The sequence below is a fragment of the Anomaloglossus baeobatrachus genome, chromosome 10 (assembly GCF_048569485.1).
Source record: "Anomaloglossus baeobatrachus isolate aAnoBae1 chromosome 10, aAnoBae1.hap1, whole genome shotgun sequence".
NCBI lineage: Eukaryota > Metazoa > Chordata > Amphibia > Anura > Aromobatidae > Anomaloglossus > Anomaloglossus baeobatrachus.
In genome coordinates, this window is record NC_134362.1 from 75,285,657 (window position 1) to 75,349,721 (window position 64,065).

General features: G+C 49.5%; 2 protein-coding genes across 2 annotated transcripts; both read right to left on the bottom strand.

The window, feature by feature from the left end:
* Positions 1-18,538: 18,538 nt before the first annotated feature.
* TMEM216 (transmembrane protein 216) lies at positions 18,539-43,788 on the bottom strand. Its single transcript, XM_075326428.1, has 7 exons — positions 43,737-43,788; positions 36,423-36,615; positions 36,201-36,217; positions 34,826-34,919; positions 32,916-33,008; positions 23,807-24,008; positions 18,539-18,775 (listed from the first exon to the last, which is right to left on the bottom strand). The coding sequence occupies exons 2-7, from the start codon at positions 36,433-36,435 to the stop codon at positions 18,760-18,762; spliced, it is 435 nt and encodes a 144-aa protein (XP_075182543.1). The 5' UTR covers positions 36,436-36,615; positions 43,737-43,788; the 3' UTR covers positions 18,539-18,759.
* Positions 43,789-49,755: 5,967 nt separating this feature from the next.
* On the bottom strand, positions 49,756-59,651 carry TMEM138 (transmembrane protein 138). The gene is made up of 5 exons (XM_075326429.1): positions 59,559-59,651; positions 56,310-56,450; positions 55,714-55,885; positions 55,553-55,628; positions 49,756-50,209 (listed from the first exon to the last, which is right to left on the bottom strand). The coding sequence occupies exons 2-5, from the start codon at positions 56,435-56,437 to the stop codon at positions 50,097-50,099; spliced, it is 489 nt and encodes a 162-aa protein (XP_075182544.1). The 5' UTR covers positions 56,438-56,450; positions 59,559-59,651; the 3' UTR covers positions 49,756-50,096.
* Between the last annotated feature and the right edge of the window lie 4,414 nt (positions 59,652-64,065).

Sequence of the window (64,065 nt, forward strand, 5' to 3'; positions counted from 1 at the left end):
GAATTTACGGTAAGTAAACAAAATTCCCTTCTTTTGATCAAAAAAGCATAAAGCCATCTCACTGACAAGGTGTATCCAGTCGGGACAGTACCTACACTCTAATATTAAAACCTCATGTGTCAACAGACATCAATCTGAATTAGAGACTGTCGGTACTGTCCCGATTGGGTACACCTTGTCGCGGTGAGATGGCTTTAGGCTTTTTCTTCGGCGCTCTATTGGGAGACCCAGACGATTGGGTGTATAGCACTGCCTCCGGAGGCCACACAAAGCAATTACACTAAAAAGTGTAAGGCCCCTCCCCTTCTGGCTATACACCCCCAGTGGGATCACTGGCTCACCAGTTTTCTGCTTTGTGCGAAGGAGGTCAGACATCCACGCATAGCTCCACTGTTTGTAGTCAGCAGTAGCTGCTGGCTCTATCGGATGGAAGAAAAGAGGGCCCATATGGGGCCCCCCAGCATGCTCCCTTCTCACCCGCGGTTGGTGCTTGTAAGGTTGAGGTACCTATTGCTGGTACGGAGGCTGGAGCCCACATGCTGTTTTCCTTCCACATCCCCTGGGGGCTCTGTGGAAGTGGGATCTTGCCGGCCCCCAAGCCCTGGGGCCGGGCTCCATCCACAGACCCATAGAACCTGCTGGATGTGGAGCGGGAGTGCCGTTCAGGGACAAGGCCCTGCAACTGTCAGGTACTCTGTGTCCCCGGCAGGCACGGACACTCTCAGGGCTTGCTGAGCGTTGTAGTGCGCCGGGGACAGTGGCGCTGTACGCTGGGGGTTAGGTCACTGCAGCTTTGCTGAGTGACGTTGTGTATTGGGAACTACTGCGCCGACCGCTCCTGGAGCGGCGGCGCAGCTGCGACTTGTGGTGCGCCGGGGTTTTGCGCCGACCGCGCTTTTACGGCGGCGGCGCTTCTAACTTTAGCCCCCGGCTTCTGCGGCCTAGCGCCGCTTCGTTCCCGCCCCCACCCTGTCAATCAGGGTAGGGGAGAGACGCTGCTCAATAGGCAGCGCCGAGGGCTGGAGCTTTATTTACATGCTCCAGCCCTCTCACTAGGCACAAGGGGAAGCAGACTTCCCGCTCTTCGTCGGTGTACGCCCAGGGCCCGCCCCCCCTCTCCACAAGGACGCCGGCAGCCATTACACATGCGATCTGGCTGGGGAGAGGCAGCAGGCTCTGGGAGACCCAGACTAGAGGGATTTCTGGCGACCACACACCGCTCCTAAGCGGGCGGTAAGCTGCACAGTAGTGCTGGCCCCACTAGTGCCTCAGTGATATATAGTGTACTTTTGTCTTGGTACCATATATATATATATATATATAGTTGCACTGTAGGTCGCTTCTTGGCTGGACACCCTGTACTGCTCTGAGGAGGCAGCAACATGTCATCCGCAAAACGCAAGGCTGCCAAGGCACGGGCTGTGTGCACTGTTTGTGCTACATGTGGGGCTGATCTACCGGCAGGCTCCAATGATTCACATTGTGTGCAATGTTCAGTCCCAGTGGCACTTCGTCAGCCAGAGCCTATTGTGGTGGTAGCCCAGGCAGAGACGCCTGTGAACCCTGCCCCGGTGACGGGGACAGACTTTGCAGTGTTTGCTGGTAAAATGTCTGAGGCTATGACAAAAATCCTGGAGACCTTGCAGGCCAGGCCAGTTCCTCAGACCATGGACACTGCTGTGGCTATGCTCTCTGGTCCCCCTCAGTTGGAACTAATCCGTACTTCAAGGGGGTCTCAAGCATCACAAGCTGAAGTCTCTGACTCAGATGACAGTCCCAGGCAGCCTAAGCGAGCTCACAGGGAAAGACCCTCCACGTCATCACACTGCTCAGGGTCTCAGCGAGAAGAATCTCTCTGTGATGAGACTGAGGAAGGTGACCAGGATTCTAATCCTGAGGCCCCTCTCAATCTGGATGCCCCTGATGGTGACGCCATGGTTAATGACCTTATATCGGCGATTAATAGACTGTTGGATATTTCTCCCCCAGCCCCTTCTGCAGAGGAGGCAGCTGCACAGCAGGAGAAGTTCCATTTCCTGTATCCCAAGCGTAAATTAAGTGCTTTTTTGGACCACTCTGACTTCAGAGAATCAATCCTGAAGCACGACGCTCATCCAGACAAGCGTTTCTCTAAACGTTCTAAGGATACCCGTTATCCTTTTCCCGCTGAAGTGGCCAAACGCTGGACCCAGTGCCCAAAGGTTGATCCCCCAATTTCCAAGCTTGCGGCTAGATCCATAGTCGCAGTAGAGGATGGCGCTTCACTTAAAGATGCCAACGACAGACAGATGGACCTTTGGTTGAAATCTGTCTATGAAGCTATCGGCGCGTCGTTTGCTCCAGCATTCGCGGCCGTGTGGGCACTCCAAGCTATTTCAGCTGGTTTAGCACAGGTGGATGCTATCATACATCCAGCAGTGCCACAGGTGGCGTCCCTAACTTCGCAAATGTCTGCGTTTGCGACTTATGCTATCAATGCTGTCCTAGAATCTACGAGCCGTACCTCTATGGCGGCCGCCAATTCTGTGGTTTTGCGCAGAGCCTTATGGTTAAAGGACTGGAAAGCAGATGCTGGTTCCAAAAAATGCTTAACCAGCTTGCCATTATCTAGAGACAGACTGTTTGGTGAGCCATTGGCTGAAATCATAAAACAGTCCAAGGGTAAGGACTCTTCCTTACCACAGCCCAGAGCAAGTAAACCTCAACAGAAAAAGTGGCAGTCGAGGTTTCGGTCCTTTCGAGGCTCGGGCAAGCCCCAATTCTCCTCGCCCAAAGGGACTCAGAAAGGGCGAGGGAGCTCAGATTCCTGGCGGGCTCACTCACGCCCCAGGAAAGCAAATGGAGGAACCGCTTCCAAGGCGGCTACCTCATGACTTTCGGCCTCCTCCCTCCGCATCCTCGGTCGGTGGCAGGCTCTCCCGCTTTTGCGACATTTGGCTGTCTCAGGTCAAAGACCGGTGGGTAACAGACATTTTGTCTCGCGGGTACAGAATCGAGTTCAGTTCTCGGCCTCCACTTCGGTTCTTCAGAACCTCCCCACACCCCAACCGAGCAGATGCCCTGCTGCAGGCGGTGGACTCTCTAAGAGCAGAAGGAGTCGTGATCCCTGTCCCCCCTCTAGAACGGGGGCGAGGATTTTACTCCAATCTCTTTGTGGTTCCAAAAAAGGACGGCTCCTTCCGTCCTGTTCTGGACCTAAAACTGCTCAACAAGCATGTGAACGCCAGGCGGTTCCGGATGGAATCCCTCCGCTCAGTCATTGCCTCAATGTCCCAAGGAGATTTCCTAGCATCAATAGACATCAAAGATGCTTATCTCCACGTGCCGATTGCTACGGAACACCAACGCTTTCTGCGCTTCGTCATAGGAGACGAACATCTTCAGTTCGTGGCTCTGCCATTTGGTCTGGCGACAGCCCCCCGGGTGTTCACCAAGATCATGGCAGCAGTGGTAGCAGTCTTGCACTCTCACGGACACTCTGTGATCCCTTACTTGGACGATCTACTAGTCAAGGCACCCTCTCAGGAGGCATGCCAACTCAGCCTGAATTTTGCACTGGAGACTCTCCAGACGTTCGGGTGGATCATCAACTTCCCAAAGTCAAATCTGTCACCGACCCAATCACTAACGTATCTTGGCATGGAGTTTCATACTCTCTCAGCGATAGTGAAGCTTCCGCTGAGCAAGCAGCGGTCACTACAGACAGGGGTGCAGGCTCTCCTTCAAGGTCAGTCGCACTCCTTAAGACGCCTCATGCACTTCCTCGGGAAGATGGTGGCGGCAATAGAGGCGGTTCCGTTTGCGCAGTTTCATCTGCGTCCACTTCAATGGGACATTCTCCGCCAATGGGACAGGAAGTCGACATCCCTGGACAGGAAAGTCTTCCTTTCCCAGACGGCCAAGGACTCTCTGCAGTGGTGGCTCCTGTCCACCTCATTATCACAGGGAAGATCCTTCCTACCACCGTCCTGTGCGGTGGTCACGACAGACGCGAGTCTGTCAGGGTGGGGAGCAGTGTTTCTCCACCACAGGGCTCAGGGTACGTGGACTCAGCAGGAGTCCACCCTTCAGATCAATGTTCTGGAAATCAGAGCAGTGTTTCTTGCCCTACTAGCCTTCCAGCAGTGGCTGGAAGGGAAGCAGATCCGAATTCAATCGGACAACTCCACAGCGGTGGCATACATCAATCACCAAGGAAGGACTCGCAGTCGGCAAGCCTTCCAGGAAGTCCGGCGCATTATGATGTGGGTGGAAGCCACGGCCTCCACCATATCCGCAGTTCACATCCCCGGCGTAGAAAACTGGGAAGCAGACTTCCTCAGTCGCCAGGGCATGGACGCAGGGGAATGGTCCCTTCACCCGGAGGTGTTTCAGGAAATCTGTCGCCGATGGGGAAGGCCGGACGTCGACCTAATGGCGTCCCGGCACAACAACAAGGTCCCAACATTCATGGCACGGTCTCGCGATCAAAGAGCTCTAGCAGCAGACGCCCTAGTGCAAGATTGGTCGCAGTTCCGGCTCCCTTATGTGTTTCCACCTCTGGCACTCTTGCCCAGAGTGCTACGCAAGATCAGATCCGACTGCAGCCGCGTCATACTCGTCGCTCCAGACTGGCCGAGGAGGGCGTGGTATCCGGATCTGTGGCATCTCACGGTCGGCCAACCGTGGGCACTACCAGACCGACCAGACTTACTGTCCCAAGGGCCGTTTTTCCATCGGAATTCTGCGGCCCTCAACCTGACTGCGTGGCCATTGAGTCCTGGATCCTAGCGTCTTCAGGCTTATCCCAAGGGGTCGTTGCCACCATGAGACAGGCTAGGAAGCCCACGTCTGCTAAGATCTACCACAGAACGTGGAGGATATTCCTATCCTGGTGCTCTGCTCAGGGAGTGTCCCCCTGGCCATTTGCATTACCTACCCTTCTTTCTTTCCTCCAATCTGGGTTAGAAAAAGGTTTGTCGCTCGGCTCCCTTAAAGGGCAAGTCTCGGCGCTATCCGTTTTTTTTTCAGAAGCGTCTAGCACGACTTTCTAAGGTGCGCACGTTCCTACAGGGGGTTTGCCATATAGTTCCCCCGTACAAGCGGCCGTTAGATCCATGGGATCTGAACAGGGTACTAGTTGCCCTCCAGAAGCCGCCCTTCGAGCCTCTGAAGGAGGTTTCACTTTCTAGACTTTCACAGAAAGTGGCTTTTCTGGTAGCGATCACATCTCTTCGGAGAGTGTCTGAGCTAGCAGCGTTGTCTTCCAAGGCTCCCTTCCTGGTCTTCCACCAGGACAAGGTAGTGCTGCGCCCCATTCAGGAGTTTCTCCCAAAGGTGGTATCCTCTTTTCATCTTAATCAGGATATCTTTTTGCCTTCGTTTTGTCCTCATGCAGTTCATCGGTATGAGAAGGATTTACATTTGTTAGATCTGGTGAGAGCACTCAGAATCTACATTTCCCGCACAGCGCCCCTGCGCCGTTCGGATGCACTCTTTGTCCTTGTCGCTGGTAAGCGCAAAGGGTCGCAGGCTTCTAAGGCCACCCTGGCTCGATGGATCAAAGAACCAATTCTTGAAGCCTACCGTTCTGCGGGGCTTCAGGTTCCATCGGCTGAAGGCCCATTCTACCAGAGCCGTGGGTGCGTCCTGGGCATTGCGACACCAGGCTACGGCTCAACAGGTGTGCCAGGCAGCAACTGGTCGAGTCTGCACACTTTCACCAAACATTATCAGGTGCATACCTATGCTTCGGCGGACGCCAGCCTAGGTAGAAGAGTCCTGCAGGCGGCAGTTGCCTCCCCGTAGGGGAGGGCTGTCTTGCAGCTCTAACATGAGGTATTTCTTTACCCACCCAGGGACAGCTTTTGGACGTCCCAATCGTCTGGGTCTCCCAATAGAGCGCCGAAGAAGAAGGGAATTTTGTTACTTACCGTAAATTCCTTTTCTTCTAGCTCTTATTGGGAGACCCAGCACCCGCCCTGTTGTCCTTCGGGATTGTTGGTTTGTTTGCGGGTACACATGTTGTTCATGTTGAACGGTTTTCAGTTCTCCGATGTTACTCGGAGTGAATTTGTTTAAACCGGTTATTGGCTTTCCTCCTTCTTGCTTTTGCACTAAAACTGGTGAGCCAGTGATCCCACTGGGGGTGTATAGCCAGAAGGGGAGGGGCCTTACACTTTTTAGTGTAATTGCTTTGTGTGGCCTCCGGAGGCAGTGCTATACACCCAATCGTCTGGGTCTCCCAATAAGAGCTAGAAGAAAAGGAATTTACGGTAAGTAACAAAATTCCCTTCTTTTGATCAAGAACAGTGTTTACTAAGTACCCTATGTTTATATGTTTATTTATATGCATTATGCTTTTAATTAGTTACAGCAGGGTATATGTATATATTTTCATATTTGGGTTTTTTAACTAGTTGTACAGGCATGTCTCTGGCAGCTTCTCCCTGCCTGCTGACAGGTACTGACAAGTCTCTGCGTATGGGTACTGTTCCACTTGCGTGCAGCTTCCGATGCGAGCGCATCGGAAGCGATATGCTAATGACCCTCTGCTGCGAGAGTGAGCCGAGGGTCATGCGAATGTGATGCAATCTTGCGATCGGATCACAGCTGCGGAGAAGAGGGAGGGAGCAGTTTCTCCCTGGCCTGTCTCTGTGTACATTACAATGCAGTCACATGAGATGCGAGTGCAGTGCGATGTTTCACACGCTCCCATAGACTTGTATGGGGGTGTGTGAGCCGAGACTCGCTGCCAAACGCAGCATGCTGCAATTCATTCCACATACCGCTGTGGCATGAGAAATCAATCGTAGATGGACGCTGCCCCACAGTTTTGCACTGTTGCAAGTGCAGTCTGATGTTTTATCGGATTGCACTCGCACATGAAAATCGCAAGTGGAACAGTACACTATGACTCCGTGTAGTATTTTCAATATTGTCCAATGAAAGGATATATTTACAAAAATGTGAGGGGTGTACTCACTTTTGTGACATGCTGTATACAGTGTGTCCACCCATATCCTGTCCACCGCCATTAACTTGAGAATGGCAGCAGCTATAGGCATAGAAGTGGTGTCTAGGTATAGTGAAGTAGCCATGTGCTACGCAATGAAACCACCTACATCGCCACCTGGTGGAAAACAACGGAGTTAGCATTTTTATCTTGAAAACGGAACTAGATGGAGAAAAAAAAGTGAATTACAAAGTTGTAGGGCATCATCAATTTAATATGAATCGACACCTTGCATACAGAAATGCTATGATATGAAATCCATGACCCCCACAAAACATTGAATGCTGGTCACGCATATGGCGCTCATTTAACTTTGATGCTCAAAGTGGCTACCGTCAGCTGCAATGCACATCTGGACTCTGCACAGCATACTGTATCTTGCTGCACGTTGTGCAATATGGTAGGTGACACGTTTGCACAAGCATCTGTGATACGTCGTTGTAGGTCCTGCCATGTTGGTGGAGGGGTCAGTGTCCTGATCACTTCCGACGTTTGAGTACAAATAAAAAAAATAAACAACTTATACATGACATAGGAGTAAGAATCCCAATATGATCCTTGTTTTCATGGAAAAATACCAAATGATAAATCCACCTGTGATTGGACAAAAACTTCTAACACAGGAAGAAGAAATACAAAGCTGAGATAAAGAAATCTAAAAAGTGTACATAATGTTGATCATTTGGGATCAGGAAAGTAACACTCATTACGGTAGACTTGGCAATGCACAATGGGTGTACATAGATCCCTTCCCCTTCATCCTTTCCCATCCCTCACCTTGACTTGTCTTTTTTAACTGTACCATGTAATACAGTGAAAGACCGTACAAATATACAAAGTACCACAAAGCAGAAACAAAGGTGATTATAACAAAGGAAGCTGTGAACATGAAAAAATGTCAGATTGATGGAAAGTGGAAAAGAAAAGTGTAATAACTTGAATTTGGAAAATATGAAAGCAATGAAAAGAGAATAAATAAAATAAAGTTGAATTTAATTATGTAGAAAATATAGTGATATGAGGTGTATAACAAAGATGGAGTCAAAAAATATAACACCTCAGGTCACCTTGCTGCTATTAGGTAAATAATTGCATTTGTGATGTGTAGTAATTACATGTATGCAGTTGAAATCAGAAGTTTGCATACACTCTCTATAAAGACACATATGCAGGCTTTTCTCACTGACGTGAAATCAGAATAAACCTTTCCCGTTTTAGGTCCATTAGGAACCAAAATTATTTATATTTGCCAAATGCCAGAATAATGAGAGAGAGAATGTTTTGAGACATTTTTATTACTTTCTGCAAAGTCAAAAGTTTACATACATTTCATTAGTATTTTGTACCATTGTCCTTACACTGTATGACTCGGGCCAAACATTTTGGATCTCCGTCCACAAGCTTCTCACATTAGTTGGTAGGAATTTGGGCCCATTCCTCCTGACAGAACTGGTGTAACTGAGCCATGTTTGTAGGTCGCCTTGCTCGCACCGGCCTTTTCAGCTTTGCCCGCAAAATTTCAATTGGATTGAGATCAGGACTTTGTGATGGCCACTCCAAAACATTGACTTTATTATTCTTAAGCCACTTTGTAACCAGAATAGCCGTATTCTTCAGGTCATTGTCCATTTGGAACAGTAAAGAGACTGACCCCCGCATCCAACAGGTGTGAACAAATGCTAGCTGAATACACAAATTTTGTAGCTATATTGTTCATTTAGAAGACCCATTTCTGCCCAAGCGTTTAGTTCTTGGCTGATGTCTTGAGATGTTGCTTCAGTATTGCCACATAACCTTCTTTCCTCATAATCTATTTTGTGAAGTACACCAGTCCCTCCTGCAGCAAAACAACCCCACAACATGATGCTGTCACCCCCGTGTTTCACAGTTGGGATGATGTTCTTAGGCTTCAAAGCTTCTCCCTTTTTCCTCCAAACAGAACGATGGTCATTATGGCCAAACAGTTCAATTTTAGTTTTGTCAGACCACAGATGTCCAAAAATTAAGGGCTTTGTTCCTGTATGGATTTGCAAACATTAATCTGGCTTTCTGATGTTTGTTTTGAAGAAATGGCTTCTTCCTGGCAGAGTGGCGTTTCAGCCCATGTTGATACAGTACTCATTTCAGTGTGGATAATGATACAATCTTACCAGATTCCTCCAGCATCTTCACAACGTCTGTTGTTTTTCTTCTTAGGTTGATATGCACATGTCTAACAAAAGTACGTTCATCCCTGGTACACAGAATCATCTCCTTCATGAGCGGTATGATGGCTGGATATTTCCATCTTGTTTGTACTTGCGTATAATTGTTTGTACAGATGAACGAGGCTCCTTCAAGTATCTGGAAATTGCACTCAAGGACGAACTAGACTTATGCAAGTCCACAGTTTTCTTCCTGAGATCTTGGCTGATTTCTTTTGACTTTCCCATGATGCTACACAAAGAAGCAGTGTGCTTCAGGTGTGCATTAAAATACATCCACAGGTGTGTCTAATTAACTCAGATGTCAATAAACCTATCAGAAGCTTCCAAAGACATATCGTCATATGGGCTGTCCCATATTGTTTAAAAGCATAGTACTCTTGGTGTATAGAGGAAAAATCCAGCATCCAGGTCAAAATAGTTAAAACTTCGCTTTATTAATTCATGTTAAAAACACGGTACAGAGTCCATCAAAAAATATGATCATTCCTACCATGATCATGTTTTTTTATGGACTCTGTACCGTGTTTTTAACATGAATTAATAAAGCGAAGTTTTTACTATTTGGACCTGGATGCTGGATTTTTCCTCTCTACTCCTTGGATTTGCCTTCCATCCGTGCACCGTCCCAGGATTGTCTCCATACTGTGGTGAGCTGGATCCTTTCCTTTTGTTTACTCTTGGTGTATGTCTACTTTTGACTTTGCAGAAAGTAATAAAAATGCCTTAAAACATTTTCTTTTGTCTTTCTTTTTTACTTTCTTTTCTTTCTTTCTCCGCTTTGTTTTTGCACACTGGGAATTTAGCCATAAAGGCATTGACCATTAATCAGACGTTTTCTCAATTAACATATTTACCCACCTAAAATAAAAAGAGCCTGTACTGACTACTGTTGGCGCCATTCCATGACTCCTGGAGTTTGGGGGATATTGTATGAGATCCATCGCTGGAACTAGAGGTGAATATAGGCTGTTTTTATTTTACATGTGACATCTAGTGATTGAAATGGGGTTGTCCACTAGTTTAAAGAGTAATTATCGCTGTAAACATTTTTTCCATAAATCTAAATCAATAGTACTTGTGAAAATAAGAAACTTTGTACCATATCAGAGTAATTTGCTTTTTTTATTGTCCTCCTGGACAGATAAAAATTCTGAATTCATGGGTAAAATCTGTCTGCAGTGAATACAGATTCTCCCATTACTGAGACAGGATATGACGGTTGGTGCTCGAAAAAGTTCTATGGAACTTGCCCTCTAGCTCCTCCCCTTTATTCATACAATATTATGAGCACCAACTGTCATCTCTGATCTCAGTAATGGAAAATTCAGTCTTCATTGAATACACAATTTTACCCATGAATTGAAAATTGAATGAATCACTCTAAGAGGATATACAGTTAGGTCCAGAAATATTTGGACAGTGACACAAGTTTTGTTATTTTAGCTGTTTACAAAAACATGTTCAGAAATACAATTATATATATAATATGGGCTGAAAGTGCACACTCCCAGCTGCAATATGAGAGTTTTCACATCCAAATCGGAGAAAGGGTTTAGGAATCATAGCTCTGTAATGCATAGCCTCCTCTTTTTCAAAGGACCAAAAGTAATTGGACAAGGGACTCTAAGGGCTGCAATTAACTCTGAAGGCGTCTCCCTCATTAACCTGTAATCAATGAAGTAGTTAAAAGGTCTGGGGTTGATTACAGGTGTGTGGTTTTGCATTTGGAAGCTGTTGCTGTGACCAGACAACATGCGGTCTAAGGAACTCTCAACTGAGGTGAAGCAGAACATCCTGAGGCTGAAAAAAAAGAAAAAATCCATCAGAGAGATAGCAGACATGCTTGGAGTAGCAAAATCAACAGTCGGGTACATTCTGAGAAAAAAGGAATTGACTGGTGAGCTTGGGAACTCAAAAAGGCCTGGGCGTCCACGGATGACAACAGTGGTGGATGATCGCCGCATACTTTTTTTGGTGAAGAAGAACCCGTTCACAACATCAACTGAAGTCCAGAACACTCTCAGTGAAGTAGGTGTATCTGTCTCTAAGTCAACAGTAAAGAGAAGACTCCATGAAAGTAAATACAAAGGGTTCACATCTAGATGCAAACCATTCATCAATTCCAAAAATAAACAGGCCAGAGTTAAATTTGCTGAAAAACACCTCATGAAGCCAGCTCAGTTCTGGAAAAGTATTCTATGGGCAGATGAGACCAAGATCAACCTGTACCAGAATGATGGGAAGAAAAAAGTTTGGAGAAGAAAGGGAACGGCACATGATCCAAGGCACACCACATCCTCTGTAAAACATGGTGGAGGCAACGTGATGGCATGGGCATGCATGGCTTTCAATGGCACTGGGTCACTTGTGTTTATTGATGACATAACAGCAGACAAGAGTAGCCGGATGAATTCTGAAGTGTACCGGGATATACTTTCAGCCCAGATTCAGCCAAATGCCGCAAAGTTGATCGGACGGCGCTTCATAGTACAGATGGACAATGACCCCAAGCATACAGCCAAAGCTACCCAGGAGTTCATGAGTGCAAAAAAGTGGAACATTCTGCAATGGCCAAGTCAATCACCAGATCTTAACCCAATTGAGCATGCATTTCACTTGCTCAAATCCAGACTTAAGACGGAAAGACCCACAAACAAGCAAGACCTGAAGGCTGCGGCTGTAAAGGCCTGGCAAAGCATTAAGAAGGAGGAAACCCAGCATTTGGTGATGTCCATGGGTTCCAGACTTAAGGCAGTGATTGCCTCCAAAGGATTCGCAACAAAATATTGAAAATAAAAATTTTTTTTTGGGGTTTGGTTTATTTGTCCAATTACTTTTGACCTAAAATGTGGAGTGTTTGTAAAGAAATGTGCACAATTCCTACAATTTCTATCAGATATTTTTGTTCAAACCTTCAAATTAAACGTTACAATCTGCACTTGAATTCTGTTGTAGAGGTTTCATTTCAAATCCAATGTGGTGGCATGCAGAGCCCAACTCGCGAAAATTGTGTCACTGTCCAAATATTTCTGGACCTAACTGTAGAAGCTGATTTCTCTGAAAAGATATTTATTTTTTTTTACTTTCATGTGTAGTATTGATTTCTAAAATAAAAATGAAAAGAGTGGCTCATTTTAAAGTTTCATCCAGTCTTTATGATATGAATCAGCATTACTACTGTCTGTTGAGGGCATCCTGAGTTGGGCTTCTTCTGACACTATCTGTAAAGGTGCCATGTGCATCCGAAATGCGTTGGTATAAAAAAGTATTTTAGAACTTCCTCAATTAAAGATCTGTAAAGCTGGATCTTCTGTTACAACATTATAGTTAGTGAACTATGCCCAGTATGGATTTATTTTTTTGTTATAATAGAATATCTGGCTCTCCAAAGACATATTGATAGGGAATTTACAATGTGTGCAGTAGTGATGATGTGTGTAAAGCGCTGTGGAAATGAATGGAGTGATATAAGTGAGTAAGGTCTCAATTGGATATGCGCTTTGGGCATAGGAGTAGTTTTCGTGTTTTTCATAGATACCATTTGTACCTATAATAGTGATTGGGTTATCCATGTGCAGGGCTTGCGTGACAACGTTACGTTAGCCCTGGAAGAGCGAGTGCCAGCTCCACTGGAACACTGCCGGCCAAGGAGGTGAGTATAAAAATTGTTATTTCTCTATCGCTTCATTGGGGGACACAGGAAACCATGGGTGTATGCTGCTGGGACTAGGAGGCTGACACTATGCAAATAAAAAAGTTGGCTCCTCCCAAGCAGTATACACCCACTGACCGGAGCTGAGGAGATCAGTTTTTGCTTAGTGTCCGAGGAGGTTGGACACGCAGGGGCTGCTCTCAGAACCTCAGGTTTGTATTGTTGTGTTTTATTAATGTTTTCCCTTTGTTTTTCAGACACAGCTCGTCGGGCGACAGGGTGTAATCGCTCACCCTGCTCTCCCACATAGAGACCGGTCGCACAGAGTGGGGTCCGTCCGCCACTACTGTTGTCTTCCGTGTCTGTCTGGCAGTGAACCCAGCCCCTCCAACACAGAAGAGTGTTCGAGGTGCATCCGCAGTGAGGAAAAGTGCGACATCGCTGATAAAGGCGGAGGGTCCTGCCCCCCTCCCCAAACTCTCTCGCTCCCGAGCCTGATTGTGAGGTAGGAGGACGAAGACCATACCTGGGATGGAGAGGTACCCCTCCGGTCTCCCCTCGACTATGCCTGGGACGACCGTTGAGATGTCTTCGCTCGCCTTCCAGGATGGATCCAGGATCACCTCAGGACAAGCCGGGACCTCAAGATAAGTACTCTGCACTCCCCCCTCCTTCTTCCCCATCCCGGGTTATGGGTGGAGGGATCCCGTCTATATAAACCCCACAGCCCCTTTTCCACTGTTCCAGTGATCACTGTGCTATTACTGCTCTCCTTGCCCGTTAGCCCATCCACCTCTCAATAGCAGCCTCAGTGGAAAGTGGTGGGTGGGATTGTGGGCGTGGAGAGCAGTGAATATGGATTTTCTTAAGTAGCCAGGACATGTGTTCACCCTAGAGCTGGCTACTTCCTCCTGTGACACCGCAATATGCAGTGCAGGGGCCAGACTTGTCTCTGCTCCAATACTTTTCAGCTGATGTCCACATGTGAATTTACATCTAGCCAAACCAGGCACAGAGTTCCTCAGGCCCCCTGAACCCCCGGGCCCGGTCACAGTGACGACCCCTGTGACCGTGATCGTTCCGCCCCTGGTGTTACCAGTGTGAGACAAGTAACTGACACAGAACAGGAGGAATGAAACTTGACTTCTTGCAAACACATTTTTGCAGCATTGCAACACTGTCTATAACCGGTATGTCCATATTAACAGTTTAAAAGGTCAAAGTGGTGACAGATTCCCTTTAAATCCTCTTATAAAAAATAGGAATAGCTTTCCTTGTGTTTCTGAAGCAGATTTTGATAGATATTGGAGTGGTTCTGCTAAAAAATAGCTCAAAGTCTGTCTGAACATAGCATTGGATATAATGTATGGGGAAACCATCATCATTGTTTATTCAAGGTAAACAAATCATTAAACAGTTCTCAATTAAATAAAAAAGCTACCCAGATAACAAACTGAGGTGCCAGGTCCTCCAGAACAAGAGATGCTTTTTTTTAGCCACTAAGGCTATTAGGCTGTGTACCCATGCTGCTTTTTTTTTTATACATTTTTTTCTTGCTGATTTTAATCAATCAAGGTTCATGTTCACTATGATAATATAAAAACTGGACCCGGTCTTGTAATTGTGAATCTGACCACATTTTAGAGAATTGAGTAAAAGTTATATTTTAATGATTATAATTTTCTGCAGTGTTGATATGCTGCCCTGAAACTCTTGCAAACAATTGACATGTCAATTGTGTTTTTTCTATCTCAATGCATAAAAAATGCGGCAAAAACGCATGTTTTTCCACAGCGTTTTTACTGCTAAGAGATGCAGTTTTATGTGCTGAAAAAAATCTGAAACATGGGCACATACCCATATAGGTGAGAGCCCTACTTAAAGAGAACCAACCAGCAGGATTTTCATATATAAAGTAAAGTCAGTGCTATACTGGTGCTGGGATGCTGAATGTAAGCATAGCTTTGGTTCTGAGTTTGGAGGTTTTATTTCAGAAATATAAGCAAGTAAAGTTCCAGCAATGCACTGCTATTTTATAGACAGATGCAAAAGAAGGGAATATGTGGGTTGCGTTTTGCTATCTATTCCCACCCCTGTCTGCCTGCCTGGACTTCCTCCTCCAGTCGCCGTCGTAGACGTTAGTGCCGGTGCCTGCGCAGTATTATTTCTAAGTATTGCAGAAAACTCTTCATTAAGGCCCATTTCACACATCTGGCATTTCGCCGGATTGCCTGATCCAGCACACGACAGCATGTGACCGGAGCTTGCCGCAATGCCATTGTACAGTATTGCACTGTATTGCAGTGTGCTTAATCCAGCAATCCGGCAAAATGCCGAAGGTGTGAAACAGGCTTAAGATGCCAGCGGAGTCAGCACCTGCGCATAGAGCTATATCTGGTGCCATCTTTGTGAAGACTGTCATATGCACTATGCGAGTGCAGCACACGCGCCCTCACATCCTCATTGGGATTGAGGTCCCGCAGTCACAACGAGAGGTGAGGATTTGAGGGTGCATACACTGCCCTTGCGTAGAGCATATGACAGTCCAATCGTGAAGTGAACTCATTGACGTCACTGCTCAGCTGTCAGTGTGTCCCTGATGCAGAAGTGCCCAGTCGCGTTTTCTAATGTGACCGCACTCTGCGACCTCAGGATGTAGCCAGGATCATCATGGAACAGATTACATCAGACCTGTAGCAGTGTTTTGGGGGGTTAAAAAAATTGCCTACCCATTACTAACCCAAGGATTCGTGGCAGCTGTGATTTTTTGAGAAATCACAGATGTAATTAATCCCTTATATTACCTTGATTGCCACAGCTACAGGGCAATGGGGATGGATGAGCTGGGTAAATGCTAGGATTGGAGCATTTAATGGATGCCCCAATTCTGTGGAGTCTGCTATTTTTAGGCTGGCAAGGGCCCAATAACCAATGGGCTTTCCAGCCTGAAAATAGGTGACAGTAACTTTCAAATTCTACAGAGTTGTATTACCGGTATGTGTGCCTGTTTCCCTGGCAATAAAAGGATGTTTAAAAGAAAAAAATATATCTTCATCCAGTGGTCGGACACCCAGAGATCCCAAGATTGAGACTCCGGAACACCAAGAATGGCAGTTGTTACTGATGAGACTCTAGCTCCTCCCTCTTTTCTACATAGAATCTCATCGGCACTAGCTGCTATCTCAGTAATGAGAAAGTTCTCACTGAATACAGATTTTTCCTCAGAATTGTGAATTTTGAGATCATAAAAATGAACACAAATAAGGGGGGAAAAAAACCAGCCCACTGTGACAGGTCCTCTTAAACAATATTTGTCAAGCTCCTACAGACGTTTCCAACAATTTCATCCAAGTCGGAAAAGTCAGACTACAGATCCTATTATCAGGCTGCATTGTGTACATGATTTCCTAGCAGGCAGTGGTGTAAGCACATGGTCGGTTTCTGGCAAAAAACAAAATTTATGCTCTAATCCTGCTATTCAACCAGTTTTCCTCATCCTCTACAATCCAGTCTAAAGCTCTGTTCACACTTGCGTTGTGTGTGCGTGTGGAATGTCCGTGTATGCATATGTGTAATGTCCGTGTGTAGTCTGTTTGTGTTGATCTGTGTGTGATGTAAAATGTCGGTGCTACATACCCGCTGACAGCCGACACAGACCGATTCACGCGATGAGAATGAACCTGAAGACCCATCTCTTCCAACAAGCCTACAACCTACAATAGCCCTCAGTCCAGTAGACCACTGCGCAACCAGCTCTGTCCTCACCTATTGTACCATCATCCATTCCCTGTAGACTGTGAGCCCTCGCGGGCAGGGTCCTCTCTCCTCCAATACCAGTCTGTTTTGTATTGTTAATGATTGTTGTACGTATACCCTCTTTCACTTGTAAAGCGCCATGGAATAAATGGCGCTATAATAATAATAATAGCTCGGATGAACCTCACCCAACTTCATTGTCATACCATGGCTCTGTCTGTGTGTGGAGTCCTGATTAGCGGACACCCGTGATGGACTCACCGGTGACCGCTAAATCCCTGAGTCATTGAAGTTAGCGGCGTGATTAGCGCTGCCGTCACTCAGGCTACCCACGGCTAGCTGGGATCAGCAACCCGACACCGCAACTCACCTGTGACTTCATTGCAGATCGCGCAGCTCACTTCAGTCACTCGGGCGACTTGCTGTCACATCTGGAGGATCCAGCGGTGGCCGCGAGTAACCTGACGTCATCGGTAATTGCGCGGCTCACTTCAGTTGCTGCTTGGAGCTGATAGAGAGCGGTCATTGTATGTGGCCGCTCTTGTCAGCTTCATGAAGCAGAGCTGAGAGCGTCGTGGGACCTCCATGGATTATGCCGGACATGGATGGATTTTTTGGGCTTAGTAAAGTGGTGAACGACGGTGTTTGTTTGTGTTTATTATTCCAAATAAAGGTTTTTGTGAATGTGTGTGTTTATTTACTTTTACTAACAGGTTAATCATGTAAGGTATCTCGGGGAGACACCTGCCATGATTAAGCTAGGACTTAGTGGCAGCTATGGGCTGCTGCCCTTAACTCCTTATTACCCCGTTTGCCACCACACCAGGGCAATTTGTGATGAGTTGGGTAGAGTCCCGGGACTGTCGCATCTAATGGATGCAGAAATTCTGGGTGGCTGCTGCCTGATATTGTTAGGGTGGTGGGCTCCCCATAACGTGGAGCTCCCCATCCTGAGAATAACAGCCTTCAGCCGTGTGACTTTACCATGGCTGTTATCAAAATTGGGGGTGACCGCACCTTTTTTTTTTAATTAATTTATTTTACTATACCATATAGACACGCCCACCGTCTGTGATTGGTTGCAGTGAGACAGCTGTCACTCAGCGTGGGGGCGTGACAAACTGCAACCAATCATAGGCGCCGGTGGGCGGTGAAAGCAGTGAATACTAAATTAAATAATGAGCAGCCGGCATTTTCAAAATAGTAAAAGCCGCCGTAGCTTTTTAACAGCTGTGCAGCGCTGCGCTGGTGATCGGTAAGTATGAGAGAGGGGGAGAGACCGACTGAGGGAGATTGACAGACATCGCTTCCACAAAACACAAAAAAACGCATACGGACGGTACGGATAGAACACGTACCTGCTACGTGTCAAATACGTGCAGACATGGACCCATTGACTTTAGCGGGTCCGTGCGTGTGTGATTCCGGAGAAAAACGAACATGTTGAGCGTGTGGAAAAACGCACACATGTACAAACGACACGGACACACGTTCCGTGTGGTTTTACGTGTGTGTGCGCCTTTTACCATAGGGTAACATTGGTTTAAGTGTCTCCGTGCCGCCGGTACGTTCAAAAACGTACCAAACGCGTACCGGCGGCACGGATGTTGTGTCGGAGACCTTAGACAGTCTGCACACGACGCTGGACTTGCTGTCTAACATATTGGAAGAAATGACAGAGACTAGAATGTACTGTAAATGGGAACATGGTCTTAGATGTGGAATGTATGAAGAATAAGTCCCATGACAAAAAAAAAAAAAAAGTGGGAAAAATTCTATTTTCTGAAATTAATCTTTGTAGTTAATTCTGATTCCTTGCAGAATCTTGGCTACTCCTATTCATACTGCTGATGATAGGCAGCTATTTCCAGTGTACCACCTTGTATAACGCAAAATAAACAAACACTCTTACAAAAAAGATTTTTTTTTTTTATTCAGTGGAATCACATAATGGAATAAACACACAACCCCCTGCCCTAATACACAAGAACCAAGGCGTCTATTCAGCGATGCCACCAAGCCTCTTCCAGCAATGAGGAGCCCCTTTACGGCGCTGAATAGATGCCCACAGCTCCGGAGATTTGCACAGCAAACAGAGATGAAACATTCAGGAATCTAGAAGAGTCATCCTGGAATGGGTGATCGGACACTCAGTAACTTGGCTCTCTGGAAAAGGAAACAAGAATGTAAAATATGTAAGATGGGTAATACTCGATTTGGGCTATTGCTAAATTTATGACTCTAAAGGGAGCTTTACACGCTGCGACATCTCTACCGATATATCGTCGGGGTCACGTAGTTAGTGACGCACATCCGGCGCCGGTAGCGACATCGCAGCGTGTGATACCAAGGAGTGACGATCAATGATCGCAAAATCGTTCAAAAACGGTGATCGTTGACACGTCGCTCCTTTCCTTAATATCGCTGCTCCAACAGGTACGATGTTGTTTGTCGTTCCTGCGGCAGCAAACATCGCTGTGTGACACCGCAGGAGCGACAAACATCTCCTTACCTGCGTCCACCGCCCCTCCTCTGCTATTGGCCAGCCACTTAGTGACGCCGCAGTGACGTCGCAATGACTCCAAACGCATCTCCCCCTTGAAGGAGGGATTGTTCGGCAGTCACAGCGACGTCGCTGACAAGGTATCTGCGTGCGACGCTGCCGCTACGGCAGCGAGCACCAAATGTCGCACGAGCAACGGGGGTGAGTGCTATCGCGCTCGACATCGCTAGCGATGTCGCAGCGTGTAAAGCCCCTTTATCCTCTTTCCCTCTGTGAACAATTTTCATTTTTACACTTTCATTTATTCTTACCCCTTCAAGGTGCTTTTGACAAATTTCTCACCACCCATCCAATCCACACAGGCAAAGAAATCAAACCATAGATGTCCATAAATTATGTGTAATAATGAGAAATGACAGCGGGAAAAGTAAACACGCTTACTAAAATGTATTTAATACTTTTTGTATAAAAGTCTTTACGACGCCTGCAGCTTGGAGAAACTAGTCGCCTGCATTGCTCAGTTGTAATTTTGGCCCATTCCTCACAAACGCTCTTCAAATCCTGAAGGTCCCGTGGGCTTCCTCTATGAACTCTGAGCTTTAGTTCCTTCCAGAAATTTTCTATTGGATTCAGCTCAGGTCATTAGCTGGGCCATTCTAACAGTTTGTTTTTTTTTCTCTGAAAGCAATTGAGATTTTCCTTGACTGTGTTTTGGATCATTGTCTTGCTCAAATGTCCACCCTCGTTTCATCTTCATCATCCGGGTAGTCGGCAGCAGATTTTTATCAAGAATGTTTTGCTAATTTTTCCATTCATTCTTCCTTCAACTATATGAAGTTTGCCAATGCCGTATGCTGTAAATCAACCACCGACCCACCATGATGTTCCAAACTTCACTGTTGATTTGGTGTTTTTGGGATTGATTTGCCATTTGGCTTCCAAACCTGGTGTATATTATGACATCCAAAGAGTTTAATTTTGGTCTCATCTAAAGGCCCTGTCACACACAGAGATAAATCTGTGGCAGATCTGTGGTTGCAGTGAAATTGTGGACAATCAGTGCCAGGTTTGTGGCTGTGTACAAGTGGAACAATATGTCCATGATTTCACTGCAACCACAGATCTACGAAAGATTTATCTCAGTGTGTGACGGGCCTTAAGGCTGGTTTCACATCGGCGTTTTTTGCCGGTCGGTAAAAAACGCAAAACGCATCTTGCCGGATCCGTTGTCTGCTCAATGCAATGTTAATGGACTTGCGGCAACATGCGTTTGCATGCGTTTGCGCGCGGTACTGTCAGGATCCGGTGGGTTGCAGTTTTTTACCTTTTATCAAAAATGCAACTTGTTGCGTTTTCACCTCCGTTCAAAAACTGCAAGTCACTGGATCTTGTACATTGCGGCAGTAGCTGCAATGTATTTCAATGGGCGCCGGATCCAGTTTTAACAGTTGCGGTTGTATGCTGCAGGAAGGATTCTGTTTGCTGTACAGAACATGGCCTGAATATCACACACACACACACACACACACACACACACACACACACACACACACACACAGTCATGTCAGATTTAGCTCACTCCCGATCCTGACTTTAATGCCCGCCCAGCCCCATTCAGCTCATTCCGGACCACCTGACTCAAACTGAAAGTCACAGGATCCAGTAAATAACACTTGCGTTTGCATGCGTTCAACTCAAATTCAACAAGATCCAGTCACATGCAGTTTGCGTTTTTTTGCCTCAAGGCAAAAAAACGCTGATGTGAAATCAGCCTTACCAGAGCATTTTCTCCCAGTATTTCACAGGCTTATCTAAATGTTGGATAGTAAATTTTATAAACACTCTTGAAGATGCTTTTTGTTCAGCAATGGAGTCTTACGTGGTGAGCGTGCATACAGGCAATGTAGGTTGAGTGCATTACTAATTGTTTTCTTTGAAACAATTATACCTGCTGATTTCAGGTCTTTCCGTAGGTCTCCACAGGTTGTTCTTGGCTATCAAACATCTCTTCTGATAATTATTTTCACTCCTCTGTCTGAAATCTTGCAGGCAGCACCTGATCATGGCTGGTTTATCGTGAAATTATATTCTTTTCACTTCTGGATTATGGCCCCAACAGTTTTCACTTGAACTTTCAGTAGTTTAAAAATTCTTCTGTAGCCAATGCCAACAGTATGTTTTGCAACAATAAGATTGTAACTTTCTTGAGCCAGCTCACTGGTTTTACCCATCATGAGATGTTTCTTGTGTAGCTCCCTGAGAATGAAAAACCTTTACATAGGCCACCAGTTCAACCAGCTGATGTTATTTTTCACTAAGTGGCAGGATTGCTTTCTAATTACTGATAGATTTCAGCTGGGGTCACGACTTTCCATGGCATTTTGCACCTCTCTTTCGTCATGTGTTCAATACTTTTTCCCTGTGTTATTTCTCATCATTACATATATCTTAATTTATGGACATCTATGGTCTGATTTCTTTGACTATGTGGATTGACTACCGACAATGGGTAAGAAATTCATGTCATTAGTACCTTTAAAAATATATTTACTAAGAAAATTGGTGGCGTGTTCAATTCCTATCTCACCCGTTGCAAAATTTTTTTTTTAAACATTTTGTAATTTTTTCATAAAGTTTTTTTTTCCCTCTTGACTCTCATATCATTTCATTGCTTGTGCTTCAATACTGTCAGAGATTGACAGCGGCATCTAAGTTGTTAGACAGCAGCGATCGGAAGTAGCTCTGGTCACTTATATTAGAGGCAGGTGCCACCTGTGTTCATGTTCCAGAGCCTGCTCCATACACTCGCATCCAACATAAGACATACCGTATTTTTTGCTTTATAAGACGCACCTGATTATAAGACGCACCCCCAAATTTGGTGAAGGAATAGAGAATTTTTTAATAAATGGGGTCCGTCTTATAATGCCAGTGTCCGTCTAACAAATAATATAGGGTATATGTCCCTTATAGCCCCCTCATCCTAAAATTAGCCCCCTTAATCTGGATATGGCCACCTTATATTGAACACGTCCCGCAGTGATGCCACATTTCCCCTATGGCTGGCACACGCCCACTGTGGCAGGCAGACAGGCCCACTGTGGCAGGCAGACAGGCCCACTGTGGCAGGCAGACAGGCCCACTGTGGCAGGCAGACAGGCCCACTGTGACAGGCAGACAGGCCCACTGTGGCAGGCAGACAGGGCCACTGTGGCAGGCAGACAGGGCCACTGTGGCAGGCAGACAGGGCCACTGTGGCAGGCAGACAGGGCCACTGTGGCAGGCAGACAGGGCCACTGTGGCAGGCAGACAGGGCCACTGTGGCAGGCAGACAGGGCCACTGTGGCAGGCACACATCACCCTCTGTTACATATCGCCCCCATGTTGCTGCTTTTAGTATAATAAACTCTTTACCTTCTGCAGCACAGTCCTGTCTCGTGTGTCCCTCCTCGGGGTTGAACTCCTCCGGTCTCCTGCACTTCCTACTTCCTAGTTCTAGTGGAGGTCATGTGATGGGACAGCAGAGAGAGATATCTCTGCATGCCTAATCACAGCCAACAGGAGGGAGACGGCCAGACACTGGAGGAGGTGAGTAAAGAGTTTATTATTTTACTATGGGCAGCACAGGAGGCCATATCTAACACAGGGGGAGGGGGAATCCTGTGCAATCAAAGGTAAGCACAGGCAGATAATATGCACAGCTCCCCCAGCCCATCAGCGTGATGCAGTTTTAGCACCACGCTTCTGATGGACAGCGGCTGTGCATATTATATGAGCGGGAGCAGGAGATCAAACGCTGCCGCTCCCAGCCCCAAGCACCGCTCCAGAGCTGCCCGCACCTCCACTGGACTCATATATATATATATATATATATATATATATATAAAATAATATATATATAAATAATATATATATATATATATATATATAAAATAATATATATATAAATAATATATATATATATATATATATATATATATATATATATATATATATATATATATATATATATATATATATATATATATATACACACACACATACATATATATATACATACACACCCCCCCTCCCGTATATTCGGATTATAAGACGCAAAATTTGGGGGAACAAAAGTGCGTCTTATAAAGCGAAAAATACGGTACATTTATGTTGCTATGTTAGGTAGAGGTGCAGCTTTCATGGACATGTGAAAGCAGCCTACAAAGAAATTATTTTTTTTACCTTGTCCACCAGAATATACAGGATATGAAATGCAATTGCATTTTTTGGGGCAATGCTCATACTTACCCACTTTGATTTCCCCTTTGGTCCTTGCTCCTTCCTGGTCTCATCTTCAACCTTGGAAATGCCTGCTCAGCCAATCACTAGCTGCGACAGGTCTCACCGTTGCGGCCATTTATTAGCCGTGTGGGCATTTCTGGTCTTTTTGGATGTACTGACAGATAGACCAGAAAGCACAAAGGAGCACGGACTGGGCAGTGTCAGAATGGAATCTTCTGGGGATCAGAGAGGGCGAGTATGGCTTCTTTCATTTTTTTTAAACAATTTGTGCCATTTTGATCCAAATTTCTAGACAACCCCATACTTATTAGGTAATATAAGTAAACTTACCTATAAGTACGTAGTTGTAATATACAGTGTATTAAATGCAACCAAAAATCACATGGGAGAAATAAAATACAAATGATTACCTGCAGAACGTAATGAGAGCAGCACAACACAGAATTGCCTCTAGTCCATAGAAGAACAGCAGAATACAGCTCAGCACAGTCTCCAGCCTCAATGCATACGTCTGGAGGAAAAGGAAGTATAACGCAAGCAGGCCGGTCGGAATGGTTAGACCCATACTGACCACTAGAGGGAGCTTTCGCTCGCACTGGTTACCCCGACAGCCTAACAAATGGGGGGGAAAAAAAAAAGTCAATTGATTGGCTTCACAAATGTCAGGTAGGTATATACTGGCGTTGGTGAGTTTTATCTGTATCTGTGGCTTCATATTTATTTTTTTTTGCGGCTACAGAGTGTGCAAGAGCATGGACATGAGCAGCCCCATATACCATAATGGATGTGTTTAGGTAATGGAAAACACAGGACTGGTACATGAAAAACAGACGAGCTCCGACACTAAAGATACACATACACAGACATCAGATAGCTATCGGCCGGCAAAGGGGAGAAAACGGCCACCAGATAATCCTGCTGGCAATTTATCTCCCCTACAACCAAAATGGGCTGGCTGAGATGGCTTATCAAATATGGGCCATTACTGGCCAGATAATAAATGGCTGAATACGATCAATAAAAGCTGCTACCCTGTAACAGAAGTCACATTTATACACGGTCAGCCTTTCATTGTGGGATCAGATGTCGTTTCTGACGTTAGTGGAAGTTTAATGAATTAATAATGGCTTTACCAGCATATAAGCTGCTGAATCCTCCCTGCGGTGGTCAGGATCACACCTCTAGGGCACATGTAATACCTTTCTTCTGCCAGAGTCAATTTCACTATTGCTAAAAATTAAAGTGAGTTATCCGGGACTTTTAATATTTATGCATCTAAGGCTAAGAACCAACAGACAGGTAATTGCTAACCACCTGCATGTTCAACCCGCCACCAGTCTCTACGACGTCCGCAGCGCCTTCTGTTTTGCAAATATAATGCTGATATACAACCATCTCCCCACAGTTATGCAGCAGGGATCCGGATGTCAATCACCATGACATCAACAGAGCAGAGTGGTAGAGAAGGCGCAGCCCTGTTAGCATGAGGTCAGCAGAAGCCGCAGAATCGCTGGCAGCGGCGGCTCATGCTCTCTCTGAGCCAGCAGAGATTGGCGCCAGGCACAACAGGCAGGGAGTTAGCAATCTATACTGATCTCACATTTAGCACGGATTCACAGGATTTTTGGTGGAGAAGGTCCTCTTAATATAATCTATAGATCACTAATACAATCACAATTTAACAGTTTGCATACAAAAAATCATTTATATATAACATTAAAGGGGGCTTTACACGGTAGCGATATCGCTAGCAATTTGTAGCGATAGCGAGCGTGTAAGTACCCGCCCCCGTCGCGCATGCGATTGTTTGTGATCGCTGCCGTAGCGAACATTATCGCTACGGTAGCGTAACACGTACTTACCTGGTCGCGGGGTCGCTGCGACTGCCGAACAGTCCCTCCTTCAAGGGGGAGGGACGTTCGGCATCACAGCGACGTCACCGCAACGTCACACAGCGGCCGGCCAATCAAAGCGGAGGGGCGGAGCTGAGCGTGATGTAAACATCCCGCCCACCTCTTCCTTCCGCATTGGGGCCGGCGGCAGGTAAGGAAATGTTCCTCGCTCATGCGGTGTCACACATAGTGATGTGTGCTGCCGCATGAGCGATGAATCACAACGCTAAACAACCATTACCGTTTTTTGAGTTTGGGACGACCTCTCCATGGTGAACGATTTTCACCATTTTTGAGGTCGCCTAAGGTCGCTGGTAAGTATTACACGCTGCGATATTGTTAATGACGCCGGATGTGGGTCACTAACAATGTGACCCCGACGATCAAACATTAACGATATCGTAGCGTGTAAAGCCCCCTTAAGCCCTTTAGGTGGCAGACAATTTTATTTTCAGTTTTTTCATTCCCCCTTTGAAAGGGCAATAACTTTTGTATTATTTTGTCTGCACAGAGGTATGGGGGATGGTTCTTTTGCAAGGCAAGTAGTAGGTTTGAAAATCACCAATAATCTAAGCATACAGTACACAGAGTAACCAAGGAAAAAAAAAATATATTTTTTTTTTCAATCCTCAAAGAGAACTCAAACCAGTGATTGCTCGTATTTTGGAGTAGAACGTCGCAATCACTGTCTCCAATGAAGACCAGCCTGTAACTGGACTTCCCAGAAGAACCATCATGGCAGTTACTGCCATGACAATTTGTTAGCACTCCACAAAGGCAACCTAATTGCACTTTATGGAATATAAGGGGCTAAAAGTAGCAATCAGCACTAGAGCTTATTGCTGCTGTTAGGCTATGTGCCCACGCTAGAATGTCCCTGCGGATTTTTTTGCCTGAAATAAGAATTATTCTTACCGATAATTCGGTTTCTAGGACCTTCCACGACAGCATAGGAGGTTGTCTCTCCACGCCCTAATTGGGACAGGAAGTTCAAGAGGTTTAAAAGGACCCTCCCACCTCCCACAGCCAGTGTCTTACAAAGAATCCATAGCATATGAGAAGTACTACACATTCAGGAATACATGAATACATAGGGGAGGGAATTACCTGCTGTCGTGGAAGGTCCTAGAAACCGAATTATCGGTAAGAATAATTCTTATTTCTCTAGTCCCTTCCACGACAGCATAGGAGGAATACCAAAGAATTGATACCTAGGGGGGGACCACAGCCTGCAGGACTTTCCTGCCAAAGGCCAAATCCCTGTTGGAATCCAGATCCAGACGATAATGCTTCGTGAAAGTATGGAGCGAAGACCACGTAGCCGCCTTGCAGATCTGCTCAGGGGAGGCCCCTGCCCGTTCGGCCCAGGAGGCAGAGGTAGCCCTGGTGGAGTGCGCCGTGAATCCAGTAGGCGGAGAGAGATGCTGAGCGAGGTAGGCATCTCTAATTGCTCGCACAATCCAGTTGGCGACTGTACTCTTAGCCACCTTCTTGCCCTTATTGCGGCCAAAGGGCTGGATGAACAGGTTAGAATCAAGGCGCCAAGAAGCAGTAACTTCTAGGTAGTGCAACACTATCCGACGGACATCCAAAGAATGAAACACTTCCTCACCCGGAGTCCGAGGATTTTGACAGAAGGAAGGCAGGACGATGGACTGCGAACGGTGAAAATCCGAAACCACCTTGGGAAGGAAGGAAGGGTCCAGCTGAAAAACAATGCTGTCATCTCTGATGGTCAGGTAAGGTTCCCTAACGGACAAAGCCTGAAGTTCGCCGACTCTGCGAGCAGATGTAATAGCCACAAGAAAAGCAGTCTTGTGAGAAAGGGAACGAATGTTACAAGAGCACAGAGGTTCAAACGGAGATTGAGATAGTCCTGTAAGGACCACATTGAGATCCCAGCGAGGCGTCAGGACCCTCTGACGTGGACAGAGTCTACTAGCGGACACAAAGAACCGACGGATCCAACGATGATCTGCCAGAGCCGTGTCAAAGACTGCACTGAGTGCTGACACCTGAACTTTCAGGGTGCTAGGCCTAAGACCTAAGTCTAAACCACTTTGGAGAAAGTCCAGAATCTGTGCAATATTAGGCCGAAGAGGGTCAGGAGGCCGAGAACCACACCAGGAGGAAAATCTCTTCCAGATTTTGTTGTATATACTATTAGTCACAGGTTTACGGTTCTTCTGCAGCGTAGCCACAACTTTGTCAGAAAGCCCTTGGGCCTTCAGTGCCCGGGCCTCAGAAGCCAGGCAGCCAGGTTGAGTTTCTGAGGAGCCGGATGGAAAATCGGACCCTGCGACAGTAAGCTTGGGTCCGAACCTAAGAGGATTGGGCCGTCGATTCCTAGCGTCAGGACCAGGCTGTACCAACTCCTCCGGGGCCACAGAGGGGCCACCAGTATAGTTGGGACCCCCTCGTCTCTGATCTTCCTCAGGGCCCGTGCGAGAAGAGGAAGAGGGGGGGAACGCGTAAGCGAGGCGAAAGGACCAACTGTGGCAGAAAGCGTCTACCCCTAACGCCTCGTCCCTTGGGTTCAGGGAGAATATGTGGCGACCTTGCGATTCCCTGCCGAGGCAAAGAGGTCCACCTCTGGTGTACCCCACCTCGCCACTAGAGAGCAGAACACCGCCTGATCCAGGCTCCATTCCCCCGGATGAACATCCCGACGACTCAGGAAATCCGCCTGAAGATTGAGGGAGCCCTTCAGATGGACCGCAGAAAGGGAGAGCAGAGATTGTTCTGCCCATTGAAAGATTCGGGAGGACACTGATTTCAGGGCGCCCGAGCGTGTACTGCCCTGATGGCGGAGATGTGCCACCGTAGTGACATTGTCTGAAAATACCAGGACGTGAGAGTCCCGGACGAGGTCCTGAGCCGCAAGGAGGGCTTCCCTGACTGCCCTGAGCTCCCGGTAGTTGGAGGATTGGGAACTGACGTAAGGACTCCAGACCCCTTGAAATGGGGAATTTGCCACCATTGCCCCCCACCCTCGTAGGCTGGCATCTGTGGTCAGTGTAACCAGGGGACTCTGAGTCCAAGCAACCCCCACCTGCAGGTTGGCGGGACTCAGCCACCAGAGAAGGGAAGAGGAGACGGACCCCGAGAGGCGAAACCTTCTGTTTAGGGATGACGGGAGTCTGTCCCAATGTGTCAGGATATGATCCTGGAGACACCGAGAATGGGCCTGAGCCCACCTGACCGAGGGAATGCAGGATGTCATGGAACCCAGGGCCGACATAGCCGCTCGAAGCGTCGGGCGAGCCTGCCTGCGGAGTTTTGATATTTTGGATAACAGAGCTAACCTGTGGCCCTCTGGGAGAAAGGATGCCTGTCTGTCGGAGTCCAGCAGCACTCCGAGAAACTGCCGAGTGGAGGAGGGGGTTAACTGTGATTTTTTGAGATTGGGAATCCATCCCAGAGACCGAAGGATTCCCAAAGACCTCTCCACATGGTTCCGGAGGGTTGGAGCAGACGGAGCCATGAGAAGAAAGTCGTCCAGATACGGAACTAGACAGATACCCTGCAATCTTATGAAGGCGACCACCTCTGCCATGATCTTGGAAAAGATTCTTGGAGCTGAGGAGATCCCGAAGGGAAGTACATTGAATTGGAAATGAAGTACTTCCTCCCCGTGAAGCATCGCAAACCTGAGGTATTGTCTGTGTCCCGGATGGACGGGTACATGGAAGTAGGCGTCTTTCAGATCGATAGAGGCCATCTGATGGTGTAGACCTATCAGGGGAATAGCTGATTTCACTGACTCCATCTTGAACCGCCGGTACCTGACCTGACGGTTTAGACTTTTTAAATTGATAATTATACGGACGTCGCCGGATGGCTTCTTGACCAGGAAGAGACGGGAGTAGTGTCCTACCCCTTCTTCCTGACGCGGGACTGGGGAAACGACCCCCGAGTGTACTAGCTCTATAATCTTTGTGTACAACAGAGTCTGTGAACCCGGTGACGCCAGTGCAGTGACTCGGAGACCCGGAAGAGGGGGGGAAAGGAATTCTATGAGAAGACCGTCCGAGATGATCTTCAGAACCCATTGGCAAGAGGTTATGGACTGCCACTGGGTAAGAAACGCTGAGAGTCTTCCCCCCACCCGGGCCGAGTCACTGTTTGTCCTGCTGAGGACGTTGCTGATGTGGAGGGATGAGGATGTTTCTCCCTCTACCTTTGGGATAGCTCCACCTGCCTGCCTTCCCTTTCCCTCTGGGCTGGGAGGCCTGAGGCATCGAGGGACGAAAGGACCGCTTCCTGCTAGGTCTAGGATCGGGCAAGGCCTTACGATCAGTCGCCTTGTCCAGGATATCATCCAGGGCAGGCCCAAACACTAAATCCCCTTTAAACGGAAGGGAACAAAGCCTCATTTTAGAGGTGGAGTCTCCACTCCAGGCCTTAAGCCAGAGGGCACGTCGGGCAGAGTTAGAAAGCACCGAGGTCCTGGCTGCCAGGCGGACAGATTCCACCGAGGTATCTGCCAGAAAACAGGTAGCCTTCCTAAGCAAGGGAAGGGATTCTAGTAATTCCTCCCTAGGGGTCCCTTGTGAAATATGAGCCTCCAACTGGTCTAACCACCTAATTAGGGACCTGGATACACAGGTGGAGGCAATGTTGGCTTGAATAGAGGAAGACGATGCCTCCCAGGACCGCTTCATCAAGCCCTCTACCTTCCTATCCATTTGATCCTTCAGTTGGGAAGTATCCTCAAAAGGAAGAGCCGTTTGCTTAGCTACCCTAGCCACCTGAACGTCCACCCTTGGGATCTCCCAATGTAGTCCCGAAGGTTCCAGAGGAAACCGGCGTCTAAGGTCACTCCGTACCCGCCTCTCAGGACATTACCATTCCTGAGAGATAATATCCAATATATTGGCATGAACTGGGAATCCCAATCGTTTGACTGACTTCAGGCCAGCAAACATTTCGTCCTGGATTGAAGGAAGACTGCACTTCCTCTAAACCCATCGTGCTCCGAACTGCCTCAATAAGATCCCCCAACTCTTCTGAGTGAAAGAGAAAGGACTGGTCAGACCCCCCAGATGGAATCCCGTCATCAGGACCCTCAGAGGTGGAATCAGCGTCCTCCTGATCAGAAGGGGTCGACTGGAGTCTCCTCTTTTTTGGAGGAGAGGGTCCAGTAGCAGGGCCAGGAGCAGGGCCAGGAACAGGGCCAGGAACAGGGCCAGGAACAGGGCCAGGAACAGGGCCAGGAACAGGGCCAGGAACAGGGAGAGAAGCCAGTGAGGCCCTAATCTCCTGTTTCATCATGGACCGCAACTCATCTATCAGAGATGGTTGTTCGGCCCTAATAATCTGGTCCGTACATTGCTGGCAAAGCTTTTTATCCCATACTGCAGGGAGCTTCTTTATACAGATGGGACATTTTTTAATTTTGTCCACTCTGTCAGGTCTATCAGGCTTATCGGACTTGTCAGTTTTTTCCGACTTCTCAGGCTTCTCTGATTTCTCATTTTTGTCAGTTTTCTTGGTGGCCTTGTCCTCCTAGAAAACACAGAGCAGAGAGCCATAAATCAACTGATGAGACCTATGTCTGAGGGACCATTCCCCTTCATACTCACAGTAGCAGGGGGCACACTGGGTTCTGCAGAGGCAGCTGCAGCGGAAGACATGACAGGGAGCACGGTCTTACCATGATCTGATGTCTTCATGGCAGCTCTTATGGAAAAGGGCCTGCCACCCCAGTGACGGTGCACGTTTTCCCCGCCTCCCGCATCCGGTCCTGGGCAGGCCGAGTCACTGTCGGCGTGCCACCACGCTGCCTCCGCAAACCGGAAGCGCTCGACCGGAAATCCGCAAGACCGGAAGTCCCGCCCCCGGGAGCACTTCCGGATCGCTCCGGCAGCGTGCATGCGGGAAGCGGCCGGCGGCTCAGGGAGGACGCCGGCCGGGGAGCTCAACAGCCTGCATCACCCCTCAGGAGGATCCGGAAGGCTGGAGCAGCGGTCCCCCACAGCGTGAGGGAACAGCAAGGGAGGAGCGGCGAAGGCCCGACCGATGCTGTCCGGCTGAAGGTAATAGGGGGAAAAAAAAAAAAAAAAAAAAAAAATATACACTGCAGGTCGCCGGCCACCACAGCATAGGAGAAAAACAAAACCTCTCCATGCCCCATGGGGACAGGAAAGACACTGGCTGTGGGAGGTGGGAGGGTCCTTTTAAACCTCTTGAACTTCCTGTCCCAATTAGGGCGTGGAGAGACAACCTCCTATGCTGTCGTGGAAGGGACTAGAGAAAATCCGCGACTTTCGCGGCAAATCCGCACCCGCGGATTTGCCGCGGATTTTTTTTTTTTTTTCCCCATTCAAAGCCAAAAATCCGCACCAAATCTGCACCAAACAATTGACATGCTGCAGATTTTTCCGGATCAAAATCCGCGGCAAATCCGCCGCGGAAAAATCCGCAGCATGGGCACAGCATTTCCAAAATGCCATTGAAATGGCTTGGAAGTGCTGCTGCTGCAGATTTTCGGCAAATCCGCGGTAAATCCGCGGCAAAATCCGCGGTAAATCCGCGGTAAATCCTGTAGCGTGGGCACATTGCCTTAGAGGCAGATGCTGGCTATGTGACACAGCCGCCATCTGCCCTGTATAGAGCAGGATCAGCTCCTGAGACTGCACCAGACAACTGACATCCACCAGGTGTTAATAGTGTTATCACAGACTCTATTATTTCTTCATACTCCCTGCAGTCTGATAACCCCTCATAAGGCTACCCCAGCATATCGTCAGGCATGTTCTGGCTAAATTTCTTACAATCTTCGGGGGGTTGTTCTAGTTTCTCTATTGTTCTGTCTCAGCTCCATTTTAGGCGGGTGGTCATTCAGTGCTGCCCATGCGACCAGTGTAAAATACATTTCCCACAACCCCCTGCTTTTTCTCCAGGCTCCTGCTCTCTCCAATGTACAGATATCATAAGATGTTCCTTGGATTTTTGATCTGCTAGTGACCATGGGGTGGAGCGGACAGGAGGAAAATGGGGCTGAGCAGTTTCTAATGTTATATAAATACATGTAATTCCTGTCTGTTCCCACCATTATGTGTAACACTTTGTAATCTTTCAGTCCTCTATGGGATTCAGATATATTCCCCTATGTGTCCTCAAGACTGTTTGTTACAGCAACCAATCATAGTACAGCTTTTATTTTATGAAAGTTGATAAAAAAAATGAAATCTGAACTCTGATTTGTTGCGGTTTCCCTTTTAGACAGTACAGAGAATAGGCCAAGATGTAATGATATATTAGTGAATGGCTGATAATGCAGAACTAAATACCAGTATTAAAGCTCTGCCTGATACTGTGAACACCTATATAGTGTTAATATTCTACAACATAGCTCACATAGAGATTACTTAGTGGGGGCGCCATTGCGTAACTTTGGAGTGCAAACCCCCACAATCAGGCAGGGTCAAAACAGGGTACTCAGTCTGTAAAGGGACCTGTGGTTAACATCTTCATCTCCGTGTGAGTGGAAGGGCTCAGTTGTAACAGCTATATACGGAGATCTTCAAGCTTAGCACCAGAGAACCTCAGCTCCCTGTTGCCTCCTTCTCTATAGAAAACAGAATATTACCAAAAATGCTACCAATTTGCCTTCCCTACTCACCAAGATACAGTCGTGTCACTTCAATGCCGAGATAAAGAAAAAGCATTACCACCTCCAGCACCAGGTTGGATGTAGGGTATGGTAAAATCAAGCCTGCGGTCAACAAGAAAAGCTGTCAATCATGTGTTGAGGACATCAATGCCTTATAGTTCGTTCTGGCTACGATACTAATTTTTTTCTTGGAACTGCATCTAACTGCTGACCTCAGAGTATCGTCATTTAGTGTTGACCGAGGAGTTAACTATTCGTACTCGCTATGCTGTTAGCGAGTACTGTCCGCTACTCACATATTCGTTATGAGTAGCGGGCTCAATGTAAGTCAATGGGAAATACTCACTATGTAGCCCGAAAGGCATACTTTTTGTGAAGTAGCGAATAGTTTGGCTTTCGGGTTACTCACTACTTAGCGGATATTTCCCATTGAGTTACATTGCGCCCGCTACTCGTAACGAATATGCGAGTAGTGGACAGTACTCACTAACAGCATAGCGAGTACGAATAGTTAACTACTCGATCAACACTATCCTCACTACAAAGCGTCTGTGCTGTCCCCCAACCCAGTGACCGGCATCTGTCGCCAAACACAGGGTTCTGTTCAATCATCTTGGCTGTCAGTAGTTGGCAGGCTCTCTGTATAGGGCTTTACCTTCTTTGTATTATAGCATTTGCCCCATATTGCAGCTTGTGTTTGTTGCCACATTTGGCGTCACAGTGTAAAGCTGTCACATGCAAAGTTGTAGTGGGGTATTAGGTTTTCCATTCAGTCCCATTGCCCCCAGTATATAACACCAGCCTCTCATCAAGCCGTCTGCCTTTACTAACATGTGTGACAGAATGGCTGGTGAAAAGCTCACTGGTACCAACGCGGTCATTTAATTGTTGGTAGGACATTGCCTTCCTCCTAAGTCTTTCTCATTTATATTATTGAGAAGTGGACGGAATAGCAGCCAAGAAGTGGAGACCACCTAACATTAGAGCGGGGTCACCAAAAGCTGAGGAGCAGAGGGCAGAAAAGCCACCACTCTGGCCAAACCTCCTCTGTTATTCATGGCCGAGAAGCTTCCTTCCGCCAAGCCTTACCTCACCAAACACAATGCCGAAGGGATTCTGGACTCTGGAGCAGTGGAAGGAAACATGTTGTTTGTTGTTGTCAGCAGGTCTTGTAGTGTAGGAGGAAACCGGAGAAACCCACGCAAACACGGGGAGAACATACAAACTAATTGTTGGTGGGATTTGAACCCAGGACCCCCAGCACTGCATAGCAACAGTGCTAACCACTGAGCTACCTGGATAATGCTGTGATTGTATCTTAGGGGCCAGCAGTATTCGTTACATTGTAGGGGAATCGTAAAAGCAACATGTCTCCAGGTTTTCCCACGTGACAGGTTCCTATCAATACCTCAGCATACAAGACATGTTGGACAAATGTGAGAATAGTTTGGAGGTCTTCCTTTGATCCCCATGACCGTACGCAGTGCTGAACATCCATAAACACATGGGTGGAGAGGAAGAACATGACCGGCTGCACAGAGCCCGGACCTCAACCCCATTGAATTAGATCAACTAGAACAGATATTGTAAGCTTGGCCCTCTCATTTAACATCCAAGTCTGACCCCACAGACGCTCTTCTAGATGAAATGGGAAAAATTCCCACAGACACCTCCAAAATCTTGTGGAAAGTCTTCCCTGAAGAGTGTAAGGTGTTATAGCTGCAAAGGGACAGACTCCATATTAGTGTCTAGGGATGTAGAATGGGAGGCCAGAAGAGCTCCAGTAGGTGTAATGTGGAGGGGGCATAAAGTGAATATCAGCCATTACATTACAATGCGGTATCTAGTGAGGAACCACAGATTTGCAGCCACAAATACCCACCACCATCACTCACTAACACAGTGATCCTGGCACTCACCTTTATATATAAATATGAGAGCTTCGATGAGGAAATAAGTGGCACAGTACCAGCCATTGAGGAAGAAGAGGACTTCTAGTGGGGTGGAGGACAGCTGCGCGGTCAAGGAAACCTCGATACTTGTACAGTGATCTACAATTACATTACCACCAATCACCCTGAATCCTCCCGCAGTGTATCCGGGAACACCACCCAGGTCATGTATGAAAGGACACTAGGGCATCGCATCAGGCCGATGACATCTGAGTGCAGTGTGATATACGCACAGGCTGACAATGGAGGAGATAGAGAAATTAATCCCTCCCTCTCCTCCGCAGCTGTGATCCGATTGCAGGATCAGATCCCAGTTTCATGACATTCGGACCACGCTCACAGCAGAGCCTGAGCCGAGGGTCATTAGCATATCACATAGGATGCCATATGCTAGCCTGATTCTGCCATAACAAAGATATAATGATTACACTCATCAGTGCCCCCTACTGTTCTCATAAATGTGTCATCAATCGGGATCAGACCTCTGGGATGAAAATGTAACTGACCGCAGCACAGCAACCGCCTACAGCAAAGCACGGCCACCGCCAACAGCAAAGCCCGGCCACCGCCAACAGCAAAGCACGGCCACCGCCAACAGCAAAGCACGGCCACCGCCAACATCAAAGCAAAGCACGGACACCGCCTACATCAAAGCAAAGCACGGCCACCGCCTACAGCAAAGCACGGCCACCGCCTACATCAAAGCAAAGCACGGCCACCGCCTACAGCAAAGCACGGCCACCGCCTACAGCAAAGCACGGCCACCGCCTACAGCAAAGCACGGCCACCGCCTACAGCAAAGCACCGCGACCGCCTACAGCAAAGCACAGCGACCGCTTACAGCAAAGCAATTGTCTACAGCAAAGCACGGCCACCGCCTACAGCAAAGCACAGCGACCGCTTACAGCAAAGCACAGCGACCGCTTACAGCAAAGCAATTGTCTACAGCAAAGCACAGCGACCGTCTCTAGTGCAGTAACCGCTTACAACGCAGTGACCGCTTACAACGCAGTGACCGTCTACAGCGCGGCACAGCAACCGTCTACAACGCAGCGACCATCTACAATGCAGTGACTGCCTGCAGCACAGCGACCGTCTACAACACAGCGACCGCTTACAACGCAGTGAACGCCTACAGAGCAGCACAGCGACCACGTACAACACAGCGATTGCCTGCAGAGCAGCATAGCCAGTGACCGCCTGCAGCACACCGCTTGTTGCTAAGCAACACTTCCTAGCCTGCATCCCACGTCTGCACTGCCATTTCTGTCAGGTGTCTGCTGGTGACATGCTGTGACTTGTAGTTCCACATCAGATGGGGAGTGAGAGCGATAAAGGATACAACTCCACGTCTTCTCCCTGGGGAAGAGAGAACCGTTATATCGGCTGTGTACAATGACCACACCACGGGTCTGTGTATGGCGGCGCAGGCTCCCCCGCCGCTGTGTAATCACGGCCCCACGCTGGGAGGAGCAGTGGTTGCAGCAGCGGCTGGGTGACGCCTGTGAGCTGGAGGAGAAGCTCTGCCGCTTCCATAAGCCGCTCTCTATAATCCGCCGCTCACCTTTGGACGCCATGTTGTTGCTCCAGGGACGCTGTGACGTCACATCCTGGATACCGGCGGCCAGTCTGCCGCTGTAGTAAGCCGTGCACGGGGTGGACAGAGGCGGCGTGCAGGGGCGGCGGGCACAGCTCAAGTGAAGGCGCCTCTCCAATGCTGTGACGTAGTTGTCGGATCAGTCCCGTTTGTTTAACCCCTTGAAGAACAATTATCCCATATATAAAATCCTCTATTGTCAGAAAGGAGGGATTTCATTTCTGCTATTGTTTAGAGCATGTTACCTAGGTTACCAGCCACCTGTGCTGTCAATCACAGCCAGTCTCATTTAACCCCTTCACCAACCGGCGATTTTTCCTTTTCTTCCAAGAGCCATAACGTTTTTATTCTCCTGTCACTATAACCATATGAGGGCTTGTTGTTTTGCGGGAAATTGTACTGGAAAATGGGAAAAATATTCCAAGTGATGTGAAATTGGGAAAAAAAATACAATTGCACCATTGTTTTTTTTAAACAAAAAATGACTGTGTTTACTATACGGTGAATCTGACCTGGTAATGTGATTCCTCAGGTCGCTACGAGTTCATAGATACCAAACATGGCTAGTTTTACTCTTATGTGGTGAAAAGAAAATTCAGAAGGTTGTAAAAAAAAAAAAAAAAAAATTGCGCTTTTTGCACCGTTTTTCGGGATCTGGGGCTCAGTGACGGCTTATTTTTTTGCATTTTGAACCGACAATTTTAATTCTACCATTTTCTATAGATGTGATGTTTTGCATTTGCGGCGGCCAAAGAAAAAAATGTAATTTTAGTGTTTGGATTTTTTCTTCTCGCCATGCAGTCCACCGATCAGATTAATTGATTTTATATTTTGATAGATCGGGCATTTCTGAACTCAGCAATACCAAATGTGTATATATTTTTTTATTGTATTTTTTTCAAGGGGGATTTGAACTTTAATTTTTCTACTATTTTTTAAAAACTTTTTTATTTTTTTTACATTTTTTTAATGATTTTACTTGTTTCCTTAGGGGGACTTTATCACTGCACTGTCCGATCGCTTCTGTTTCGCTCTGATCAATAGAAATGCTGTTACTGTGTCGGCATTCATAGGAAATCAGTCATAAGGGCAACAGGGGTCATCATCGTCGATATAAAACTTAGAGGATACCACAGGGTAACTGCTGGACCAACAAGACCCGACTACCAGGGTGGCACATCTCTGTACATTGCACCATTACGTGCCTATCACTTGTGCTAAAGGGAACCTGTCACCCCTTTTTTGGCCTATAAGCTGCGGCCACCACCACCGGGCTCTTATATACAGCATGTTAGAATGCTGTATATAAGAGCCCAGGCCGGGGGTAGAACATAAAAAACACTTTATACTACTTACCTAATGGTCGCGGTGTGGGCCTTATGGGCGTCTCCGTTTTCCGATGCCGGCGCCGCCTCTTTTGGCCATCTTTGTTCTCATCTAGCCACGGTGCATGATAGGTCCGACGTCCTACTCGCCAGCATTCAGGTCCTGAGCAGGCGCACCATGATCTACCCTGAGCAGGGCAGATCAAAGTATTGTAGTGCGCCTGCACAGGATCGGCGAGTGTGTATGACGTAGCCGTGTCATGCACCCAGGCTTCAGAAAGAGGATGAAGATGGCCGAAAGAGGAGGCGGCGGCACCGGACAATGGAAACGCCCATTAGGCCCACCGCGGGACCGTTAGTAAGTATTATAAAGTGTTTTTTATGTTATACCCCCGGCCTGGGCTCTTATATACAGCATGTTAGAATGCTGTATATGGCCTCTTTGACACGTCCTTGTCTCTGGTACGTGTTTGGTCCTTTTCCTCACGTACCGGAGACACGGGCACACGTAGACCCATTAAAATCAATGGGTCTGCGCTCACATGGACCGTGTGTATGTGTGAAGCATACGTGTGTCCGTGTGCTCCACACGTCAACATGTCTGTTTTTCTCCGGCATCACGGGTGTCACACGGAATGCAAACGGACCACACGGAGGTGTTCCGTGTGACACGCGCCGGAGAAAACACGTGTCTGAGAAAAAACCCCCCAAAACTTTACTCACCTTCTCCAGCCCTCCTGTCTCCGCCGCTGCTGTCACTTGCTTCCGACCGCCGTTCACTATGCTCATTGCATATTCACTTCACGGCGGCCGGAAGATAAAGCAGCGGGGAGTTGGCAGGACCGGAGACCGAAGATCAGAACCACGGACACCGACGCCAGGGACAGGTGAGCAGAAAGTTCCCGTTCTCCGTGTCTTATCACGGATAACACACGGAGAACACACGTGTGCCATAAACACGGCTCACGCAGGGCGTGATTTTCACGAACGTGCGAAAGAGGCCTATAAGAGCCCGGTGGTGGTGGCCGCAGCTAGGGGCCAAAAAAGTGGTGACAGGTTCCCTATAACTTCCATACCAAATACTGTCAGACATGTTCTACAACCCCCTTCTCGTGACAATCGTGCCATATTGGCAATACCAGACTGTTTCACTTTTGTCATGGTAAGCCCCCTTCACACGTCCGTGATAAAAGTGTACATTTTTCACGGTCTCTGGTGTGTGTTGTCAGTGTGCTCTCTGTGTGCTGTTTGTGATAGCACACAAACAGCAGGACGTTCTATACTCACCTGTCCCCAGCACTGCTGCTGCTTCAGGGTCCGCAGTGCAGTGAATATTCATATGCATAATGAGCAGGCCTGGAAGCAAGTAACAGCAGCACCAAAGACAGCAGTGCTGGAGACAGGTGAGTATAGAAAATCATTATATTTCAAAGACACGTGCTTTCTCCGGTGCGTGTCACTCAGATCACATCACTGTGTGGTCCATGTGACACCTGTGCTGCTGGAGAAAAACGGACATATTGCCGTGTGGCGCTCACGGACATGTATGTTCTCCACACATCCATGAGAAGACATGTATTCGTGCACAGAACCATTGATTTAATGGGTCTGCGTCTCCGGTACATATGAAAACTGACGTCATACGAACCGGAATCACGGAGGTGTGAAGGAGGCCTAACACACAACCTCATATGTGTGTACTTTCTCACATTAGGGGGTTACTTCATTTGATCTGTTCATTTAATGAACATACAGGCATGCGTTACAACCCCTCTACCTGATGCATACGTGTTCACGCTCATTTTCCTGGCTCAGATAGAATCTATGTCCTTGACAAAGGCTCATTGTTGAGCCGTAACGTTGCACTAAAACACATCTTTATATACAATAAAATGAAGTGCAATGACAAATACTGTTTTCATTCTTGTTTTCTCTTTGTATGAGTTCCAAGTGTATGAGTGTATCAAATATCCGAAAAACTGACCCGCACAATCCAACAAATGTGAACAGGTGGTAGCCGAAAAAACATAACTATAAAATGCATACAGCTGCACACTAAAAAGCCAACAATGTATAAGGGAAAATATGGCACTACATTACTGCAAAAGAGAGATATTTAGTTTATGTATTGGCCAATGCATGTAAGTCCGGAAACCAACGGCAAGGTATATCTCTGTAATCCAGGAACCTAACTTAAATGCCACTATCTAGGTTAAAAACATCTGTATCTGGGCAAAATGCCACTATTTGGACTACAAACCTCCAGATCTTTGAAACTGGCTCAGTTGCCCTTAGCATTAGCAACCAATCAGATTCCACCTTTCATTTTCCAAAGAGTCTGTGAGGAATGAAAAGTGGAATCTGATTGGTTGCTAGGGGCAACTGAGCCAGTTTCACACATCTGCTGCCTGCCCACCTACTACGTTTGGACGGACCACCCTGTATGCTTTCTGGAATGAAGTAGTGTGCTTGCTGTGCCGTAGCAGCAGACTTCAGATGTATGTAAACGACATCGCTAACGAGATGTTGTTGGGGTCACGGAATTCGTGACGCACATCCAGCCTCGTTAGCGACATTGTTGCGTGTGAAACACAGGAACGACCATTAACGATAAAAAATACTCACCTAATCGTTGACACGTCGTTCTAATCCCACATTTCATTGCTGCAGATGCAGATTGTTCGTCGTTCCTGAGGCACCACACATCGCTACGTGTGACACCGCAAGAACGAGGAACAACATCGTACCTGCGGCGGCCCCAATGAGGAAGTAAGGAGGTGGGCGGGATGTTACGGCCGCTCATCTCCGCCCCTCCGCTTCTATTGGTTGGTTGCTTAGTGACGCCGCACGAACCGCCCCCTTAGAAAGGAGGCGGATCGCCGGCCACAGCGACGTCGCTAGGAAAGTAAGTGTGACGGGTGCTAGCGATGTTGTGCGCCACGGGCAGCAATTTGCCCGTGACGCACAACCGACGGGGGCAGGTACTTTCACCAGCAATGTCGCTGTGTGTAAAGTAACCTTAAATGCTAAACTAACAAATGCCTTATTTTATGTAATGCCTAACTTTTCCAATCTGGGCATTATATCAGACTTTGCCCTAAGCTGTTCTTGTCATTCTTTATACCTAGACATTTTATGTAATACCTAGGAATTGTATAGAACAACGCAGATATTTCATATCTTGCCTGAAAACGACAGGGATTGTATACACTACCTAGGTATTCTATAGAATGCTGGGTTTTTATACATTGCCTGTAACATATACACTATACATCCTCTCCTGCTGGTTTGGCTGGCAACTTTTACTGCTTTTTCCATCTTCCTGTATTTTATCTTTTAATGAATAAAGTTTTGATATACACTAATTGTAATTTCTTTGGGTTCATGATCTTTTTATTTCTTGTGTTAGTATATGATATAGGCCAGTCATGGCAAACCTTTTACAGGCCGAGTGCCCAAACTGTAGTTCTAAACCCATTTTTTTTTCCGAAGCGCTAACCAATCCTATTATGTAAATAATTGATTTTAACCTTACCTTTGCAGTCTTCTCTTCTCTCCAGCAGGGGGCATCACGCTCATGCATGCTTACCACACATGGAAGCTGAGCCCCTGCCCTTTCCAGACACAGCAGTTGGATTGATCTTTCTGGAAATAAATTGCAGCATATTAGACAGAGATTTTAGCCTGGAATGCAATCAGATGTTACCCTGTAATCCACATCTACATTTCAAAGTCTGAACATCTTGAAATCCCATAAAGACGTACGAGTGGCTCCCCTCCCTATCATTGTGTAGTTATGTCCCCTTCCTGGCCACTTCCTGGTAAACATGTCCCCCATCCTGATATATATTTCCTATATTCTGGTATATTTGTCCACATCATGGCCCCATCCTGGTAAATGTACCCCATTCCTGGTAAGTGTACCCCATCCTGGTAAATGTACCCCATCATTGTAAATGTATCCCATCCTGGCATGTTCCCCCATGCTGTTAAATGACCCCATCCTGGTAAATGTACCTCATCCAGGCATGTTCCCTTATCCTGGTAAATGTACCCCATCCTGATAAATGTCACCCTTCCTGATAAATGTTCCCCATCCTGGCATTTTTCCTCATCCTGGCATGTTCATGTACCCCCATCCTGGCATGTTTCCCCCCATTCTGGTAAATGTATCCCCCTTACTGGTAAATGTATCCCCCATACTGGTAAATGTACCCCCCATACTGGTAAATGTACCCCTTCCTGGCATGTTTCCCTTCCTGCTAAATGTACCCCATCCTGGCATGATTTCCCCCATCCTTGCAGTCATGTTTCCACCCATGCTTACAGTCATGTTTACCCCCATCCTTGCAGCCATGTTTCCCCCATGTTTGCAGCCATGTTTCCCCCATCTTTGCAGCCATGTATCCCCATCTTTGCACGTTTCTCTCCATCTTTGCAGCCATGTTTTCCCCGTGCTCTTCATGTTTTCCCCGTGCTCAGTTTGCCCCGTGCTCTGTTTGTATATGCCCCATGCTCCCATGCTCCCCCCGTGCTAGCTCTGTCCCCCGTGCTCCCATGTTTGCCCCCTGCTCCCCATGTTTCCCCCGTGCTGGCTCTGTCCCCCGTGCTCCCCATGTTTCCCCGTGCTGGCTCTGTCCCCGTGCGCTCCATGTTTCCCCTGTGCTGGCTCTGTCCCCCGTGCGCTCCATGTTTCCCCCGTACTGGCTCTGTCCCCGTGCGCCCCATGTTTCCCCCGTGCGCGCCATGTTTCCCCCGTGCTCCCCATGTTTCCCAGTGTTGGCTCTGTCCCTGTGCGCTCCATGTTTCCCCCGTGCTGGCTCTGTCCCCGTGCGCTCCATGTTTCCCCCGTGCTGGCTCTGTCCCCGTGCGCTCCATGTTTCCCCCATGCTGGCTCTGTCCCCCGTACGCTCCATGTTTCCCCCGTGCTGGCTCTGTCCCCCGTGCGCTCCATGTTTCCCCCGTGCTGGCTCTGTCCCCGTGCGCTCCATGTTTCCCCCGTGCTCCCATGTTTCCCCCGTGCGCTCCATGTTTCCCCCGTGCGCTCCATGTTTCCCCCGTGCTGGCTCTGTCCCCGTGCGCTCCATGTTTACCCCGTGCTCCCATGTTTCCCCCGTGCGCTCCATGTTTCCCCCGTGCGCTCCATGTTTCCCCCGTGCTGGCTCTGTCCCCGTGCGCTCCATGTTTCCCCCGTGCTCCCATGTTTCCCCCGTGCGCTCCATGTTTCCCCCGTGCGCTCCATGTTTCCCCTGTGCTGGCTCTGTCCCCGTGCGCTCCATGTTTCCCCCGTGCTCCCATGTTTCCCCCGTGCGCTCCATGTTTCCCCCGTGCTGGCTCTGTCCCCGTGCGCTCCATGTTTCCCCCGTGCTCCCCATGTGTCCCCCGTGCGCTGCATGTTTCCCCTGTGCGCTGCATGTGTCCCCCGTGCTCCCCATGTGTCCCCCGTGCGCTGCATGTTTCTCCCGTGCTCCCATGTTTCCCCCGTGCTGGCTCTGTCCCTGTGCGCTCCATGTGTCCCCCGTGCGCTCCATGTTTCCCCTGTGCGCTCCATGTTTCCCCCGTGCGCTCCATGTGTCCCCCGTGCGCTCCATGTTTCCCCCGTGCGCTCCATGTTTCCCCTGTGCGCTCCATGTGTCCCCAGTGCTCCCCATGTTTCCCCCGTGCGCTGCATGTTTCCCCCATGCTGGCTCTGTCCCCGTGCGCTCCATGTTTCCCCCGTGCTGGCTCTGTCCCCGTGCGCTCCATGTGTCCCCCGTGCGCTCCATGTGTCCCCCGTGCTCCCCATGTTTCCCCCATGCTGGCTCTGTCCCCGTGCGCTCCATGTTTCCCCCGTGCTGGCTCTGTCCCCGTGCGCGCCATGTGTCCCCCGTGCGCTCCATGTTTCCCCCGTGCAGGCTCTGTCCCCCCCACATCTTGGCATAGCCGCACAGAGGCTAAAAATAAAAAAAAAACTCACCTTCTGGCCCCCACTCCTCCACTGCTGCGTCCTCAGTCACTTCAGTTCCCGCGCGGCCACAAGACACCGGCGCCGCCTACTGACGCTCCTCCGTCTCCTAGGCAACAGGCCTGCAGCCCAGGAGAGGAGGCGTGTCAGAGCGAGGAGAAATGTCTCCTCTGCTAAACACCAATTTGAGCTGCTGGCGCGACCACACCAGCAGATCAAACTGGCGCAGTGTGGCGACAGCGCGCGTGCCAGCACAAACGGCTCTGCGTGCCCTGTCTGGCACGCGTGCCATAGGTTCGCCATCACTGATATAGGCTGAAGAAGCAGGGTGGTCAGATTATTGCCAAAACGACATGGTAGGGTGGGGGCATTAGTTCCTAGAGCCCTACTTATGCTATTTACTGCCATGTTTGTCAAAAGATGCACATATGCAGGGTGCCATAGCTTGCTACAATGTATACATATATTTTTATGGCCTTAACCATATTATAGCACTTGCTTATTTTTATTGAGAACTCCCATAGCAAAGAATAGAAAGTGCTGTGCAGGCAGAGCCACGTTTCCTGGCATCTGGAGAAGCAGGAGTCGGAGGACCTCCGCGTCCTAGATGGTGGACCTCATAAATAGAAGGATTTTTGTGTACTCACCGTAAAATCTTTTTCTCTGAGTCTTCATTGGGGGACACAGGACCGTGGGTGTATGCTGCTGTGACTAGGAGGCTGACACTAAGTAGACAAAAAAGGTTAGCTCCTCCCTAACAGTATACACCCTGAGCCGGAGGCGGACTTAAATCAGTTTAGTGCACAAGCAGTAGGAGGAGAACAAAAACACAACCATACATAAGTAAAGGTAATAACTTCAACAAAGTAGCCGTGCGACCCAAGTCCAGGGAACACGGGCCACTGAGATAGACAGTCAATATGTAACAAACAAGCAGTGTGGGTGCTGTGTCCCCAAATGAAGACTCAGAGAAAGAGATTTTACGGTGAGTACACAAAAATCCTTCTCTTTCGTTTCATTGGGGGACACAGGACCGTGGGACGTCCAAAAGCAGTCCCTGGGTGGGTAGTGGAAAGCCCCGCGGATAGGAAGGAAAACGGCCTCCCTCGGCGGGCTTGCCCAAGAAGTGACTGTACCCGCCTTGTACAGGTATGCTACTGCCACCTGCAAAAGCTATTTCCCAAGACTGGCCTCTGCCGATGCTTGGGTGTGAACCTGGTAGAAGTTGTTCAAAGAATGCAGACTAGACCAGGCGGCGGTGCTACGGACCTGGTCGGCCGACGTCTAATGCGTAATCGGCCAAAAAGGTTCCCACTGCACTAGCAGAGTGCGCCTTTACTGTCCGTGGTGGAGATCTGTCCTTTATCCAAGAGGCGGAACGGATCCATCTGGCAATTGAGGCCCTGGGTAGCAGCATGTCCCTTTTGGGTCCGGATGGGATGATGAACAGCACGACCGTTTTACGGGAAGGTGCGGTCCTGTAGGCACAGAGTGTGAGGGCTCGCACTCGGTCCAGAGTATGAAAGACCTTCTTGAGGCTGTGAGAAGGACTAGGAGCGGAGGACAGAGAAAACAAACTCCTCATTTGACTGGAATGGCGAGACTGCCCTAGGCAGAAAGGAGGGAGCCGGCCCGAGCACAACCTTGTCCTGGAGACAAATCCGAAAAGGGGTAAGTACCGAAAGACCCTTTAGCTCTGACGTTCTTCGCAGAGAAGTGATGGCAACGAGGAACACCACTCTTCCACAACCGGTGAGAAGGAAGGAATCTCGAACGGTGCAAATAGCGGACCTTGAAGCAAATCCAGCTCTAGCATAAGACCCCACAGTTCTAGTGGCCGACGATACGGCGGAGCTGGATGGACAAATCCCTGAATGAAGGCCTTGATCCGTGGACGAGAAGCGAGAGACTTCTGAAACAGGATTGACAGAGCCGACACATGGCTTTTTAAGTGTGGAGAATGTGAGACTCGCATCTAGACCTGCCTTGATGGGAGGGAGAAGAGATGCTGTGTTCTTCAGACCACCGAAGGAAGAACGCTCCCCGTGCGGTAGTGGATTCTCGCAGAAGATAGAAACCTGACTGTAATCATTGTCTGTATTAACTCTGTCGAAAAGCCTGCCTGAGGTATTACCCAGGATACCGTAGCCAGACTGTCAAATTTTAGGACCTCTGGGTTCTCGTAGGAGAGAAAGAGAGAGAGAAGGCTCTGCCAACAAGGAGCTGGACGGTCTGGAAGGCGTCCCGGGAGGACAGCGTGGGTCCTGAAGAAGTTCCGCGAGCCATGCTAGTCTGGGCCCCTCTGGAGCCATTAGAATGGCTGGAAATCCTTCCGCCCTGATGTTCTTAAGAACCTTCGGGATCAGGGGCCGCAGCGGAAAGAAGTACGGGGGCCCGCACTGGGTCCTCACGTGGACCCCTAGCGGCAGGTGGTCGTGGTAGCCCGCGATAAACCATGGAACCTGCCAGTCGAATCGGGAGGTCATTAGGACCACCTTTGAAGTCTTTTATCTGCCGCCGATCTGGTTGATGCTTTCCCTGTTGAGGGACCATTTGCTTGAAGCGAGGACTACCTGCCAGGTAGGCGTCTTGAATGTCCAGCGACGCCAGAACCTCACCGACTTCAATGGATGTGAACACGGAGCGGAGGAACTCCATGCAAAATGCTCGAGGTCTCACGGACCTGCTAGAAAAACTCCGGGTCGAGGAGGGGGCAGACCGAGCCGACCCTCTTGGGGACCACAAGAGACTGCAATAAAAAACCGCTGGAAAAGTTCTGATGGCTGGACTGTTGCCACAAGTCCAGAGTGGAGGAACGACCCAATGGAGGGGAGGAACACGCGCCCACGCACAGGAGACTCAGGAGGGCGAGAACGGAAAAAAGTCTTGTGGCAATGAATCGAATCTATTTCGTAGTCTGAGACTGATCTCTCTGACCTAGGATCTGCCTCTAATGGGAGGTAGATCTGCTGGAGGGGGACAGAAGCCCCCCACTAGACTGACGCAGCTGTCCGCAGACCGCAAGTCATTTGGAGAAGCGGCGCTGAGACCTGGAAGTGGACTTCGTGGACTAGTGGGGACGCGAACGCCAGGAGGGATTGGGCATAAAAGACGGGGCCCCCTTGTCCCTCCGAGGGGAGGATGTTTTTTGAGGATGAGGAGTTTCGGACGGCTTGGGCCGAAAATAGGGAAGAAGAGTACTCTTTTCTCCCGTAGCCTAGGAGATCAGTTGGACTAGCCTAGGTCCTAAAAGGCGCTCCCCTAAGACGGAGGGGAAGCCAGCTACCCTCAGAAGCCAGATCCGCGTTCCAGGTCCTGAGCCTGAGAGCTCGGCGGATAGCTACACTGTTGCAGGGACCTGGGCCGCTCCATTGGCAGGCGCCAGGGCTGCGTAGCGAAGGTACTCACCCGCGAGTCTGATCTGCGAAGAGATGTTAGCCAGTTCCGGAACAGCAGAGAAGGCACAGAGTCCCTGCGCAGCATGTCCGTCCAGGACATAGCGGCTTCGCAACCCAAACCAAGGCAAGGGTCGGGGAAAGGGAAGTTCCTGATGGCTCGAAGGCAGAGCGGGCCCACCTGTGAATGGTACGGTCTGTGGAGTCCCTGAGAGACGCACTGTTAGGAGTGAGAAGTCAGGCAGGAGCTGGCGGGCTGACCACAGGGGGTCTGCCCATTCTTCTCGGAGCCCTTCGGAGAAGGGATAATGTAAAATAATGGACTTACCGCCGGTACATACCGTGACTGGCTGTTGCCTGTGGTTGCTTCGTAACTCAGCAAACTCATGATGTCCACTGAATGCGTTATGGAGTCGCCTCGTCCGCTGAAAGGGGACATGGGTGCTCTGAAAAGAGACGGGATATACCTGTATCCTCAGAGACTGATTCACCGCTTCTACCAGGCTATCCACCATGCGCCGAACATCAGCCGCTTGTACGGAATTCAGCAGAGGTGCTGCATCTGAATCATCACCCGGGAGGTCAGAGGACTCCAGGAAGGAGTGGTAGTCTGGACGATGGGATGAGAGTGAAGCCTGGGAAGGCGCTGAAGATGAGACCTGGCGGGTCCGCTTCCGAGTAGCAGAGGACCGTGGGCCGGAGCTCACTTCCTACTGAGGAGACTGTGCTAGGCCTGTGGAGGGCTGAACGCGTGACGGCAGGCGACGCAGAGCTTGCGCGACGGTTCGAGAGACCTCAGAGAGGGAACCTACGGACTGCGACAGGGACGCCAACTAGTCGGGAGGGGGCGGAACGCAGGGCCCTGCAGGATCGGAGACTGCGTGGCGGCATCTGAGGCGTCGGGAGAGGAGTCCTGTGGATGCTACAGGTCTGCAGAGCAGCCAGAGCATAGCTGGACATCCTGACCTAGGGGAACTACACCAAGGCACGGGAAACTGTTTGGGTCGGGCGGAGCAGGATTATGCAAAGGTACTCTCGCTGGGAGTGCTAGGCCGGAGACAGGAGAACGACTAAACTGTCGCTCATACACGAGGGCTATCTCCGTAGGAGCAAATCGTACCCAGATCCTGTGTGCTGCCTACCAGTCGGGAGAGAGGGATCCCGGTCACGCCGGAGCCAGGGAATCAGGGCGCTGTTGCGTCATTGTTAGGAAAAGACAGGGTTGAGGCCCCACAGATATATGATCTAAAGGGGTTGTCTGTTACTAAGCATATCTACTTGTTTGCTAGAAGCAGTAGCCTTCCCCTGAGGGCGTTCCTGGTAATACAGGTCCTGTCAGATTCTGTATTTAAAATATGAGAGAATCAAGACACCAACATTAGGGCAATTAAATCCCAATGATACCCAGAGACCTGCAGAATCCAATAGGAGGCGGCATCTTGGCCGACGCACCGCAGAACGGTGCCATAGACATGCTGAAAGTGAATCATGAATCTGGAAATACATTTTTTTTTTTTACCAAATTGTAGAAAAAACTTCTGGGGTTAAAAAACCACATAAAACTGAGATTTTTCACCTAATTTGTGAATTCTACATGTATTATATCGTGAGTTGTCATACATCAGCAGTCCATTCACATGAAATCGATCCTGTGTGATTAGAGATCTGCTTACAACCACATAACTGACAGATTACAGCTAATCTGCCTGTGTGAGCAGAATGGCGATGGGACGCTGGAGTTGGCTGGGAAAGGGGCCGTGTGAGGGTGGGAAACAGGGCATCCACCGCCCACACTGTGATGCCTGGAGGCTGAGCAGTGGGCGGAGTCGGGGGCATAACGGCCGGCCAGCCAATAGTGCTGCAGCAGGGGGCGTGGCTGGGACGCAGGGAGACTAGGCCGAGACCGGGGCCTAAATTTTCAGCCGCCCGAGGGGGAGAAGGTAGGGGAAGACTGATGAGCGTCGCCGAGAAAAAATGAAAAAAATACGCAAGAAAAATGTGGCTGAGGGGGGCTGAGAGAGCCCATATCAGCCTCCTACGACACTAAGCAAAAACTGATTTAAGTCCGCCTCAGGGTGTACTCTGCTAGGGAGGAGCTAACCTTTTTTGTCTACTTAGTGTCAGCCTCCTAGTCACAGCAGCATACACCCACGGTCCTGTGTCCCCCAATGAAACGAAAGAGAAATTAGACATTTATACCATATCCTGTAGATATGTCATTAAAGGGATATTCCCATGTCTATCTTCCATGGCCGTGACGGGAATAACTGCTTTTTGGTCCCGGTCACCAGAGGTGGGGATGCGAAAACAACTGTGCTGTGCTTCACAGTTTGTATAATTCCCATAGGTATAAGTAATGGAAAAAGCACAGCAAGCTACACTAATTCCACCGTCTGGGAGTTTTACCAATGTAGCTTGCTTTACTACCCTGATACTATATAGCCCATACATTTCTATGGGAGTTACGGAAACTGCATAGTACAGCTATTTCTGTAACCCAGTTTCTGATTGTCGGGATCCAGAAGCAGTTATGTCTATCTCGGCCATGGAAGACAGAAATGAGAATAATCCTTTAATGTTTCATTAGACAACAGCAATAAAATCCCATTCTCAACACAAACACGAGGATGAAAAGATGTTCCACACTTATTTTTATTAAATAACAAAACTATAAAACATTCAATATTTAAAAAGTCAAAAACTAGAAAAGGATTTTTTACATTCACACGTTCTCACTTTTTGAAAATACAAGTGAAATTTCTAATGAAATAATCTGTATAGTGAATAACACTGAGAATACTGGAGGAAGAATTTACAAAATTTGTTCCCCGGACTGGAAGATGTTGCTGATCAGTGGGGTCAGATAATCCTCTCCGTTCAACATGAAGATCGACCATAGAGGACACTGCATGGACTTCTCAGAATGACCCCGAAACTCTTTGGTGCTTGTGCTCAGTCTCAATAGCCAACAACTCATCTAACCTCGTACTCGGGCAAACTCATTGCGTAGCCACAGAGAATCATGGTAGTAGCGGGAATCTCCCAGACTTAAAGCAGTCCTCTTGTAGAAGTAAAAGTACAGCACGGCCACTGTCAATACAAAAAACAAAAAAAAAAAAAATACATTAATTTGTTCTACAAGACCGTCTGCAGACACAAAAATTCACACTTGTCCTGCAATGGCAGCCATTTGTCTTGCATCAGTCACAGGAACGAGGAAAACAAGTGACCCATATCAATATGCTCTAGTGGACATGTGATAGTATAGATAGTGCCTTTGCTAAGTACCTGAAAGGGACAAGTATTGCTACCCTGCTGAGTTTACTGCTTATAGACTTGACATATTCAAGCTATTAAAAACACATATAAAGGATTTCTTGGGTAATCTGAAGGTCTCTCTAGTATATAAATTGCAAAACATGTTCCCAAATGATACAGTTTGTAATACAAAAACTTAGATTTTACCATTTGAGAGATTATATATATTATATATATATATATATATATATATATATATATATATAAAAAGATGAATGTATGTATGTATGTATGTATGTATGTATGTATGTATGTATGTATGTATGTATGTATGTATGTATGTATGAATGAATGAATGAATGAATGAATGTATGTATGTCTGGGATTGGCATCTGCACCATCGCAGCTACAACCACAAAATTTTGCACACTCACACTTCTGGACCCCGAGAGCGTCATAGGCATATTGTGAGGCGAAATTTTAACCCCGCACGTTCCAATTTACTAATCAATTTTGCCCCTATCTACATAATGGGGAAAAAGTGAAACAAAAAGTGTATCCGCACCGTCGCATTTACAATCACAAAATTTTGCACAGACGCCTAATGTGACCCAGGGAACGTCGTAGACTATGTTTTGACAGGAAAATTTAACCCCGCGCTTTACTGTTACTCTCCAAAAAACATGCCTTCATTAAAGTAAATGGAGACTGGAACTACAGGTTATTAGTAGGAGCTGTGATTGGTTTCTATAGGAGCAAAAGACATTCATAGTATAAGAAGCTTATATGTGAGGTAATAAGATGTCGGTGGGGAGAGAGAGACAGACAGAGAGAGACAGACAGACAGACAGAGAAAGACCTGAAAAGAGACAAACAGACATGCAGACAGGGACAGAGACACGGAAGGAGGAGACAGACGGGGGACAGAGACAGGCAGATGGGGACAGAGACAGGCAGATGGGGACAGAGACAGGCAGATGGGGAAAGAGACAGGCAGATGGGGAAAGAGACAGGCAGATGGGGAAAGAGACAGGCAGATGGGGAAAGAGACAGGCAGATGGGGAAAGAGACAGGCAGATGGGGAAAGAGACAGGCAGATGGGGAAAGAGACAGGCAGATGGGGAAAGAGACAGGCAGATGGGGAAAGAGACAGGCAGATGGGGAAAGAGACAGGCAGATGGGGAAAGAGACAGGCAGATGGGGAAAGAGACAGGCAGATGGGGAAAGAGACAGGCAGATGGGGAAAGAGACAGGCAGATGGGGAAAGAGACAGGCAGATGGGGAAAGAGACAGGCAGATGGGGAAAGAGACAGGCAGATGGGGAAAGAGACAGGCAGATGGGGAAAAGAGACAGGCAGATGGGGAAAAGAGACAGGCAGATGGGGAAAAGAGACAGGCAGATGGGGAAAAGAGACAGGCAGATGGGGAAAAGAGACAGGCAGATGGGGAAAAGAGACAGGCAGATGGGGAAAAGAGACAGGCAGATGGGGAAAAGAGACAGGCAGATGGGGAAAGAGACAGGCAGATGGGGAAAGAGACAGGCAGATGGGGAAAAGAGACAGGCAGATGGGGAAAGAGACAGGCAGATGGGGAAAGAGACAGGCAGATGGGGAAAGAGACAGGCAGATGGGGAAAGAGGCAGACCGGGCACATTACTGTAATGCCTGATTGGAGCCACAGACTCAGACTGGCTGTAAGGGGAGTCTAGAGAAAAGCCGCTCGCAAAGCAGGACCCCCAGAACTCTGCAACCCTTTAACCCCTATACAGGGATTTGGAATTACACAGAGCCCCAGAGATCACTACCTGTGGTAGGCTGTAGTCCGTGGTCGTCAGGCAAAGTAAAAAAAACAGGAGATGCTAAACAGGAACAGAATCGGCAGGCAAGGGCGTAGTGAGGAGGCAAAGCAGAGGTCAAATCCGGAACTGGCAGCAAGGTACAAAAACGACAGGCAGGAGGGTAGTCAAACAGCAAGCAAAGGTCAGCGCACAGGAATCAAAATACAAACAGCACATGAGCCAGGAGAACAGAACTATCTCTGGCAGTGATCATGTGACAGGAGGGGGAATAAGAAGGGTGTGGTGTCTTCCCATTGGCTGCAAATGAATGTTGGCAACTTCAGCTGGAAGACACACGCCACCTACAGTCAGCCAGTGGTACTGCAGGTTCCCGGAAAACCCAGCCTAGTGGATGAGCGGAGCCTGTGCTCCACAGAGCCACGGGCAGCGACTCCTCTCCCATCACCAGCACTATCCATGGTGGGAACATGGCGTCATCTGGCGATCAGAGCAGAAGTCGCAGGAGCGGACTCCGGTGGGGACGTGACAATTACTTGGCCAATTTAGTTAACTCTGTGTGGAATATCTGTGGTGTTGAAATATATGACGTGAAATGCTTCTTTTAGCTTAGTTTTTGCCTTTTAATAATTACATTTATATCTATTTGTTTTGTGGTTTTTGTGTGTAGAATACATTTTTGTTAATACATTCAATTTTGTTAACAACCATTATTAACCCGGGCGAAGCCGGGTAGTACAGGAAGACCTACAAGATCAGTCGGTGAACAAAAAGGAGGCCAATGAAGCAGCCAGGAGCTGGAGTGCAAATCCAGCAAACAGAGCACCACTCCCTGTTATATGCATTATACAATAGAAAAAAAAACAAAATGAAAAAGAGGTTCCCTTGCTGGTTTCCCACGCTGGTACTAACCTGAATTCAAACCGTACTGGCAGCACCTTTACAATGTGAACAGGTGCGCATCTGGATGGTGTATAAATATGAGAAAAAATTCCAGCCCCACACTGGTACTAACCTGATTTCAAACCATATGGTATTGCAATGGCCATTGTAATATTCTAAATACCTCCATTTATGTTATAAGGTAGAATTTATTTTGGTTTTTCACAGTGTGTGGCTGGAATTTTTTCTCATACACACACGTTATTTTTTTTTCCCTTATATTCACACTTAAAAAAAAAACATTAAGAGAGGTTTTATCTTGACTGACATTTATAGGATCCGCAGGATTGGAGCTAAACATCTGTCCCGGATCCGGGCTTTGCCTTCCTCAGTCCACTGAACTCTGTTATACTCCACGTCAGGCTTTGCAGGTGGTCTGTTGTGCACCCATGTGATCATCTACCTGGGCCTATATAATGGATCAACGAAACACGCACTTGTGTCTTGGTATTGATAAGACTTTGTGTTCCAACATACTATCTGCCAGTGTCTTCTAGTACCTCTCCTACGTGCTTCTTAGTATCGTGTCTGCCTACAGCTTTTGGTACCTCCGCTACCTGCATCCGGTCTGCCTTCAGCTTCCAGTACCCCTGCTTCCTGGCATCCTGTCTGCATGCGGCTTCTAGTACCTCTGCTACTTGCTTCCCGGCAACTTGTCTGCCTGTGGCTTCTAGCATTTCTGCTTCCTGGCATCCTGTCTGCCGGTGGCTTCTAGTACCTGTGCTACCTGCGTCCTGGCATCCTGTCTGCCGGTGGCTTCTAGTACCTATGCTACCTGCGTCCTGGCATCCTGTCTGCCGGTGGCTTCTAGTACCTGTGCTACCTGCGTCCTGGCATCCTGTCTGCCGGTGGCTTCTAGTACCTCTGCTATCTGCTTCCTGGCATCCTGTCTGCCGGTGGCTTCAAGCATTTCTGCTTCCTGGCATCCTGTCTGCCGGTGGCTTCTAGCATTTCTGCTTCCTGGCATCCTGTCTGCCGGTGGCTTCTAGTACCTGTGCTACCTGCGTCCTGGCATCCTGTCTGCCGGTGGCTTCTAGTACCTGTGCTACCTGCGTCCTGGCATTCTGTCTGCCGGTGGCTTCTAGTACCTGTGCTACCTGCGTCCTGGCATCCTGTCTGCCGGTGGCTTCTAGTACCTATGCTACCTGTGTCCTGGCATCCTGTCTGCCGGTGGCTTCTAGTACCTATGCTACCTGCGTCCTGGCATCCTGTCTGCCGGTGGCTTCTAGTACCTGTGCTACCTGCGTCCTGGCATCCTGTCTGCCGGTGGCTTCTAGTACCTGTGCTACCTGCGTCCTGGCATCCTGTCTGCCGGGTGCTTCTAGTACCTCTGCTACCTGCTTCCTGGCATCCAGTCTGCCGGTGGCTTCTAGAATTTCTGCTTCCTGGCATCCTGTCTGCCGGTGGCTTCTAGCATTTCTGCTTCCTGGCATCCTGTCTGCCGGTGGCTTCTAGTACCTGTGCTACCTGCGTCCTGGCATCCTGTCTGCCGGTGGCTTCTAGTACCTATGCTACCTGCGTCCTGGCATCCTGTCTGCCGGTGGCTTCTAGTACCTGTGCTACCTGCGTCCTGGCATCCTGTCTTCCGGGTGCTTCTAGTACCTCTGCTACCTGCTTCCTGGCATCCAGTCTGCCGGTGGCTTCTAGCATTTCTGCTTCCTGGCATCCTGTCTGCCGGTGGCTTCTAGTACCTGTGCTACCTGCGTCCTGGCATCCTGTCTGCCGGTGGCTTCTAGTACCTCTGCTACCTGCTTCCTGTCTGCCGGTGGCTTCTAGCATTTCTGCTTCCTGGCATCCTGTCTGCCGGTGGCTTCTAGTACCTGTGCTACCTGCTCCTCACTATCATATGTGCCTGTCACACCCAGATGCGGATAAAGCATTCACTGCCCTGCTTTTATTCCACCATGATCAGTTGCAACTTGGCCCCTACTTTCCCACATACCTACACCCCGCAAATAAAGGAAAAGAACGGTGGCCATATTGACTGTCACTCAACTTCTACAAAATTAAATGTTTTAGCTCTGAACAGCTGGTGTTCGTTCCATTGCTTCTCTGCTCTGATAATAGATTAGAGGCCATTCCCTTGAAGACATCTGAAGCATAATCTACACCACAGTGAAGGCGGACACCTATACAGCCACCCACATAAGAAGTGATGAGAAAGACTTGATGAGACTAGTTGCAGAATTGTAGTATAAGGCGACATGCACACTGAGTATTTGGTGAGTTTTTACATCAGTATTTGTAGGCAAAACCAGGAGTGGAACAATCAGAGAAAAAGTATAATAGAAACCCGGGCACCACTTCTGTATTTATCACACACTCCTGGTTTTGGCTACAAATACTGAGGTAAAAAAAAAAACCCAAATACTGAACGTGTGCACGTGGCCTAAGGTGAAGCTCCACCAACATACTCCGTTCTGGCCTAAAATACTCACCGACTCTCTGCAGAACAAACAGCGCCTGCAACCCATCTGACCACACAAAGATATTTTCTGTTTTCCACCGCAGATTCTAGAAAAAAAGAAACAAGAAAAGGAAAAAAAGGCGCAAGGTGGGAGGATAATGCCGATAAATAACATAATAGATACAGACTTACCATAAGCCATACGTGTAATGAGACACTTAGGGTTAAATGCAGAGCGCAGAGCAATACTGTGACCTGGAAGCGCTGGCATAGTAAGCCCAGGAGCCCGGCTTGGAACACAAACGTGTTGAACAACATAAGGAACAGGACGATGGCTGCAAATAAAGTGCCGACATCCTGCAAACTGAAACAGAAAAGACATGGCTCAATATCTGCTTTATACTAACACAGAGCTGGGGAAAGTGAAGGAAAATGCTCATCAGGGTTAAAGGACGTCATCCCTGATGGCCAGTTCTGAACCCACCATACACATTAGACTAATGTTGGCAGCCCCCACCGTTATGGCAGGTTCACACTCTTATGTGTATGGGGCAATTGACTCTGTACATTGGAGATGTCGATCAGGAACGTCTCACTTCAGACAAGCGATCGCTTTGTTCTTCTGGAGAAAAGTCTCCGGCAGTGATGTTTGTCTGAGGCTCTCAGAGAACGCTGCATAGGCGAGATGGCAAAAATGGCCGCACGGTCGGCAGAAGCATTGTTCACTGCCAGCCATCTAATGTCTATAGGGGTCCTTTAGATAGTGGTTTCCCAAACCAATCACTTACATGAAAAGCACCAGCTGGATAACCGGAGCCGAGCGTAGGAGCTCCGAAAATGAATTCACAAACAGATCGTAAACCAAGAGCAGGAACTGAAGCGTAAGGACCAGACTGTAATTCCCGGGCTGCAGCATCCTCTCCTGACTCCTGCAGAAGGAAAAAAGCAAAAAATAGAAACATTAATGAAGATTGGAAGGCAAAAATTAAAGAACGTCTGCAGATGATGAAAAGTAAATATTGCTTTATGCCTATGGCAGGGCAGGGGACTGAGGAGGGCATCAGCATCATGCATGTCCTGGGGTCAGGTTCACGTGTATGTAGCTCCGTACAGGCCGGCGCTGTCTCTTCTACTCTCCCAGCACCTGCCAATAACCACAGAGACTACAGCTGCAATCCAGGTGGGCCGGGGGTCTCATCCTAGCACATGGACTGTTGATGAGTTTCCACAGTATATTGGGGGGCTTTGTTACCATCAATGTGGTCTTCCACAGGGTGGGCTACATAGAAGATCATTATTTTCATTATATTGCAGTATACTGTGACGGCTTCATACTCATTAGTACTAAATAAATAAGTCGAAAGTTTCAAAAAAAATATATATGGAATTTTTTTTTTTTTAGAAGGAGGGGGGGTAAATCACAAATCTTTTCCCAAAATGAGAATTAAAACTCCCAACAATGTTATTCCGTGTCCTCATCAGTGTATGTAGGGTAATGAGGTGGGTGTAAATATCTATTGGTCACCGTCCTCTCCAGATGCCAGCGCTGCCCCCGTCCTCTTCTGAGCCACTATTCAGACCGGCCGGATCACACGCATCCCCTCTGTGGGGGCGATAGTTGCCCACTTGATGTAACTTACACTGAGAAAGTGACTTCTGGTCCTCACAGAAGACGCGGTGTGATCCTGCTGGTCTGAATACTGCTCACATGGCTCAGAAGAGGATGGGGCAGTGCTCTAAACTAGGGAAGAGGATGATCAGCAGGAATCTCAAGGGGTTATACAATGCCATTCAGTGCTGCATCAGGGGTGAGCGGTGTGGAGGACGACCCCACACACTGCCAAGAAAGCCGCCCGGCCAGCGGGTTCGGAGGAAGACCCCACATACTGCCAAGAAACCCACCTGGCCAGTGGGTTCGGAGGAAGATCCCACACACTGCTGAGGCACCTGCTCTGCTAGCGGGCATTGAGGACAACCCCACACACTGCCAAGATGCCTGACCGGCCAGCGGGTTCTGAGGATGCCATCACATACTGCCGAGCTGCCTTCCCAGTCAGCGGGATCAGAGGACAACCCCACAGACAATAGACACGTCTGCCCAGTCAGCGACATCTGAGGACGACCCCACAGACTGCAGAGACACCTGCCGGCCAGCGGTTTCTGAGGAAGACCCCACATACTGCCCAGACGCCTTCCTGGCTATTGAGATGTGAGGACGACTCCACACACTGCTGAGCCGCCTGACAAGCGGGAAGTTTTGAGGAAGACCCCACAAATCACCAAGACGCCTGCATGGCCAGCGGGATCTGAGGACGACCCCACACACTGCCGGGATGCCTGCCCAGCCAGCGGGATCTGAGGACGACCCCACACACTGCCGGGATGCCTGCCCAGCCAGCGGGATCTGAGGACGACCCCTCACACTGCCGGGATGCCTGCCCAGCCAGCGGGATCTGAGGACGACCCCACACACTGCCGGGATGCCTGCCCAGCCAGCGGGATCTGAGGACGACCCCACACACTGCCGGGATGCCTGCCCAGCCAGCGGGATCTGAGGACGACCCCACACACTGCCGGGATGCCTGCCCAGCCAGCGGGATCTGAGGACGACCCCACACACTGCCGGGATGCCTGCCCAGCCAGCGGGATCTGAGGACGACCCCACACACTGCCGGGATGCCTGCCCAGCCAGCGGGATCTGAGGACGACCCCACACACTGCCGGGATGCCTGCCCAGCCAGCGGGATCTGAGGACGACCCCACACACTGCCGGGATGCCTGCCCAGCCAGCGGGATCTGAGGACGACCCCACACACTGCCGGGATGCCTGCCCAGCCAGCGGGATCTGAGGACGACCCCACACACTGCCGGGATGCCTGCCCAGCCAGCGGGATCTGAGGACGGCCCCATACAATGCCGAGACGCCTGACAGCCGAGGAGTTCTGAGGACGACCCCACAAACACTGCGGAGATGCCAGCAGCTCGCCTCCAACAACCCCTTTAAACAATAATAAGGGTTTAAGGAATCCATTTTTTTCTGGGAGTGCTTCTTTAAAGGGAAAGAGGACATTCACCCAGGTGTGACTGGTACTTGTAGTTCCACACCAGAAAATTCTCAGACTGCCAGAATGTTGGTGGTAACTAAAGGATCACTAATGAAGGCAGCGAGATACAGGAAGGCTGGGGCTACAAATAGGTTGGCGACATGGAGGATACACACTGGAGGGATACACACTGGAGGGATACACACAAGAGGGATACACACAAGAGGGATACACACAAGAGGGATACACACAAGAGGGATACACACAAGAGGGATACACACAAGAGGGATACACACAAGAGGGATACACACAAGAGGGATACACACTGGAGGGATACACACTGGAGGGATACACACTGGAGGGATACACACTGGAGGGATACACACTGTAGGAAACACAGGAGAGATACACGCAGGAGGGATACACACAGGAGGGATACACACTGGAGGGATACACACTGGAGGAAACACAGGAGAGATACACGCAGGAGGGATACACACTGTAGGAAACACACTGGAGGGATACACACTGTAGGAAACACTGGAGGGATACACACTGGAGGGATACACACTGGAGGGATACACACTGGAGGGATACACACTGGAGGGATACACACTGGAGGGATACACACTGGAGGGATACACACTGTAGGAAACACAGGAGAGATACACGCAGGAGGGATACACACAGGAGGGATACACACTGGAGGGATACACACTGGAGGAAACACAGGAGAGATACACGCAGGAGGGATACACACTGTAGGAAACACACTGGAGGGATACACACTGTAGGAAACACTGGAGGGATACACACTGGAGGGATACACACTGGAGGGATACACACTGGAGGGATACACACTGGAGGGATACACACTGGAGGGATACACACTGGAGGGATACACACTGTAGGAAACACACTGGAGGAAACACACTGGAGGGATACACACAAGAGGGATACACACTGTAGGAAACACACTGGAGGGATACACACAGGAGGATTACTTATCCGAGGTCGCCGGCCCGCTCTATCTATAGCGCCGCCGCCATGATCCTGGAGTGCTCGCTACCATGACAACCGTTGGCAGAGGAGGCGCGGCACAACTCACGTGTCCATTGCTCGACCAATAGGAAAGGTGTCTACATTATGACACAGCAGCGAGGACGGCCATCTTTGGTGCGGGCAATGCTGCCACTACTCCTATGAAATTATTACCATGTAAAAAGTAACATAGAAGTAATGGCAGATGCCTGACCCGTTATTGATAACTAATCACTGCGCCGATCACGGCTGCCAAAGATAGATTCATATTGAGGTCCCTGAATACTTGTGTGCCCCAGCCATCCCCCTCCTCATCTGCTTCCATTACCTGCACAGGTCATCCCCCCTCCTCTTGGCTTTGGTCACTGGACCTGGCTGTCAGCATCTTATAAGCTTCCATAAAAGATGCATGTGATTTATAGCCTAAGGATTATTGAAGGGGCTTTCTATTTATAAGAGGAATTTACATTTGATAAAAATAATAATCTCAAGTGTTACTCACCTTCCCTGGAGCAGGAAGGTGAGTAACACTTGAGATTATTATTTTTATCAAATGTAAATTCCTGCTGCCTCTCCACCACTGCCTCCACTCCACCACCTCTCCACCACTGCCTCTCCTCCACCACTGCCTCCCCTCCACCACTGCCTCTCCACCACTGCCTCCCCTCCACCACCTCTCCACCACTGCCTCCACTCCACCACCTCTCCACCACTGCCTCTCCTCCACCACTGCCTCCCCTCCACCACTGCCTCCACTCCACCACCTCTCCACCACTGCCTCTCCTCCACCACTGCCTCCCCTCCACCACTGCCTCTCCACCACTGCCTCCCCTCCACCACCTCTCCACCACTGCCTCCACTCCACCACCTCTCCACCACTGCCTCTCCTCCACCACTGCCTCCCCTCCACCACTGCCTCTCCACCACTGCCTCCACTCCACCACCTCTCCACCACTGCCTCTCCTCCACCACTGCCTCCCCTCCACCACTGCCTCTCCACCACTGCCTCCACTCCACCACCTCTCCACCACTGCCTCTCCTCCACCACTGCCTCCCCTCCACCACTGCCTCTCCACCACTGCCTCCACTCCACCACCTCTCCACCACTGCCTCCCCTCCACCACTGCCTCTCCACCACTGCCTCCACTCCACCACCTCTCCACCACTGCCTCTCCTCCACCACTGCCTCCCCTCCACCACTGCCTCCACTCCACCACCTCTCCACCACTGCCTCTCCTCCACCACTGCCTCCCCTCCACCACTGCCTCTCCACCACTGCCTCCCCTCCACCACCTCTCCACCACTGCCTCCACTCCACCACCTCTCCACCACTGCCTCTCCTCCACCACTGCCTCCCCTCCACCACTGCCTCCACTCCACCACCTCTCCACCACTGCCTCTCCTCCACCACTGCCTCCCCTCCACCACTGCCTCTCCACCACTGCCTCCCCTCCACCACCTCTCCACCACTGCCTCCACTCCACCACCTCTCCACCACTGCCTCTCCTCCACCACTGCCTCCCCTCCACCACTGCCTCTCCACCACTGCCTCCACTCCACCACCTCTCCACCACTGCCTCTCCTCCACCACTGCCTCCCCTCCACCACTGCCTCTCCACCACTGCCTCCACTCCACCACCTCTCCACCACTGCCTCTCCTCCACCACTGCCTCCCCTCCACCACTGCCTCTCCACCACTGCCTCCACTCCACCACCTCTCCACCACTGCCTCCCCTCCACCACTGCCTCTCCACCACTGCCTCCACTCCACCACCTCTCCACCACTGCCTCTCCTCCACCACTGCCTCCCCTCCACCACTGCCTCCACTCCACCACCTCTCCACCACTGCCTCTCCTCCACCACTGCCTCCCCTCCACCACTGCCTCTCCACCACTGCCTCCCCTCCACCACCTCTCCACCACTGCCTCCACTCCACCACCTCTCCACCACTGCCTCTCCTCCACCACTGCCTCCCCTCCACCACTGCCTCCACTCCACCACCTCTCCACCACTGCCTCTCCTCCACCACTGCCTCCCCTCCACCACTGCCTCTCCACCACTGCCTCCCCTCCACCACCTCTCCACCACTGCCTCCACTCCACCACCTCTCCACCACTGCCTCTCCTCCACCACTGCCTCCCCTCCACCACTGCCTCTCCACCACTGCCTCCACTCCACCACCTCTCCACCACTGCCTCTCCTCCACCACTGCCTCCCCTCCACCACTGCCTCTCCACCACTGCCTCCACTCCACCACCTCTCCACCACTGCCTCTCCTCCACCACTGCCTCCCCTCCACCACTGCCTCTCCACCACTGCCTCCACTCCACCACCTCTCCACCACTGCCTCCCCTCCACCACTGCCTCTCCACCACTGCCTCCACTCCACCACCTCTCCACCACTGCCTCTCCTCCACCACTGCCTCCCCTCCACCACTGCCTCCACTCCACCACCTCTCCACCACTGCCTCTCCTCCACCACTGCCTCCCCTCCACCACTGCCTCTCCACCACTGCCTCCACTCCACCACCTCTCCACCACTGCCTCCCCTCCACCACTGCCTCTCCACCACTGCCTCCACTCCACCACCTCTCCACCACTGCCTCTCCTCCACCACTGCCTCCCCTCCACCACTGCCTCCACTCCACCACCTCTCCACCACTGCCTCTCCTCCACCACTGCCTCCCCTCCACCACTGCCTCCCCTCCACCACCTCTCCACCACTGCCTCTCCTCCACCACTGCCTCCCCTCCACCACTGCCTCTCCACCACTGCCTCCACTCCACCACCTCTCCACCACTGCCTCCCCTCCACCACTGCCTCTCCACCACTGCCTCCACTCCACCACCTCTCCACCACTGCCTCTCCTCCACCACTGCCTCCCCTCCACCACTGCCTCCACTCCACCACCTCTCCACCACTGCCTCTCCTCCACCACTGCCTCCCCTCCACCACTGCCTCTCCACCACTGCCTCCACTCCACCACCTCTCCACCACTGCCTCTCCTCCACCACTGCCTCCCCTCCACCACTGCCTCCACTCCACCACCTCTCCACCACTGCCTCTCCTCCACCACTGCCTCCCCTCCACCACTGCCTCTCCACCACTGCCTCCACTCCACCACCTCTCCACCACTGCCTCCACTCCACCACCTCTCCACCACTGCCTCCACTCCACCACCTCTCCACCACTGCCTCTCCACCACTGCCTCCACTCCACCACCTCTCCACCACTGCCTCCACTCCACCACCTCTCCACCACTGCCTCCACTCCACCACCTCTCCACCACTGCCTCTCCACCACTGCCTCCACTCCACCACCACTCCACCACTGCCTCTCCACCACTGCCTCCACTCCACCACCTCTCCACCACTGCCTCTCCTCCACCACTGCCTCCCCTCCACCACTGCCTCTCCACCACTGCCTCCACTCCACCACCTCTCCACCACTGCCTCCACTCCACCACCTCTCCACCACTGCCTCTCCACCACTGCCTCCACTCCACCACCTCTCCACCACTGCCTCCACTCCACCACCTCTCCACCACTGCCTCTCCACCACTGCCTCCACTCAACCACCTCTCCACCACTGCCTCTCCTCCACCACTGCCTCCCCTCCACCACTGCCTCTCCACCACTGCCTCCACTCCACCACCTCTCCACCACTGCCTCCACTCCACCACCTCTCCACCACTGCCTCCACTCCACCACCTCTCCACCACTGCCTCTCCACCACTGCCTCCACTCCACCACCTCTCCACCACTGCCTCCACTCCACCACCTCTCCACCACTGCCTCTCCACCACTGCCTCCACTCCACCACCACTCCACCACCGCCTCTCCACCACTGCCTCCACTCCACCACCTCTCCACCACTGCCTCTCCTCCACCACTGCCTCCCCTCCACCACTGCCTCTCCACCACTGCCTCCACTCCACCACCTCTCCACCACTGCCTCCACTCCACCACCTCTCCACCACTGCCTCCACTCCACCACCTCTCCGCCACTGCCTCTCCACCACTGCCTCCACTCCACCACCTCTCCACCACTGCCTCCACTCCACCACCTCTCCACCACTGCCTCCACTCCACCACCACTCCACCACTGCCTTTCCACCACTGCCTCCACTCCACCACCTCTCCACCACTGCCTCCACTCCACCACTGCCTCCACTCCACCACCTCTCCACCACTGCCTCTCCACCACTGCCTCCACTCCACCACCTCTCCACCACTGCCTCCACTCCACCACCTCTCCACCACTGCCTCCACTCCACCACCTCTCCACCACTGCCTCCACTCCACCACTGCCTCTCCACCACTGCCTCCACTCCACCACCTCTCCACCACTGCCTCTCCACCACTGCCTCCACTCCACCACCTCTCCACCACTGCCTCCACTCCACCACCTCTCCACCACTGCCTCCACTCCACCACCTCTCCACCACTGCCTCCACTC

Excerpts from the sequence above, each read along its gene's own strand:
- TMEM216 (XM_075326428.1), bottom strand. Across the intron at positions 33,009-34,825 it reads TCTCATATTTATATATAAAG|GCTTGATTTTACCATACCCT; the intron begins GTGAGTGCCAGG and ends TGTTGACCGCAG. Across the intron at positions 24,009-32,915 it reads AGTGACACGACTGTATCTTG|GCTGTCGGGGTAACCAGTGC; the intron begins GTGAGTAGGGAA and ends CCCATTTGTTAG.
- TMEM138 (XM_075326429.1), bottom strand. The coding sequence starts at position 56,437 with ATGCTGCAGCCCGGGAATTACAGTCTGGTCCTTACGCTTCAGTTCCTG. Across the intron at positions 55,886-56,309 it reads ATCCAGCTGGTGCTTTTCAT|TTTGCAGGATGTCGGCACTT; the intron begins GTAAGTGATTGG and ends TTTCTGTTTCAG. Across the intron at positions 55,629-55,713 it reads CATTACACGTATGGCTTATG|AATCTGCGGTGGAAAACAGA; the intron begins GTAAGTCTGTAT and ends CTTTTTTTCTAG.